Source organism: Gossypium hirsutum, chromosome D05 (genome assembly GCF_007990345.1).
Source record: "Gossypium hirsutum isolate 1008001.06 chromosome D05, Gossypium_hirsutum_v2.1, whole genome shotgun sequence".
Taxonomy (NCBI): domain Eukaryota; kingdom Viridiplantae; phylum Streptophyta; class Magnoliopsida; order Malvales; family Malvaceae; genus Gossypium; species Gossypium hirsutum.
In genome coordinates, this window is record NC_053441.1 from 15,250,206 (window position 1) to 15,316,102 (window position 65,897).

General features: G+C 34.6%; 15 protein-coding genes across 27 annotated transcripts in view; 10 read left to right on the forward strand and 5 right to left on the reverse strand.

Annotated features, from left to right (window-relative positions):
- Positions 1–6,923: 6,923 nt before the first annotated feature.
- Positions 6,924–8,804, forward strand: LOC121217764 (thiamine thiazole synthase 2, chloroplastic). The gene is made up of 2 exons (XM_041093950.1): positions 6,924–8,124; positions 8,214–8,804. The coding sequence occupies exons 1-2, from the start codon at positions 7,225–7,227 to the stop codon at positions 8,379–8,381; spliced, it is 1,068 nt and encodes a 355-aa protein (XP_040949884.1). The 5' UTR covers positions 6,924–7,224; the 3' UTR covers positions 8,382–8,804.
- Positions 8,805–10,577: 1,773 nt separating this feature from the next.
- On the forward strand, positions 10,578–12,320 carry LOC107905949 (pentatricopeptide repeat-containing protein At4g21170). Its single transcript, XM_041092660.1, has one exon. The coding sequence runs from the start codon at positions 10,578–10,580 to the stop codon at positions 12,318–12,320; it is 1,743 nt and encodes a 580-aa protein (XP_040948594.1).
- LOC107905951 (nuclear transport factor 2B) lies at positions 10,610–16,526 on the forward strand. Of its 2 annotated transcripts, none has more exons than XM_041093952.1 (4): positions 10,610–11,022; positions 15,305–15,409; positions 15,482–16,161; positions 16,242–16,526. In XM_041093952.1, exons 3-4 carry the CDS (start codon positions 15,862–15,864, stop codon positions 16,314–16,316), a joined length of 375 nt encoding a protein of 124 aa, XP_040949886.1. In that variant the 5' UTR covers positions 10,610–11,022; positions 15,305–15,409; positions 15,482–15,861; the 3' UTR covers positions 16,317–16,526. The 2 variants fall into 2 exon arrangements, with proteins under 2 accessions (XP_040949886.1, XP_040949885.1); XM_041093951.1 differs by lacking the exon at positions 10,610–11,022 and adding an exon at positions 14,214–15,126.
- LOC107905950 (probable dolichyl-diphosphooligosaccharide--protein glycosyltransferase subunit 3B) lies at positions 12,706–13,930 on the forward strand. Its single transcript, XM_016832751.2, has one exon. The coding sequence runs from the start codon at positions 12,706–12,708 to the stop codon at positions 13,723–13,725; it is 1,020 nt and encodes a 339-aa protein (XP_016688240.1). The 3' UTR covers positions 13,726–13,930.
- An 871-nt stretch (positions 16,527–17,397) lies between the features above and the next one.
- On the forward strand, positions 17,398–19,991 carry LOC107905947 (pectinesterase). Its single transcript, XM_016832749.2, has 2 exons — positions 17,398–19,010; positions 19,093–19,991. Exons 1-2 carry the CDS (start codon positions 18,059–18,061, stop codon positions 19,782–19,784), a joined length of 1,644 nt encoding a protein of 547 aa, XP_016688238.1. The 5' UTR covers positions 17,398–18,058; the 3' UTR covers positions 19,785–19,991.
- A 717-nt stretch (positions 19,992–20,708) lies between these two features.
- On the forward strand, positions 20,709–22,954 carry LOC107905946 (CRIB domain-containing protein RIC10). 2 transcript variants are annotated; one of them, XM_016832747.2, is made up of 5 exons: positions 20,709–21,122; positions 21,309–21,515; positions 21,650–21,747; positions 21,859–21,943; positions 22,453–22,954. In XM_016832747.2, the coding sequence occupies exons 2-5, from the start codon at positions 21,458–21,460 to the stop codon at positions 22,641–22,643; spliced, it is 432 nt and encodes a 143-aa protein (XP_016688236.1). In that variant the 5' UTR covers positions 20,709–21,122; positions 21,309–21,457; the 3' UTR covers positions 22,644–22,954. The 2 variants fall into 2 exon arrangements, with proteins under 2 accessions (XP_016688236.1, XP_016688237.1); XM_016832748.2 differs by having other exon boundaries at positions 20,760–21,122; positions 21,354–21,515.
- Positions 22,955–23,390: 436 nt separating this feature from the next.
- On the reverse strand, positions 23,391–27,319 carry LOC107905945 (RNA pseudouridine synthase 6, chloroplastic). 3 transcript variants are annotated; one of them, XR_001686637.2, is made up of 10 exons: positions 27,001–27,319; positions 26,492–26,620; positions 26,121–26,375; positions 25,963–26,044; positions 25,707–25,822; positions 25,536–25,590; positions 25,188–25,299; positions 24,563–24,732; positions 23,698–24,101; positions 23,391–23,602 (listed from the first exon to the last, which is right to left on the reverse strand). XR_001686637.2 is itself a non-coding variant. In XM_016832746.2 (10 exons), the coding sequence occupies exons 1-9, from the start codon at positions 27,231–27,233 to the stop codon at positions 23,820–23,822; spliced, it is 1,434 nt and encodes a 477-aa protein (XP_016688235.1). In that variant the 5' UTR covers positions 27,234–27,319; the 3' UTR covers positions 23,391–23,610; positions 23,781–23,819. The 3 variants fall into 3 exon arrangements, 2 of the variants coding, with proteins under 2 accessions (XP_016688235.1, XP_016688234.1); XM_016832746.2 differs by having other exon boundaries at positions 23,391–23,610; positions 23,781–24,101; XM_016832745.2 differs by having other exon boundaries at positions 23,781–24,101; positions 27,001–27,318.
- Positions 27,320–27,527: 208 nt separating this feature from the next.
- LOC107905943 (phospholipase A I) lies at positions 27,528–34,637 on the forward strand. 6 transcript variants are annotated; one of them, XR_005913949.1, is made up of 18 exons: positions 27,528–28,312; positions 28,585–28,732; positions 28,948–29,026; positions 29,113–29,266; positions 29,362–29,574; positions 29,678–29,923; positions 29,990–30,152; positions 30,232–30,492; positions 30,578–30,696; positions 31,002–31,163; positions 31,295–31,487; positions 31,571–31,707; positions 31,978–32,116; positions 32,219–32,425; positions 32,520–32,994; positions 33,095–33,295; positions 33,399–33,488; positions 34,002–34,189. XR_005913949.1 is itself a non-coding variant. In XM_016832741.2 (18 exons), exons 1-18 carry the CDS (start codon positions 27,788–27,790, stop codon positions 34,461–34,463), a joined length of 3,981 nt encoding a protein of 1,326 aa, XP_016688230.1. In that variant the 5' UTR covers positions 27,528–27,787; the 3' UTR covers positions 34,464–34,637. The 6 variants fall into 6 exon arrangements, 4 of the variants coding, with proteins under 4 accessions (XP_016688230.1, XP_040949887.1, XP_016688233.1 ...); XM_016832741.2 differs by having other exon boundaries at positions 33,088–33,295; positions 34,002–34,637; XR_005913950.1 differs by lacking the exon at positions 34,002–34,189 and having other exon boundaries at positions 33,095–33,297.
- A 7,887-nt stretch (positions 34,638–42,524) lies between these two features.
- LOC107905942 (tobamovirus multiplication protein 1) lies at positions 42,525–46,657 on the forward strand. Its single transcript, XM_016832740.2, has 11 exons — positions 42,525–43,151; positions 43,530–43,620; positions 43,723–43,775; positions 44,072–44,164; positions 44,321–44,392; positions 44,590–44,662; positions 44,816–44,861; positions 44,954–45,017; positions 45,153–45,206; positions 45,909–45,986; positions 46,072–46,657. The coding sequence occupies exons 1-11, from the start codon at positions 42,993–42,995 to the stop codon at positions 46,162–46,164; spliced, it is 876 nt and encodes a 291-aa protein (XP_016688229.1). The 5' UTR covers positions 42,525–42,992; the 3' UTR covers positions 46,165–46,657.
- A 5,127-nt stretch (positions 46,658–51,784) lies between these two features.
- Positions 51,785–54,839, forward strand: LOC107905941 (derlin-2.2). Its single transcript, XM_016832739.2, has 6 exons — positions 51,785–52,170; positions 52,615–52,714; positions 53,307–53,521; positions 53,623–53,706; positions 53,936–53,989; positions 54,382–54,839. Exons 1-6 carry the CDS (start codon positions 52,072–52,074, stop codon positions 54,559–54,561), a joined length of 732 nt encoding a protein of 243 aa, XP_016688228.1. The 5' UTR covers positions 51,785–52,071; the 3' UTR covers positions 54,562–54,839.
- Positions 54,840–56,330: 1,491 nt separating this feature from the next.
- Positions 56,331–57,752, reverse strand: LOC121217765 (uncharacterized). 4 transcript variants are annotated; one of them, XM_041093957.1, is made up of 3 exons: positions 57,540–57,752; positions 57,006–57,108; positions 56,331–56,683 (listed from the first exon to the last, which is right to left on the reverse strand). In XM_041093957.1, exons 2-3 carry the CDS (start codon positions 57,043–57,045, stop codon positions 56,448–56,450), a joined length of 276 nt encoding a protein of 91 aa, XP_040949891.1. In that variant the 5' UTR covers positions 57,046–57,108; positions 57,540–57,752; the 3' UTR covers positions 56,331–56,447. The 4 variants fall into 4 exon arrangements, with proteins under 4 accessions (XP_040949891.1, XP_040949890.1, XP_040949889.1 ...); XM_041093956.1 differs by having other exon boundaries at positions 57,006–57,063; positions 57,540–57,737; XM_041093955.1 differs by lacking the exon at positions 57,540–57,752 and adding an exon at positions 57,137–57,533 and having other exon boundaries at positions 56,331–56,668; positions 57,006–57,063.
- A 1,854-nt stretch (positions 57,753–59,606) lies between these two features.
- Positions 59,607–61,211, forward strand: LOC107902696 (putative F-box protein At1g67623). The gene has a single exon (XM_041093958.1). The coding sequence runs from the start codon at positions 59,963–59,965 to the stop codon at positions 60,680–60,682; it is 720 nt and encodes a 239-aa protein (XP_040949892.1). The 5' UTR covers positions 59,607–59,962; the 3' UTR covers positions 60,683–61,211.
- Positions 61,212–61,287: 76 nt separating this feature from the next.
- LOC107905940 (15.4 kDa class V heat shock protein) lies at positions 61,288–62,198 on the reverse strand. Its single transcript, XM_016832738.2, has 2 exons — positions 61,954–62,198; positions 61,288–61,828 (listed from the first exon to the last, which is right to left on the reverse strand). The coding sequence occupies exons 1-2, from the start codon at positions 62,102–62,104 to the stop codon at positions 61,560–61,562; spliced, it is 420 nt and encodes a 139-aa protein (XP_016688227.1). The 5' UTR covers positions 62,105–62,198; the 3' UTR covers positions 61,288–61,559.
- Positions 62,199–62,780: 582 nt separating this feature from the next.
- LOC107905938 (zinc finger MYND domain-containing protein 15) lies at positions 62,781–65,528 on the reverse strand. The gene is made up of 2 exons (XM_016832736.2): positions 65,210–65,528; positions 62,781–65,136 (listed from the first exon to the last, which is right to left on the reverse strand). Exon 2 carries the CDS (start codon positions 64,920–64,922, stop codon positions 63,024–63,026), a length of 1,899 nt encoding a protein of 632 aa, XP_016688225.1. The 5' UTR covers positions 64,923–65,136; positions 65,210–65,528; the 3' UTR covers positions 62,781–63,023.
- Positions 65,529–65,762: 234 nt separating this feature from the next.
- The window catches only part of LOC107905939 (uncharacterized), a 3,354-nt gene continuing 3,219 nt past the window's right edge, over positions 65,763–65,897 (reverse strand). The window contains exon 2 of the mRNA XM_016832737.2: positions 65,763–65,897. This exon is cut by the window's right edge and continues 1,598 nt beyond it. The gene's annotated coding sequence lies outside the window, so the exon portion shown is untranslated.

The following is a 65,897-nucleotide window of genomic DNA, read 5'->3' on the forward strand; positions in this document are numbered from 1 at the left end:
TATACATGTATATATCTATATATATACGAACCTAATATATATGTTATACATACCTTTGATTAAAATCAAGAATTTATACATATACAACATTCATACTTTAACTAAATTCAAGAACTTATATATATGTATATATATTCGAGCATTATATACATATACATATATACATACTCATACCTGTATCTAAATTCAAGACTTGTTCATGTATTTACATATATATTCGAATCTAACATATGCATATATAGCTATCTTACCTAAATTCAGTACAAGAAATTTACATATATATATACATGCTTATTCGAATATCAACTGTACTTATATACATTTCTTACCTTTATTTCAACCCATAAATCTATACAAGATTATACTTGTATATTTGAATATGCTATATATATAAATATCATCCATACTTCAAAATTTATTCAATCAATATACTTTTAGTTATAGCTCAACACAAAATATAATTAGTATACATGTATAAATATTAACTTAATAACTTTTAATTGCTAATAGACTTAACTCGGACAGTGTAAAATCGAAACCGGATGATTTGTTTAAATATTATCACATTCAATTTAGTCCAAAAACACATAAATAGGCAAATTACCATTTTACCCCTGACGTTTACACTTTTTGCAATTTAGTCCCTATTGCATAAAACATAAAATACACAAAATTTGTCCACTCTATACAATGGCCAAATGTACCTAGTGCTCATACAAGTCCAGATATTTCATTTATTTCACATTTTAGTCCCCAAAAATTTAATTTCACAATTTAGCCCTAATTACTCAATTTCACCAAAAATTCAATGACAAAACATGTTAATCTTTCACATATCTTTCATTTTTCATCATCAACTATCATAAAGCTCAAGCATTCATCAATGGGACATTTCAAAATCATCAACAATTCACAAAATTAAGACATGGATTTTGAAGTATTCAAAGGAACAATCTCAAAAACGTAAAAATTATCAAAAACCGAGCTAAAGCAACAATCTCAAAAACGTAAAATTTATCAAAAATCGAGCTAAAACGAACTTTAAATCAAGCTTGAATATGGCTGAATCTATGCTTGTGTTTTTCTCTTCTTTCTTTTCTCTAGTTTCGGCTAAACATGGATGATAACAATTGAATTTTTACTTTGTTTTTAATTAACATGTATTAGTATTTTATTTATTTACCTTATTAACCTTTATTAAATAATTTATATTTCATATAACATAAGGATAAAGTTGTCCATAGTCACCCACTATCATTTAAATGGCCTAATTGTCATTTAAGACCCCTATTTTTAAAAGATAACAACAATTGAGTGCTTTTAGATTTGACCCCTAAATTTTTATTTTACGCGCTTAAGTCATTTTATCAAATTAAGCACTCAAACGGTCAAATTTTCATACAAAATTTTCACACATATTAATTCACATACTGCAAATACTAAAAATAATATTAAAATATTTTTCTAACTCAGATTTGTGGTCCCGAAACCACTTTGTCCAATTAGGGTCAAAATTGAGCTGTTACAAATAGATAAGTTTGATGATTCATTTATGGAAAATTAAATAAAGAAAAGGACTAAATTGGAAATAGAAATAATTAAAGATGATAAAAATCTAATATCATCTTATATCATCATCTTTCCCAAATCAAAATGCATGGAAACCTTAGCTAAGAGAAAAGAACTCAAGCAATATTATTTGGCTTAATTGGGTAAGTAATCTTGTCCCGTTTTTAGTAATTTTTATATTTTCGAGATCGTGATAGCTTAATTTAGATATCTCAGGGATTAATTTGTAAAGTTGTCAAAGTACTAGGGTTTTTCCATGGATGATTATGTATGAGTTATGAAATTATGGTAGAAAATAAAAGGTTGTTGATAGATAAACAACTTTTGTAAAGTGAATTTTGATGAAATTGTAGTTTAGGGACTAAATTGAATAGATGTAAAATTTATGGAAAAATTTTGAATTTTATGAATTACATGGGTTGAAAATGTTACATGTAAAAGTTAGCTAGGCTTGGAATAAGGATTAAATTGCATGAATTTCATTTTCCGAGCCTAGGGATGAAATCATAATTAAATGAAAGTATAGGGGCAAAATGGTAATTTTGCCTAAAATGTGAATTGAATTGAATATGAATTGTATTAAACTGAGTTAAATTTACTCGTATAGATCCGAATAGACCAAATACGGAATTAGATCAAGGAAAAGACAAAGTAACAGATTAGTTGATTTTGTATACACGAACATTGTTGAGGTAAGTTCGTATAATTAAATTATGTATATTTATATGTTTGAATTGAATATTGTATATGTGAATTATGTAATTCATATTTGAATGAAATTGACTACATATCTGACAAAGCCCGATAAATTTCAAGTCCCGTTTAAGCAAATAAAATTCGGTGGATACAGGATTTCCTGTTTTGATTGTGTTCTGCATATGTTGCGGACACACCATAGCTTAAAAGAGCATCCTGTTATTAACTCTCTCGAGCTTCCCGTTATATGGTTCTTGTTAGCTTCCGTTAGTAGCTCTTCAGAGCATCCCGATCGGTTGTAATCTTGCATGTGTTGTGGGCACACCGTAGCTCTTATGAGCGTCTCGTTATATGGCTCTTCATGAGTTTCCCAACTAAAGGCTTTTTATGAGCTTCTTGATTAATGGCTCTCCGGAGCTTCCAGATATGGCTCGCTCGAACTTCCCGATTTATGGCTATCCGGAGCTTCTCGTTAATGGCTCTTCGGAGCTACCCGTTATTGGCTCGCATGAGCTTCCCGATTATGGCTCTTATGAGCTTCCCTTTATACAGCCCGGATAAGCTTCCCGTTACATGGCTCACACGTGCTTCTTGTTATATGGCTCGAAAGAGAGCTTCCCGATTATGTGCTTTAACGAGCACTCCCGAATATGAATTGATGGATTATAGATTTGTACACTTTGTATGTACTACCTATGTATCCATCAATATTTCAAATGGTTCAACGGAAAAAGTTCTGATATAAGTGAAGATGAATTCTAAATGAGACATTACCTGTATACATCTGAAAATACATAGAAATTTGATATTTGACGAGCTCATCCCTGATTCTTGATATTCACACGAAATACTTGACTAACATGTTTGATGAAATTGTGTGTTTAGGCTATTAGCCAAATTTGCTTGGATGCTTTTTGTATGCTTACCTTAAATGTAAATAAATGGTAAGTTAATTTCCTGTTATACGAACTTACTAAGCACTAAGTGCTTACTATGTTTTATTTCCTCTGTTTTATAGTACTTCGAAAGCTCGTTGTGTTGGAAGCTTGGCAGAGATACTTCACACTATCCATCAGCTCGTTTCGGTATACAAAAGTAAATTAAATCTTAGGTTATAATGGCATGTATAAGCTAAAAGTGATCAAGAATGGCATGTATGTGTTTGGTTGAATTTAGCCATTGGAATGGCTTGTGATGAATATGTTTTGATGTGTAAATATATAAGGCTATATCATGTTTGGATGTTTAGTGTGAGATTGATATGGTTAATTTGTTAGTAATCTTATAAGTATTGTTTATATGCATTTTTGGTCAAATAGGCAAGTTTGGATATATGGATTTATAAGGTGATATATCATGTATAAGACTTTATTTTTTGTTGGTTTTGAATGTTTTGGATTGGTTTATGAATGTGTTAAAGTGTTAATGTAAGTGAAAGGCAAGTTTGGGTGAAAAATATGGCTTGGAAATGGCCTTATTTTGTCTACACGGGCGTGTGTCTCAGCCGTGTGTCATACATGGCTTAGCACATGGGCGTGTGTTTTGGTCGTGTGTCCTTTGCATCTTTAAAAATTCAAAACAGAATGCTCAGAACTGATCACACGGCCTGGCATACGGGCGTGTGGCTTGACCATGTGACCCCTGCACCTATACACGGCCTAGCACACGGGCGTGTGACTTGGCCGTGTTACCTAAGTCAGAGAGTTACACGGGTACGTACACGGGCTGGGACACGACCGTGTGTCCTATTTCGAATGCCCACACGGCCTAACCACACGGGCGTGTGTCCCCGCACATTCGAAAAAATTTGAGATCCTGCGAAAAATTCTCTAAATACCTGGTTTAGTACCGACTTGTTTCTAATGCATGTTTTGGGTCTCGATGACTCATATAAAGGACTTTATGAATATTATCTGACATGAATGTTAAATAATATGAAATGTTTGAATTTGCTCTGTTTATTTTGGTAATGCTCTGCAACCCTGTTTCGACGACGGATACGTGTTAGGGGTGTTACAAAATTGTTTGGCCATGTCAAAACGTGAGGGAGATGACATCACGATGTCGGTCCTGAATATTTAAAATTTTGCAATTTAGGCCCATTTCATGCTCGGGTTGAAAAAAGAGCTTTCATAAGCTTAATTAAGACTTAGATTTGATTGTTTAACATTAATTGAATGTGTTTGGCATTAGATTGCACGTGTAAAAGATTTATTACTGTATATTTGACTATAGTTGCTCCAACAACGAATGTAGCATTTTGTAGCTCAGACTCGACGATCAGGTCGGGCGAGGGGTGTTACATAGCATACAACAAAGTTACTAACCTTGATCACTTATCATACCTTGAATGGTTATTAGCATTCATGATACCATAAAGTCACCAAGAAACATACAATGAGATAAAACATACTTTCACTAATAATAACTTTGAGTCAAAAACTAAACAATAAGTTAAATATAGGATAATAACATATAAATTAACACGTACTAAATTAGAGATTACTCGACTACGATCTTCGTCTTCCTTTAACTCTTAACATCCCAACGTCGTCTTTAGTCGCGTACGATGACTTTAGCAAGAGAAATAATATTAGTTACACACAAACACATGAAAACACAACAATTTAACATAGTTTGTATTTTGTTCATTTTAGTCCCTTTATCCGAAATACTTGTATCTTTTGATATTTAGCATCGAATCAAAATCCAATAATTCATTACTAGAGACCTCAAACTTTTAATTTATAGTATAATTTCTTAACAATTTTTAATCTATTCAATTTAGTCCTTAATGTCATAAAATTAATTATAGGGCTTAAGTTGAATTTCTAATTAAATCTAATACCTTTCACAACATTTTAATGTAGTCCTAACATAATCTATACATATCCTTTATAATTCATCATCATTAAACTCCAATTTCACTAAAATTCAACAATGATAACTTGATATAAACTTAACAATCTGAAAATCTATCACTTGAGCTAACTTCATTAAGCTTAAATGACCTAAAATCTATAAAATTTTAAAAGGAAAAGACTTGATTACCTTGATAAATTTGGACCGAATGGCTAATAGAACAAAGATAATTTTTTTCTTCTTCTTTCTTTCAAGCTTTAGACGACAAAACTAGAAAAAGATGGTGACTTTGTTCTCTCTCACTCGCTTAAATATATATACTTTAGATTAATGAATTAATTAAACTTAATTAACTTAAATAGTTATAATACATAACTAACTTTCTTAATTAAAAATTGAGTGGGTGAATCATTACTCCACTATCCATGTTATACAAATGATTAAATAATCATTTGACCCTTGGTTGAATAACTAATTCAACTCTCTAACATTTTCTAAATTAAAACTTAATAATGATTGCACTTTTACAATTTAGTCCCTATATTATAGTTAACCGCTTTCTCGATTCAATTACCTGACCATCCAATAATATACTTTCCATACTAAATATGTAAATCATCCATTCAAAAATTTACTAACTCTATGTACGGTATTCAGCTTTGAAACCATATTTTTTTACACTGGCTAAAATTGAGTCGTTACAAATCTGATGGCCAATGTCAAAAATTGAAGAATAAAGCTATTCGAATTTTGGTTCGCATATTGGTGACGTTCAAAGTTGTTTTATGAAAAAAATACTAATATGTAGAAGATGAATGAAAGTTTACCCATCTAATCGGTGTTGGAGGTGAGAATGAAGAAGGCCATACAACAACAATTTTAACAATCTAGTGACTTAAATGAAAACTTTCCAATAACTTAATGACCATTTTCTAACTTTTTAAAGTTGAGTGACCAAATCTTAAATTTATTAATAATTCAGTGACCTTAAATGTAATTTATCCTAAAATAAAAAAGTAAATGATATGTATTAGTAATTTTATAAAGTAAAATTACACTGGCTAAAATTGAGTCGTTACAAATCTGATGGCCAATGTCAAAAATTGAAGAATAAAGCTATTCGAATTTTGGTTCGCATATTGGTGACGTTCAAAGTTGTTTTATGAAAAAAATACTAATATGTAGAAGATGAATGAAAGTTTACCCATCTAATCGGTGTTGGAGGTGAGAATGAAGAAGGCCATACAACAACAATTTTAACAATCTAGTGACTTAAATGAAAACTTTCTAATAACTTAATGACCATTTTCTAACTTTTTAAAGTTGAGTGACCAAATCTTAAATTTATTAATAATTCAGTGACCTTAAATGTAATTTATCCTAAAATAAAAAAGTAAATGATATGTATTAGTAATTTTATAAAGTAAAAATTAAGATTTTTTTAATACTACAACTATCGTTAAACTATATATAAAATTACTATATCCTATTATGTCGCCCTTCATTTTCTAAAAATTTAAATCATTTACTTTTATTTTATTAATGTAAATAAAATCTAGTAAATTTTAATAATATTATATTTATTATATATATACATTTTAATTTAATCTCTTGACTAGTGACTGGTCATTTTCTATTGTCATTTACTAATTTAATGTCTTAACTAGTGAATGGTCAATTTCTTCTGTCATTTACATTTTCTGTTGTCATTTACTAATTTTAATCGTACCGGTAACTAATATCGCCATCATTAACTTACAGTCCGTTCAAAAGAAATCTTAATGATTATTTTGTTTAGGGGTTGTGAATTTTCCAGAAGAAAGCCGAAGGATCCTAGCAGCAGGAGATACCACTATACCCATATCCCAAGCTAATAGCAAATTTCCAAGCATTATGAACCGTTCAAATTTTATCTTCTATCACTGCTTTTCAGATTTTTTGAGCAGATATTTTGATCCAGCTTCAGCACTCCAGTTCAGATATTTTCAGCTCTCCCCCCTGCAAACAAGCTTAAATAACACCCCAAGTTGATACTCGTTACCATATCCCCTCCATTTACCACACAAACGCACCCCAAAAATAGTTTTGACCCATTCAATGGCAGCCATGGCAACAACCCTCACTTCACTGTCTTCCACCCCTAAACCATCCTTCTTAGACCACAAGTCATCCTTCCATGGCACCCCTTTAGCTTCTCGCTTTACTCCCATTAAATCCTCCTCCCAAACCGCCACCATTTCCATGTCCTTAACCCCTCCTTACGACTTGCAGTCCTTTAAATTCCAACCCATCAAAGAATCCTATGTCGCTCGTGAAATGACACGCCGTTACATGATGGACATGATAACCTATGCTGACACCGATGTTATCATCGTCGGCGCCGGCTCTGCAGGTCTCTCCTGTGCTTACGAGATTAGTAAAAACCCCAACATCCGTGTCGCCATAATTGAACAGTCTGTTAGCCCCGGTGGAGGCGCATGGCTCGGTGGCCAACTATTTTCAGCCATGGTTGTGCGGAAACCGGCTCACAGATTCCTTGACGAGCTCGGCATCCAGTACGATGAACAAGAAGACTACGTAGTGATCAAGCACGCAGCTCTGTTCACCTCAACAGTCATGAGCAAGCTCTTGGCAAGGCCTAACGTGAAGCTATTCAATGCTGTGGCTGCTGAGGATTTGATCGTGAAGGAAAACAGAGTCGCCGGTGTGGTTACAAACTGGGCTTTGGTGTCAATGAACCATGACACACAATCTTGCATGGACCCAAACGTGATGGAGTCCAAGGTTGTGGTCAGTTCTTGTGGGCATGACGGACCATTTGGAGCCACCGGAGTCAAGAGATTGAAGAGTATTGGGATGATCGATAGCGTCCCTGGAATGAAGGCACTGGATATGAATACTGCCGAGGATGCAATTGTTAGACTTACCAGGGAGGTTGTGCCTGGCATGATTGTTACGGGAATGGAAGTTGCAGAGATTGACGGAGCCCCAAGAATGGTAACCTTATCCTCGTGTTTAGTGACTAGGAACATGTTCCCTGTGGAGTAAAATAATGTTATTGACAAAATGTTGGTTTGATTTTGCAGGGTCCAACATTTGGAGCAATGATGATATCAGGGCAGAAGGCAGCACATTTAGCCTTGAAGGCATTGGGACAGCCAAATGCGATAGACGGGACCTTCAGCGAAGCTGAAAGAGTACAACCGGAGTTTGTTCTTGCTGCTGCTGAAACAGAGGAGATTGTGGATGCTTGAACATATTTGATAGGGGGTTTGGTTTTCAGGGAATGGACTCCATAAAGATTATACGTAAATGAAACTAGACCGTTCTGGAATGGTGTGTGTGAAAGACTGGAGCTGGACAAAAGGAGGACTTTTGCTTTGAGTTTTGGTTTAATTGAGTTATGCTTAATGTCCATATTATCTTAGAAAATGAAGAGAAAAAAATGTTGTGCAATATTAAATGAAGGAAAGGTGAATGTTGCTGCAACTCCAGGTTGTGGGCCATACCTGAAACCCCTGGGTTTGAGCAGAGATGCATTATTACCACTAATGTGTTATCGATATGCCCTTCTGGACCTTGAACAATTTGTAAGCCCCTTTCAGAACAAAAACAGAAAGCAAATTGTAATCCCTTTTGTTCAATAACAAAACTTGCAACCTAAAAGGAATTAGCTATGCCAGTTGTCTAAAAATTTTATTGAAAGAAGCTCAAGTCTTTAAAATTGGCTAAGGTTATTTTCCTTTAAAAGGACTAAAGCAAAAGCGACATGATTAAAGACGTCATTAAAATCCAAGTGCTGAAATTGGATTTTAATTGCTCATTGCCGATTGGACCTTTAATTTAAACCCAATTGCACCCTTCCCAACCGAATCAATCACCACTTTAATCCATTTGAGTTTCTTTGCTATTCCTCTGCCCGATATTTAGATATGATTTGGATATTCGTTTAAGGTGGAAGATTTCTCAAGTAAGTTACGCCTGATTTAAATATAAACCGAATTTGGATTTTAATACCTATAATCCATTTTCTATTTTTATATATATAAAAATTAAATATATACCACAAAATTTTAGTTGTACCATCAAATTTAAATTTTGATTTTAACGATTTTATCTAATATAAAAAATAAAAATATTTTTATAATAATATAAGTTATTTTTTAAAACTATAAATTTTAGCTGATTTTCTAATTCTTATATTCTGAGTTGGAATTGGTTACTAACACCAACTTCATTAACCAATCATGGGTGTTAAAACTAGATTAAATCAGTTAAATCGAGAATTAATGGTTTAATCAGTTCAATCAATATTATAAAATTAAAAATTTAAATTAGTAAAAAAATCAATTGAACTAAGTAAACGATTGATTAAAATATCATTTGAATGAGATTTAAGTTAGTTTAAATATTTAATTTTATAAATAAATGCTTATCTTGGTATTATTATTTATTTATATTTATTAATTATATTCTTTTTTTTCCTTTTTTTTTACTTTATGATTTTTAAAATTTTGTTAGAACCAAAATAGTCACTTTTATTTGTCACAGGTTACATTTAATCATTTATGTTTGAAATATTACATTTTACTTACTTACGTTATCGTATTGTAACATTTTAATCACTGAGCTGTTAATTGCCATCAATGGTGTAACGATAAGCTGACATGACAGGTTAAATCATTATTTCAAACAAAAATTTTAGGTTAAATTCTACCATTGGTCCCTATATTTTTATCATTTTGAGCAATTTATCTTTTATGTTCTTTTAACTTTTCTTCTTTTTTTCATTCTCTTCTGCTTCTACCTCTGTTTTCCTTCCTTCTTCATTTCTTTTTAACGTAGTTTTTCTATGTTTTTCATTTCTTAAAATTAGTCCACAGGCTTGTCTCATTCGGAAAGAATTAAATTGTTCAAAAAAAAATAAAAGTATAGGGACTAGTTTTAACAAATGGAAATTATAGAAAAACTATGTTAAAAGAAAATGGAGATAGGAGAAAAATAGAGGAAGAAGCAGAAGAGAATCAAAAATGAAAAAAAAAAGAAAGTTAAAAAAACATAAAAGAAAAAAATTAAATTGCTCAAAACGAAAAAATATGGGGACTGATTGTATAAATTAACTTAAAATTTTTGTTTAAAATGATGATTTAACCTACCATGTCAGCTTACCTTTACCGTTAACGGGCTCAGTGATTAAAATGTTATAATGCGATAATGTAAGTGACTAAAACATAACATTTTAAACGTTAGTGACTAAAATGTAACTTGAAATAAATAAAAGTGACTATTTAGATAATTTAGGTTAAATAATAAACTAATCATCTAATCAAAGACCATCGATACAGTTTTACCCAAACCCGATTCAATGCATCTACTTGAGGAAAAAAAATGCTTCTCGAAAAAAGTACTTTCTCAAGCGACGGAGAGTGTAAACTCTAAACTGAACTCCAATGAAGTTTCACTGCCGCTCTCACCGTTTTATGAAACCTTTTTCAAGCCTTACACCAAGGCAAAGAACAAATCGTCCTTCTTCTTCTTCTAATTGGAGAACTCAAATCAAACAAACCCAGCTGGTTTCCCAAGTCTCATCCATTCTCTTACAAAGACATAACTGGCCACCCCTTCTTCAAACTCTCAACCTCTCCTCCAAACTAACCCCATCTCTCTTCCTCCAAATTCTCCGCAAAACCCAACATCAACCCCATCTCTCTCTCTCTTTCTTCAAGTGGGTCCAAACCCATCTGGGTTTTAAACCTGACCTCCTCTCCCACTGCCATATTATCCGAATTTCACTCGGCTCGGATGTTTCCCCATCCCTAGACCCCCTTTTACACTCCCTGATTCAGTCGCATCCTCCACCACTAGTTGCAGATTCTATGGTTCAAGCTTGCAAAGGTACAAATTTTGATTTCACTGCTTTAAGTTCGTTGATCAAATGTTATTCGAAAAAGGGTCTTTTTATGGAAGGATTTGAGGTGTTTAGGAAAATCAGAAGCTATGGTTTTACTCCTTCAATAAGTGCTTATAATGAGCTGCTTGATGCTTTACAGAGAGGAAATGAGGTGAAACTAGCTTGGTGTTTTTTAGGTGCAATGATTCGAGATGTCGACCCTGATTCATTTTCTTGGTCATTGGTTGCTCAAATTCTTTGCAAAAATGGGAATTTTGACAAAGTTGTTAAATTTCTGGAGAAGGGCATTTATAATACTAAAATTTATGATCTTCTTGTTGATTTTTATAGCAAAAATGGGGATTTTGAAGCTGCATTTCATCGATTAAATGAGATGAATAATAGAAAGCTTGATGTTAGTTTTTGTACATATAGCTCAGTACTTGATGGGGCTTGTAAATATAATGATAGTGAAGTGATGGAGAGGATAATGAGGATAATGATAGAGAAGCAATTCCTTCCAAGATGCCAATTTTTCGGAAATGATTCGATCATCCAAAAGCTTTGTGATTTGAGGAAGACACATGCAGCTGAAATGATGTTTAAGAAGGCTTGTGGTAAGAACATTAGATTACAAGATGATACTTATGGATCTTTGTTAAAGGCAATGTCTCAGGTCGGAAGAATAGATGAAGCTATAAACATGTATCGAACGATGTTGAAAAGGGGAATTAAGGTAAAAGACAGTTGCTATTGTGCATTTGCAAATGTTCTTTGTAAGGAAGATCAATCTGGTGATGGATATGGATTGTTGGTGAATATTATGAAACAAGGACATCATCCTTGTCCTTCCCAATTGTCCAAATACATAGCATCACTGTGTAGAAGGAAGAAATGGAAAAAAGCTGAAGAACTCTTGAATCTAATGCTAAAGAAAGGGTTATTGCCTGATTCAGTTCCTTGTTGTTTGCTGATGGAGTACTATTGCTTTAATAAGGAGATGGACAAAGTTGTTGCATTGCATTATGAGATGGTGAAAGTGGAGGGAAGTTTAGATGTAACGACATACAACACGATTCTTGAAGGGCTGTGGAGGGAAAAGAAAGCAGAAGAAGCAGTCGGGGTGTTTGATTATATGACGGGGTTGAACTTGGTTAATAGTGCAAGTTTTACTATCATGATCTGTGAGCTCTGCCACATAAAGGAAATGAGAAAAGCTATGAAAATTCATGATGAAATGTTGAAGATGGGGTTTAAACCTGACAAGGGTACATACAAGCGATTGATTTCTGGATTTAAGTAATAGATATAGGTAGTGCATATATCACATTCACATGGCCATTTGATTATTAGGTTATGTAGAGCATTCAAGTTTGGGTCTCGAAACCTTACTCCTTCATTTAGATATATATATTTTATGATTAAAGTATCTTTCATCTCCATTTAGATTCATGAAGACCATCTAACAACCTTGTTTCTAAGGTTTAAATTTGTTCTCAACACTTGTTGGAGAGACGGAAAAGAATATATATAAACTTCTAGATTATATAAAAAAAAATCTTAGTATGAAACGGTGTCGTAAGAGTGGAGTTCAATGTCAATTCAAAGTCTTCCGGTTCAATCGAATGATAAGCCTGACCAATATACCATAAACACAAACAATCCCAACCGGAAAAAAAGGAGTAAAAATGGCGGCTCATTTCTTCACACTCTCGATCATTACCCTTTCTCTCTTCGTTGTAGCTTCCTCAGGTGAACTGGAATCAGAGCTAGTAGCCGATCTCCTAACTCTACAGTCCGAATCAAAATCAGGAGTCATCCACTTAGACGACCGAACCGTATCCAAATTCCTAACCTATCCCCGAATCCCTCGTCCTTACTCTTTTCTCATCTTCTTCGACGCCGCCAATTTCCACGACAAACCTGAACTCCGCCTCCGGGAACTCCGCCGGGAATTCGAAATCGTCGCCTCGTCTTTCATCACCAACCACAACAGCTCCAACACCAAGCTCTTCTTCGGTGACATCGAGTTCCGCGAATCCCAATCTTCCTTTCAGCTGTTCGGCGTCAACTCCCTCCCCCACGTTCGCCTCGTCGGCCCCACGGCGAAATCCTTGAAAGATGACTCGGATGTAATGGACCAGGGCGATTTCTCCCGTTTGGCCGAGTCAATGGCCGAGTTCGTCGAGTCCAGAACTAAACTCACCGTGGGTCCCATCCATCGCCCTCCCGTTCTTTCTAAAATGCAACTGGGTCTCATCACTGCCCTTTTGTTACTCTGTTTACCCTTGGTCGCCAAAAGGATCTTCGCCGGCGAAACCCTCATACACGATCCCAAAATTTGGCTTTCCGGAGCCGTTTTTGTTTATTTCTTCAGTGTTTCGGGTGCAATGCATAACATAATAAGGAAAATGCCCATGTTTTTGGTGGATAGGAACGATCCAAACAAATTGGTTTTCTTTTACCAAGGATCAGGAATGCAGCTTGGAGCAGAAGGGTTCGCGGTTGGTTTTCTGTATACTGTTGTGGGGTTATTGCTAGCTGTCGTGACCCATGTCCTTGTCTATGTTAAGGATGCAACAGCCAAACGTTTGGCGATGCTTTTTACGCTTTTAGTTTCCTTCTGGGCAGTGAAGAAAGTGATTTTGTTGGACAATTGGAAGACCGGGTATGGGATTCATGGGTTCTGGCCTTCCAGTTGGAATTAAAGAGATTATCATTTTTTGTTTTCCCGGTTACTATGAGGTGAATTATGGTTTTAACATGGAGGTTTTAGTTGACAAATCGATACTAATTTAGATACTTAAATTGTATAACTTTGCCTGGAATTTTTGGCTTATAGAACATTATTTTGTTACAACTTGACATCTTTGCTTGAAAAATCAATTTGCATACTTTAACCATAGCGTTCCACATTATGCGTCCACTTATTTCTATTTCTGTGCTGCGTCAGGCTTTACATGTTTAGCATTGATGCTTTCGCTAACCCTCGTTTCAGTCTCTGGGTTTATAAATGAAGGCTTACATGCATGGGATAAAATCTTGTGGAGAAATAAAATTTGCTGCCCTTGCTTAGTTATCTACTTATTCATGTCTACGTTTGCCTTTACTTTGTTCTCTGCTTACACCTCTAATTTCGTGCACCAAAAATACTAATCTAATCTTTGTAATTGTTATTAGTGATGCTTTAAGTATCTGCCGAAGCATAGATTGGAAAATGTCTTGTAGGATTTCATATCCTAAGCTGCAAAGGAATCCTGTAGACATATGAGAACCATAGTTTTGATTTGGAAAGACACTAATCATATCTGTGTTTGGTGGTATCGATACAGGATTCTCTAAACCAAACTTTAATGTCCAAGTTGAATTCAAGCCTTGGACACCTTTTACTTGCCATGGTTCTTAGGATTTGTTTATGTCCAAGTTCCTGATGTTTTGTATCATATAAGTTAGCAGTCTTCTTATGTCAGTCACGTTTAGAAGTTGATGTTCTTGATCAATAGAGTCACATCTAGAGCAGTAAACCGTTGACTGCACATTAAACATGGATGGGTTTTATATGGCTTATGCTCCATGTAGCAAACTTCTTGCATGCACGCCAGCAAACTGCTTAAGACAAGCAGTGGGAAAATTCCTTTTTCATGGCTCATACTCCATGGGTGTTCAGATTGGCCAGGGCATAAAAGAACACACATTTCATGTTATTTCTTCCTGGTTGAAATGCTGGTTTCTTTTCTTGTTTAGTAACTCATGAACCTGAATTCTTTTGAGTTATTTTGGGGATCATGCTATGTTTTCTGTCTATTGAGAGGGTGAAGAAGAATGATTTTTGTTGACTAGATACTTGATCAGTGCTTGAGAAATGAGAACACATCAGCTTAGGGCTATACTACTTGAGGTTGATTAAAGTTGCAGTCAGGTTTAGGCCCTAAGCATCTCAGTTTCTCAGATTGATTAATGTGAAAAACCATGAATTTCATACCCTTGATTATTTGAAAACCTACAACCCCTGTAGATTCAAAGTATTTTCCGAGGGCTCCCTTGTTGATGACTTTTCCAAACCAAATTAGCTCCTTGGGTATATTTGGTTGTTGGACCTTGTTCTTCAGGTAAAAAATTCTATATATTTCATACAAAAAAACAGAACTAAGTATTTTTTTAAATAGTTTCACTTCTATGGTAGGGATCTAAATACTCGCGCCTATTACACTGATTTAGCTGATTATGGAGATTTGGACCACTGGCTAAGTGTAGATATGGTATCTAATAAAACTCTCTGTGGTCCAGTTTCTGGCATTTGGAATCGGTTCTAAAGAGGATAAGTTTCTCAGGGGGAAAGAAAAGAGAATATATTCCAAACTTTCGGCCCACCTCCTACTTCACTTTCTTAAGGTGTTCTTTTTCTTTCCCTTTTTTAAACTTTTACTAAAAGAGATTGCTGCTGAGTCACTCACGACCATACAGGGCTTTTACACATCACAAAAAGGTAGCTGTTAAGTCATTTGGACGGCTAGTAAAGGCTCTGAACTGTGGTTTCAATCCTCCATCCAATCCAACTTTGCGTATAATTGCAGGCAGCGGTGTCTGATTCCTCATCCTACAATTACAATCGCACCCCTCATCTAGTTGGAGGAAATCTCTACCCTTTTAAGCTGAAGGCAAATGAATATGGGGGTACTATAGTCATCTAAATGGTAACCCGGGAGACAGTCCCTTTTGGTTGCTTAGCTTAGTCCACATGTTATTCTCTTAATGTCATATATTCATCCAACCTTATATTCCCATGGCATGGTGACTCTCGAGGAGGAGGGAACCTTTTGACTATTATTGAGAGATCATAACAAATGGAAGAACAAATTGATTTGGTGGGGAAGGCATTTGCGGATCATTACTACCATCTCTTTGATAATGATCGGCCTGCATTGTCTTCTCTCTACAAGCCCTCCTCCATGTTGACCTTTGAGGGCCATAAGATACAAGGTGTTGAGGACATCACTGCTAAGCTTACCAGTCTGCCATTTGATCAATGCCGACATGTAATCAACACCATAGATTCGCAACCTTCTTTCTCTGGCGGCATTGTCGTCTTCATCAGTGGCAGTCTCCAGTTGCCTGGAGAGGAGCACCATTTACGGTTCAGCCAGGTTAGGTATTTCTTACTCAAAGCTTGGTTCTCATTCTTAATTAATACAATTTTAGTCTCTAATTTTTAATGGTATAACAGATGTTTCATCTAATCCCCATGCTTGAAGGAAACTTCTACGTGCAGAATGACATATTCCGCCTGAACTATGGATGAATGGTTCTTTTTCCCATTCAATCATTTGTTGTTCAACACACATTTCTTGGATAAAACTCTATAATCACTGATCAATTTGTTCCTTTAGTATCGTTATATTCATTGTTGTCTGCATTTATCCTCCTCCTTGGATTACTAAAGCTGTAGTTTACATCAAAGGCTGCCTGCCTGCATTGTTATTTCGGTTTAATATAATAAGAGATTGCGATATCGATATTCGAGTTTTAAGCTTAAACGTTACCTGCTAAGGTTGACAGCTGACTCCGCATTCAAGTACTAAACCTAGTTTATGGATGGATCAGTCAGATGGGATCCTTTGAAAAGCTAGTTGGGCCATTTTGATTTATTTGTTCGTGGACCATTTCGAATGGGTAATTGTTTGGGATGGGCTAAGAGTAAACAACTCTCTAGGTATTGTAAAGAAACAGCAAGATTAAAGCAAATATCAATGTCCTTTTCGAGTTGAAAGATAAGAACCCAGAACCATAAACTAGTATAAGTTTATGTAAATTTAAGTTTTTAAAATACGTTTAGTTGTTCCCCCTTCAAATTTAATAGAAGTTGGCCTTGCACTCTTGTCGTTTTTCCAATAAATCATGTTGGGTTCCTCCAAATTTATAAATTTAAGTTTTTTAAATACGTTTAGTTGTTCCCAATGTTTAAACTTAGACAAAGTTCTAGGAAGAAAAGATGAAGAAGGGTAAAGGAAAAAGGACAATAATAAATATTTATTTAAAAAAAAAGAATGGTAAACAAAGGTAAGTAGAGTAGGTGAAGTGATTGAATTTATCGCTATCGTTCAAGCAAATCAATGAAATGCTGTTGTTTGTGGCAAGAGTTCCCATTGGGTTTATTGTTCTTTTAATGGTGATATTCAGCAATTCCATGATGGCTCACATTATAAGCGGATCTAAAATCCTCCACTTGGATTCTAAAGTGGCAGACAGTGCCATCATGATCCCTTGCTTTTCCTAAGTCATCGCTCAATAGATTTTATTCAAAAGCTGGACGTGTTCTATTATAAATAACCAAGCATTCACATACATATGTGCTTCATTTTGTATTCTTTAGTAAGTATTGTTTTTGTTCCAATTTGATTATATTTATGTTTTTAAAAGTATTGGGTGTGTTTCCGTATTAAAATATTGTCTCAGCCGAATATGTGTAAGATAATGATATGCACCTTATGCAATGTCTTTGAGCACTCCTCGTGTATTTATGAACCATTTGAACATGTAGCAATTTCATAACCATTCAACAGTTTTAGTTGAATGTTTCAAGCACTCGGAAAATTGTCAATAATTAAAGATAATAATGAGAAAGGTTTGATGTTTAGATTTAGTTGAAGGAACAAAAGGTTCGACCTTGTTCCTGAGCTAAATAGCCTTAGCTCTAATGTTGCCGCTTAGCCATTGAGGGACCCGGAGAAAAGGAACAGCCTAAAGCATGGTTACAAATGTCCCAGTTTTCCAAAGTTGACAAATGATCCACTGAGAAAACTTGATCATCTCAAGACTCAAATCCTGGTTAATGATAACTTCCATCTTCATTCATGGCGTTAATTATTTACCTTTTTTTTTTATTATCCATGTGTAACTGTTTCATACATTATCCCCTTATGTGCTTTACTTCAATGTTGTGATTAAGAAAATCCCGTACTGGACTCCCTTGCTTATTTAAGGATTATGTAGCGCAAAAGAGCCTACTACTGCAGTTAAGCGTATCAAGCTTACTTAAATACCATGGCTAATATCCGTCAGCCTTTACTAGACAGACCAAGAGGTTCTTACAGCAGGGATTGCCCCCTAATTTTCACATTGGTACTTCTAATATGCTTAGCTGCCCTGGTTGCTATCCCTTTAGTAAGATTCAGCTCCTTCGATGCTAATCATCCATATAAATATTGTGAGAGAGCTGTTGACCAGAAATCATGTTCAGCCTTGCTCTCTGAAGTAGCCTCAAAGACAACCGTGAGAACGAAGGGTGTTGATCTGCTACATGCTTTCTTAGAGCGATCTGCTTCTGATATACAAAATGTCATCAACCAGGCTCGCAACTTCAACGATGGAATCAATAATCGTAGAGAGCAAGCGAGTTCGGCTGATTGTCTGGAGTTGATGGAGTTATCCAGGGACAGGATCATGGATTCTATGGTTGGTGTTGAAAAACAAGATGTTAATTGGCATTCAAATGCTCAGGCGTGGCTGAGCAGCGTGCTGACAAACCATGTGACGTGCTTGGATGGGCTACAAGGGTCAGTGAGGACCCTTATGGAGCCAGGGCTCAGCGACCTTATATCGAAAGCAAGAACTTCCCTGGCCATTTTGGTTTCCGTTTCTCCTACGAAGACAGAATTCGATGACGACCCATTGACCGGTGGATTTCCATCATGGCTCAGCAGCAAGGATCGAAAGCTTTTACAGGCTTTGCCTAATGAAATCAAGGCCGACGTTGTGGTGGCCAAGGATGGGAGTGGCAACTACAAGACCCTAGGAGAAGCAGTGGCAACGGCACCAGATAAAAGCAAGACCAGGTACATAATTCATGTGAAAAAGGGTACTTACAAAGAAAACGTCGAGATTGGAGCAAACAAGAAGAATTTGATGATTGTTGGTGATGGCATGAACTCGACGATTATCACCGGTAGCCTAAATGTCATTGATGGATCCACAACCTTCAAATCAGCCACCGTCGGTAAACATCTTTACCTTAAAATACATCTTAATGCATACATATTCCTTTCAACACTATGGTTTATTTGCTTTCAATAATGCAGCGGCTGTTGGTGATGGATTTATGGCCCAAGACATATGGTTCCAAAACACAGCTGGGCCACAAAAGCATCAAGCTGTGGCCATCCGAGTTGGAGCCGATCAATCTGTTATAAACCGCTGCAAGATCGATGCTTACCAAGACACTCTTTACGCCCACTCCAACCGCCAGTTCTACAGGGATTCCTACGTTACCGGCACGGTGGACTTCATATTTGGCAATGCAGCAGTGGTGTTCCAGAACTGCAAACTCGTGGCCCGGAAACCCATGAACTCACAATCAAATATGGTTACGGCCCAAGGAAGATTAGATCCAAACCAAAACACTGGGACTTCGATCCAAAACTGTAATATACTAGCAAGTGCTGATCTTGAGCCCGTTAAAGGCTCCATCAAGTCATATTTAGGCCGGCCCTGGAAGGAGTATTCACGAACTGTTGTGATGCAATCCTACATTGGTGACCATATTGACCCTTCAGGTTGGTCGGTTTGGAGTGAGGATTTCGCTTTGAAGACATTGTACTACGGGGAGTACATGAACAGGGGACCAGAAGCTGACACTAGCAAGAGAGTGAAATGGCCAGGCTTTCATGTCATTACTAGCGCCGAAGAGGCCAAAAAGTTCACTGTGGCTGAGCTCATACAGGGAGGATCTTGGTTGAAATCTACAGGGGTGACTTTTAAAGAATGGCTGTAAATATATTCACTGCGACTCTTGTGTTTTTTTTTTTAATAAATGAAAGTCGTCCATCAACCCTTCCGCTGTAATAGTTTGGCTAAAATGGACACGAATTTAAGGTTTGAATCAAGCTTTAGTTCATTAACTAATCGATTGCTTTGAAGCAAGGGTAATAAGAAGTTACTGTTGTCTTACCCAATTCACTAAACTAAATTTGATGGTAACCTTTTACTTATAAATTAACCTTAGTTTCGTTGAACTTAAGAGAGAGATTTGCTGAGTATTCTACTTTGTACAAAAAAACCCAAGGCATATTCAAATTCGCCCTTTGTCTTTTAAAGCTGAGAAGGATCGGAAACCAAGAACTAAAGCTGTGTTTTATTCCAAGAGACAGCTGCTCCAAACGTGGCTACAACAACCAATTACATTTCAAAGATATTGTGTGGTTTCCAAAGAAATGCTTAGGAAATTTAGCTGTATCAGATTCCAAGAAGATGTTGGTCAGAAGCAGTTATAATATCATAATACCCCAGGAGGAAGACATTGTTAAAATCAGATTCATTGCCAGAAAATATTTTAAAGAGATGATGAGTATCCATGTGGGGGTCATGAAAAATCCATTATAATTGATTGACAATTATGGAAAGTTACGTTTATGTTAATGAACCAATTAAAAGGAATGGATGATTCCTTTTGGTCTTTGACTTTTGATTTCCATCCTTGGAGAATTAACAGTATAGAAGTAATAAGGTGAAAGAAAAAAAGGGAAAGTGAAAATTTTTTTTCAAGGAAGATTAAACGAAATTGAACAGGACATGTCCAAAACTGCAACATTTGGTGGGCAAAAGAAAAGCATTATATCGTTTTTGTCCTTCTCCCATATCTTCTGGTTTTTTTCCCCCGACTTAAAAAAGTATTTTATTAACTTTGACGGAGTAGCCTTGAAAATACATATAAAGTAGCAACAACAAATACTGTCTCAAGTCTCAATCTTGTGCTTTTTAACCAAATAAACAGAGCCACCACCCGATTTTTTTATGTCCCGACTCCATTCTTTGTTGTTTTTTTTTGTCTGTCAAGGCCCATATTATCTCACCTTTCATTTTGGGAGGTTCTTATTTAGTTTCATTTCATGCCCTTCCACTATCTCTTCTATTCCCTTGAGAGCCCTCTCTCTTATCTTCTTTCCCTTGAAGCCGCCATCTGCATTGCCTTTCCTTTTCTCTTCCTTGTTATCTCTGTTGGGTTTTCTTTTTCCTTTTTTATGTTTATCCGTTTGTAAAAAAAAGTTATACAAACAAGATGAAGAATGGAACCTTGCATCAATGCTTGGAGAAGATGGGGGGAATTTTATAGGTACATTAAAGTTGTTTATTTCTACACCTAAACGATCTATCTTTCATCTATTTATTATCATAATTTGCTTTAGTTCCAAGGATAGATACCTTGTTTCACGGGTAATATAGTCCCTCAATCACATGTAATTACTCCTCTGATACGCAGCAACTTTTTGTTTTTTTTTTGTATATATATATATAAAAGGTTAAAGCAACAAACTTCATGTCAAGTACAACTACTTTTCGGCAGGCAAAAGTCCAATCTCTTCCCATTTCTCATTTTTCTAGAGGTTCCTTCAACAATCAATCATTCTTTGAACCAGTTGCTCCATTGTATTCCTAGTCAACACCATCATGGTTACCAAGATGAAAGGGATCTACAAAAGTTTCAAATTCATTTCCCAAATCTTTGGTAAGGCCCCTTTCTGTCTCTTTCTTTATACATTCATTCCACAAATTTATGTATTTGGGTATGTTTCCTGGGTTAGTGTTGTGTTTTGATTGCTTTGGAACTGAAGTGGGAAAGGGGTATTTTGTTGTTTGTAGTTGTGAAGGAACGAGAGATGGAAATTGGGTATCCGACAGATGTTAAACATGTGACACACATTGGTTGGGATGGCTCTTCTGGCACTGCACCCAGTTGGGTAATGTTATCTCCAGTCTGTTCCATATTTGATTTAACATTCAAGTAAGTTGTAAGTCCGTTTGTGTTTATCTCTTTAACTGTGTTGCCTTGGCATGGACCTTTATTGCAGATGAATGAATTCAAGACAGACCCTGATTTCACAGCAACATCAATTGGTAACTCCAGAGATTCTAATCCTACATGGTCTTCTCAAGGCATGTTTTCTCTCAATTTTACCTTGTTTTTCTTTGATATGCTAATATGCGTGCATGATTTAGATGAAATAAAATAGTAGTCGAGAATATGCTATACATACAGAGAATAATAGTAGGATTTATTTTCTTTATTTATACTTGAAAACCAAGCATCCATCATCCCTAAAGCATTGTCAGATACCATGTGGAGAATTCTTAATATAAGAGTAAAACAATAAAATAGGGCCATTTCACGGGTCAGATGGACAAAGGGGAAATGTTTTATATATCTCAATTATATTGAAGCTAAGTTTTCCAAGACATGGAGAAAAGATTTTCAAACTATTTGCTCCCTTGGCTCTTCTGTCACGGGACAAAAACTGCCATATCTAGGGGAACCCTATATGCTACTAGTCCTAACTAGAGATCATTTTGGTGGTCCCTTTCAATAATTTTAATGGATCTTTATAACTCACTGCTATAGATATATATACGTCTTCTGATGGGGTGTTTCATTATTTAATAAACAGATTTTGAGCAATCAATGGGATGCCAACCTGCAACGGAGATGATGACAAACCTCTCTAGCACGGATCTCCCAGATATTCCTAAGAAACAAAAGCGAAAAAAGAAGACGTCTTCGTCCTCAAAATCTTCACGAACATCAAAGACCAGGGCTGCATATACTCAAATGGGCTCCTCCGCACAACTTCAAATATAAAGAGTGATCTGCATGTAATAAGATTTTTGTGGCTTTTACCTTCCTTTCAGTGGTCATTAAGACCAGAAGTGCAGGAATTTGGACCAAAAAGCTTGTGTAAATTAGAAAAACATATTTATTTTACAAAAGGGTAAAAGTAAATTAGCTTTGGGTGATAACTTGAACACAAAATGAATGATCCAGATGGGCTGGTAGTTTGTATTGGGTTGTGTTTGGTGGAAAGTTTTGCTAATTCAGATTATTGGCTCCACCAAGTTTGTAAAGGATTCTAATTTTTTCGTGTTGTTATGGATGAAATGACAGTATTTTTATGTGTTCGACCTCCAAGTTCATTTCACATGCATGAATGTCATACAAGTTTTGTTTGGAATTGGAAGTAATTGCCTTTGGAATGCCAGAGTATTTTCCTTTTTGATCCGTGTAGATATGATGCAGTGAAATTCCAATACTAACTGCATATTATGAGCATCAATCATAAATGAAGAGATGTATAAGTTCAGGCCAATCAAAATGGTTGCAGTGGAAGTTTTTTCTTGGGAATACAAAATCTTATGGGGCAAGGCTAAAGACTTTTTCCTGTTAAGCCATGAACCAGTTCAAGAACTTTCTTATGAGCTTTATTAGTGATTTTACTTAATAAAATAATTAAGGGAAGCTAGGGTGTAGATTAATTACATGCTGTAGCACATTTGAACTTCAGAGAATAAAATTGTAGTTGATTATTAAATTAAATTTAGATGGCAAGACTGAATCTGCAAGAGACTAATAAATTAAATTTTTAACTATTTAGTGCTCAACTATTTGGAAACAACATCAACCATATCTCACAACCACTACAAAGGTTACAAGAAAAATCACAACCCAAGGGAAAACGGAAATGGAGGATCTAGAAATTCAAAATGAGCCAAAGAGGGCCTTTCTAACTGGAAACATCTACAAATTGAAACTGCCACGTGACCCTGCAAAACATCACAAGGAGAAACAAAGATTATATATTGCAGGAACTCCTTACTTAAACAATGATCATCTGCCTTACTCCATCTATAGACTTTACCTTCATGCTGGTTACTAAAATTGTAGAGTCCCGTTGTAAATAGAAATGAGACCTTCACAACAAGATTAACACGAGGCATGTACCTTAAAATGACTGATTATCCTTGTCCCATCGTATACAATTTAAGCCATTCCAGTTCTCCACCAGGGAGATCTGGCTTCATAAAAGTGCTCACCATCATCCCATGAAATTTGACAAGCTTGCAGACCAATGGCAACCTTTGGCTCTTTCCCAAACCGGGCAAACCACTTTGTGACAGTCATTTCTTTATCACTCTCAGTAGTGTACTTTTTGTATTTACCAAATGGGTTAAGCCCAGGGTTTGCCATCTCTGCAATAGCAGCTGGCATGTACATCGAGTCGCCCACTATTGGTGCCCCACAGGCAGCCAGTTGTGCACGAACCTGCATCAAATGATAAGTAGTTATAAAAATCCACTCCTATTGCCAATACTATGAAAATTCACATTGAGCTTTGTTCTTTTCTGCTCCTCTCTATTAATTGAAGTACAAAAAACTAGCACCTAAATGAAGGTCGAGAGATGCAGAAATGGACTTGAGCAGTTCAGAAACAACTCTAAATATATCTGAATTATCAGGAATCAACAAACTCCATTTCCCCAAGCTTTAGGCTTTTAGATTTTCTAAAGCTCATCATAATCTAGACAAAATATTTGCTTAATATTAGGAACCGGTAGTCATCTCTAAAAGGAAAAGCATGCTACTAGACGTATGTCATTAAATTACGGCGGTTACCTTTCGAATGCCACCATTAACCAAGAAAAATGATGCTATGAAAGAAATGCATAGCTTAGACTGCATATCAAGTAAACTTGGAAGACTACAGAAAGAAATAACTTAATAACCTGATGAGTCCGACCAGTCAAAAGGTTTATTTTACACTCATAAGCACGATCTTTCGAGGGCCACTCAGAGTCCTCAATACAGTACTTTTGTTGAATGACAGGATCTGGCCAGGGAACCTCCTTGCATTCCATAACCTCAAGTTTACACAAGTACCATCCTTTAATAAAATCTGCAAGTCATATAAACTCCAGGCTTTAACCCATATTAGAAATGTTGAAATAGGACAGAAAGAAAATGCTAACGACCAAAAGAACTTCTGAGCAGACAATGTAAAAATATCTCGAGCAAATTAGTGGAGGGGGTTGAAATCTCCATGTAATTGCAGAAAACACGTAATAAACAACAACAGCAAAAAAAAACATCACACATCCAATCAAAAGCCTACAACTGTAATGCGATTATTTTCTACTAATCAAGTAGCTTTTAATACAGAACTTGGCATTCATATCAATTCATGAAATAGAAAGAGGGGAAAAGAGTGAGTGAGACATCATTTGGTCAGACAGGAGCAATATGGAGAGGGCTACATCTTTTATGTTCCATGTTTTTTCCTCATTCTTATCTCTTTTGGGTTTGGTTGAGAAATTAACTAGCATAATCAAAATGCTTAGGAGACAGCATTACCCTCTGAGACGAGTCTAGGAGCAACATTGATTGGACGCATATAGTGTGTTATTATTCCAATTGGTACAGGTGCAGCTGTGAGAGCAAGATATAGTTTCTTTACCTTTTTCTCCTGTTGTAATAAAACCAGAAAGCGTCAGTGCAACACAGACAAGCAAACAGACTAGAACAAAGCGAACAGATATCCATTTGCTAAATTAAACCTTATACACATTCATAGATAGTTAATTAATTAATCTATTTACTTTGAAAAAACACGACTTCACAGAAATATCAGCTATATTTACAAGTTAAAGCTCTCAAATATAACTACTGTCCTCAAATTATACAAACCTATTAGAAACTTACTCTGATTTTTCCATGAAAAATTGAGCAATACTCCTTAGTCCTAGCTAATACAACACTGCAAGTAAATTACTAGTTATTACTTAGCATACTAACACACAATGGAAATAAAATAATAAGAAAGAAAAGGCTATAATCAACCACAAGCAATGTAACATTGACAAGATACAATACCAGCCTTCCGTGCAATTATCTATCTGATGAGTAGTCTTCAATGGGGTGGAAAATCCCAATGCACGACTAGCAAATGTTGCACAACTTTCTTCTATATTGTCTGAAGTTCCTCCAACCTAGCAAGTTGAGATAGAATATAGATGTCATAATTCATCCACACCTCACATTTGCAAATATCGGATTTGGGCATGCATTAATAGAATAACTTTGCTAAGTTCAAATCACAATTGAAGAAATAAAGGAAGCAGTCACATACAGATGTACCGGCAGGTTTGTCCAAAACCACATAGGAGTCAGTCACAGCTATGATTCTTGATTTCCAGTCAATTTCATAACACCTGGTCTACATACAAGTTTCAATAGCATTACAATGAAAAAATAAATAAAGAAACAAGTGTAATAGTAGTGGTTCACCTTGGAAAACGTTTCGGGTGTACATGCACACGTAAGTATGTTCCAGCTTCAACAAACTGCTCAACGTGAGTTATACGGAAAGTTTTTTGCGCCTCCCGTACGGTTTTCCCCTTAATGGATGTTCTTTTACTTAAAACTGATGGTGCTGTTACTTCTTTAAATATCCTAATTTGCTCCGGGGTGGCACTTGGAGGAGGCTGTGGACACACAAGGGCATAATATACTGCTCCAAAATGGATGAGATCTGCAACAAACCTTCAAAGAATGAAATTTTGTATGTATCACTCTGTTCTTATTAATGAAAAGATCAGTGTATAACACCATAAATCACGTAGTTTAAAACAAAATAAACATAGAGGATAATAACTTACAGAGGAGGAAGATCTAGTGATTTACAGATGTACTCCAGAACAGGCCCTCCTTCTGAAACAACTAAGTGTTCAACTCTTGGAGGGCCATTTTCTGAAGGACATGGAAGCAACCGGTCATATTTGTGATAGCTGCAAGGGAAATGAATCTCAATTACAAAACATAGAATTACCATAAAAAAAGGATGAGTAAAATTATAAAGAAGGATAACCTCAATGTAGCACTACAAATAACAAAAGATCATCAAAACCTCAACAGGATTCGAGTTGGTATATCAATATTTATAGTTTCCTTTTGCTTGAACTCTCAAAATTTATAGTTGAAACAATAGAAAATAATAATAACAAAACTAAAACACACACCAAAAAAACATATAAACTAAGAAAGAGAACCACTTTTCCGGTTACCTAACTTTTTCTTAACATTTATAATCCGAAAGATATAATTTTTTTCTCTAAAAACTGATACCCGACAGCAAAAAAGGAGAAGAAAAAAGAAGAAGCTGAAGTACCCATTAACAGAAGTAGTCGTTGTTTGGGCAACATCCACTTTGGAAGATAAACAAGAAAGCTCTATCTTGCTTGAACTCAAGCAAGAAAAAACTGCACTCTTGCTATTCCTCTTGTAATGCTTATATAAAGAAGAAGACGCTAACGTTCGCCAGGAGGAGACTGGAGCACTGAGACTCCGGTAGCCATTGCTGAAGATTGAAACTAAACCAGCTGAGGCTGAACCCATCTTCATGGTTTAGCTAGCCTGAGGCAGTGTTGGTTTTGAGGGTTTATGATAAGATTATTCGGATAGGATTTGGCCCATTGTTTTGCGATTAACTTGGGAGGTTTTAGGCCTAATTCCTTTTTAAGCCGGTATCTCTATTACAGCCCAAACGTATCCGTTTGTTAGGACCGTTGTGAGTGGGACTGGTTTCGACGACGTCGTTTACATTTCAATCATGTACATCCACCAAGATGACGTCGTTTGGCGGATCTCTCCGATTAATTGTAAAACGACAAAAAAACAGTGTCTGACGAACAAAGAGGCAGTTGATTTCATAGGAAAAAAAGAACATAAATACTGTTTCAGTTTTTTCAATCACTCTCTCATTTCTTATGGCTCCCGCCTTTTAATCTCTCTAAAGTTTAATCCTTAACATTAAAAAGAAAAGTAACTTTATTTCCACTTTCAATGCAATTTTTCTTTATAATTCTCCATGAAGAAATGCAAATGTGAAACAGCAATTAAACCGTTAAATCGGGATCACAGTTCTCTTCCCCGCGCATTTTAACTGTCCGATTACAATGTCTTGGGGACTAGGATGGAAACGTCCTTCGGAGACCTTCCGTTTATCTCTAAACTACGGATACGAAGAATCGACGGAAAAACCTCACCGCAAACCCTCGTCACCGGTTATGACTTCCTCTTCTTCCTCCTCCGCATTGTTAGCGTCTACAGACCTGCAAGACCTCGGCTCCAGGATCGATCTGGATTGGGTGTCGGGAGATGACGACGACCAGGTGGCGCTAAGGCTGCAATCTCAGCTGATGGTGGCGCTTCCAGCGCCTCAAGATGCGGTGGCGATTGAATTGAGAGAGACGGCAGAAAATGTTGTGAGGGTGGAGATGAAGGTGGAGAAGAAAAGGGAGCCCTTACGAGCGGTTACAATGTTTAAGGCTGGCGGGTCGGGTCAGCAGAGTGATGGAGTTGGAGTCCTGGCTCGATTGTTAAGGTCAGATTTGGTTCCTTCTGGTGACGGGAGTCCCACCGGATATGATGACCATTGGAGAAGTGTAACTTTGCTTAGCCTGTGTGGATGTGGTTTAGCGGTAATTACTTGTTTTCCTTTACCTTTTCATCGGTGATAGATATTTATATATTTGCAGAAATGTGGGAGCAATAGAGTGCAATAAAGTATAAGGCTACGTCTAGGCTGTTTTTAATTAATAATTGATTTTTTCATTGTCAACAATACAAATTGGTATTGAGAAAAAGTGGGACCATAAATTTTTTTAATAAATATTTGAACTTTTATCAGGCATGTTTCTTTTCCTTTCCTTCTGTAGTTTGATGCTCACTGGTTGCTTACTTTGTGATACAGACACTGCCTATCGAGTTAACTCGTTTGCCAGTTCTTGAGAAAATATACCTTGATAACAACAAGCTATCACAGTTACCACATGAGCTTGGTGAATTAAAAACCTTAAAAGTTCTTAGGGTCGACAACAACATGCTTGTTTCGGTTCCTGGTAAGCCTAATCTTGTTTTTACATTTAAATTACTTTCCTCAAAGTTATACTACCATATCAAGTTCACAACTTGCAATACAAGGGAAAATTTGTTCTCATGATTTTGGAGGGTCTAAGCCAATGATGTTGGAATCTACCATATTTACCTCAGTGGCCATTTTCCTTTTTCTTTCTTTCTTTCTTTCTTTTTTTTTTTGGGGGGGGGTGGGGAGCAGTAGAGTTGAAACAGTGCATCGGGCTGGTGGAAATATCATTAGAGCATAACAAACTTGTTCGGCCTCTTCTTGACTTCAGGTCACTTTATTGAACAACCTATTTCTTTTAGGCTAGTGAATATATAGCTTTCTCTGGTCTAATGCTTTTCTCCAGTTGGATGGCAGGGATATGGCTGAGTTACAAATTCTGAGGTTATTTGGTAATCCACTAGAATTCCTTCCTGAGATTTTGCCTTTAAGGAAGCTCCGTCACTTGTCTCTTGCCAATATTAGGATTGTGGCTGATGAAAATCTAAAATCGGTGACTGTGCAAATAGAGGTACAGGTCAACCAATATTAGCTGTTTGTATGCTCATGCCTTTAAATGAGCATAATAAATATATGAAATGAAGTGCTTCTCTTGTCGTGTTACAGATGGAGAATATTTCTTATTTTGGTGCGTCTAGACACAAGCTCAGTGCCTTTTTCTCTCTCATATTCCGTTTCTCCTCTTGTCATCACCCTTTGCTTGCCTCTGCACTGGCCAAGATAATAATGCAAAACCAGGGGAATCGTGTAGTTGTTGGTAAAGATGAGAATGCATTGCAGCAGCTCATAAGCATGATAAGTAGTGACAACCGCCATGTGGTACACTGGCTATACTTTCCTTTTATGAGGTCACATAGGGCATCATCTCTTTTTCTTTTCCCTCCCTATTTTGCACCTTCTTTATAGTTCTGTTTTGTCCCAGGTCAAACAAGCCTGCTCTGCTTTATCAACTCTTGCTGGGGATGTTTCTGTGGCCATACAATTGATGAAATGTGACATCATGCAACGCATAAAAAATGTTATGAAGTCTCCTGCCCCAGAAAAACTGATTTCTGTGCTGCAAGTTGTGGTCACACTGGCCTTTGGATCTGATACTGTAGCTCAGAAGATGCTAAACAAGGATGTTTTGAGATCATTAAAATTATTGTGCGCCCATAAAAACCCAGAGGTAACTGTCTGATTATAATTGACTCATATATTGAACGGTTAGGTATAATTTAACCTATCCAATCAGGTGCAAAGGCTTGCTTTGGTAGCTGTAGGAAATTTGGCCTTCTGTCTGGAGAACCGCCACATTCTTGTCACCTCTGAAAGTCTGAGGGAACTTCTCATGCGCTTGACTTTTACACCTGAACCACTTGTTAATAAAGCTGCAGCTCGTGCTTTGGCAATTCTTGGTATATTTTTTTGGATTTGACTTTTTTTTCGTTTAGAATCTTAAGATTATAAGATTATCTGATTATGTTCTTTTTCTAGGAGAGAATGAAAGTTTGCGACATGCTATTAGAGGGAGACAAATACCAAAACAAGGCCTACGCATACTCTCAATGGATGGAGGTGGCATGAAAGGTCTTGCAACTGTGCAGATCCTTAAAGAAATTGAGAAGGGAACTGGAAAGCGGATACATGAGCTATTTGACCTTATATGTGGAACATCGACAGGTGGTATGCTTGCTGTTGCCCTTGGTATTAAGTTGATGACCTTGGAGCAGTGTGAAGAGATTTACAAAAAGCTTGGTGAGTATGCTGCATAAATATTCATTCAATAACAATTTACTTGTAGTTTATTTTTTTACTTTATTCTCCCATATTGGTTCTGTAGGAAAACTTGTTTTTGCTGAACCTATGCCAAATAACGAATCAGCAACTTGGAGGGAAAAGTTTGATCAGCTTTATAAAAGTTCATCACAGAGTTTCAGAGTTGTTGTACACGGATCTAAAGTATGAATCTCTTTTATGTATACAAAATTTGTGCATCTTTTTTCAATGACAAGTTCCTCATGTCTTGCTGGAAAATGTATGTGCATCAGTATGCATACAGGGATATGCATGAATAACTGTGTGAAATTAGATCTCAAACAAATGGGATTGTCCTATTTTCTAACCAGATAATTTAGGAGCTTTTAGGGGATTTACAATAACTTCTGGAGGTGTTCATTATACCAATAATTCAAATGGGCCTGTTTGTTTTACCTTTCAAAGTATCATTTGCTTTCAACAAGACATCATAACTTTTAGTATTGCAGCACAGTGCAGATCAGTTTGAGAGGTTGCTAAGGGAAATGTGTGCTGATGAGGATGGCGATCTACTAATTGAATCTGCTGTGAAAAACATTCCAAAAGTTTTTATTGTGTCAACTTTGGTGAGCGTGGCACCAGCTCAGCCTTTTTTATTCCGCAATTATCAGGTTGAGGTCAAGAGTTCCTTTTTTATCATATAATATGAACTCTTTTTGGGTTCAAGTATTTTCTTGCTTATATATGGTAATCTTGTTAGCTGTATAAATTTGTTACACACCTTTTTTTTACTACTGTGCAGTACCCTGTGGGAACACCTGAAGTGCCTCTTGCAATATCTGAAAGTTCAGGAATCGCCATTCTAGGGTCTCCAACTACAGGTTCTCAAATTGGCTACAAACAAAGTGCTTTTATGGGAAGTTGTAAACACCATGTGTGGCAAGCTATAAGAGCATCTTCTGCTGCCCCATATTATCTTGATGACTTCTCTGATGGTATTTTTCTTCTGTTTGCTTAGATCAACTACACCTTTTAAGAATGTCTAAGCTTTTTAACCTTTATTTAACCATTTGTGTAGATGTGTACCGCTGGCAAGATGGTGCTATAGTGGCAAACAATCCAACTGTCTTTTCCTTAAGAGAAGCACAACTTTTGTGGCCTGATACAAAAATTGATTGTATAGTTTCAATTGGTTGTTGTTCTCTGCCTATTAAGGTAATTGCTTTGCTTTTGGGCTTTTGCCATTTAAGAATTTTTCATGATATTGCTCTAAGTATCCATATACCTTTACCAATAACCATGACCCTGAACTGCAAATCACCATTTCACGAGGATATTCCTGCAGAAGAATAGGAAACAGAATAGGTGCTTTTATTGATGGTTCAACTTCTACGTGTATGTGGTTCTGATATTTTGCCTAACTGGATGATAAAAATCAAAAGACTTCAATTTCATAAATTCATGATTATCTCTTCTGTGTTATAGGCACGAAAAGGTGGTTGGCGTTATCTAGATACCGGACAAGTGTTGATTGAGAGTGCATGCTCTGTGGATCGAGCTGAGGAAGCTTTGAGCATACTGTTGCCTATGCTCCCTGAGATCCAATACTTTCGGTTTAATCCAGGTACAAAAATTTACAGGTTCATTATGGCTTTCACGGTTGTGTAACAGCTCTTTAGTTAAATAATTATGAACTTTTCACTATTTTATATGGTTGCCCCTGGAGTTGATGAACGTTGTGACATGGAGCTGGATGAGACTGATCCAACAGTTTGGCCGAAACTGGAAGCTGCTGTAGATGACTACATCCAAAACAATTCAGATTCCTTAAAGAACGCATGTGAAAGGCTTCTTCTACCCTTTATACATGATGAGAAGTGGGCAGACAATTTGAAATCTCCACATTTTATGAAGGCAAAGGCAACAAATTCAGGTGTTGAATCTTGTTGTTGTTAGTTGTCATGTGCTCTAACTTTCTGGATGCTATGCTAAATCTTCTCAAATTCATTTTTCTTGGTCTATACCAGTTCTAGGTGAAAGTAGCCCTTCATTAGGTTGGAGGCGAAATATACTGCTTGTTGAAGCTTTGAATAGTCCTGATTCGGGAAGAATTGTGCACCATGCTCGGGCACTTGAGTCATTTTGTTCAAGAAATGGAATAAGATTATCTCTTTTGCATGACATATCTGGAATTTCAAAGGCGGTACTGGAAAAAAGATTTCCAACATCGTTTACCTCTCATCTGATCACTGAAAGTTATCCCTCAAACCCTCTTGTTTTCAGTCTTGATGTTGGCTCGCAAAGGCTTGGCCGAATTGACATGGTCCCACCTTTAAGCTTGGATGGATCTGGAAAAACAGTTACTTCACCCCCAGAACTCTCTCCTGAACCCAGGCAGCTTTCTTTACCTGTACAGTCATTACACGAGAAGTTACAGAATCTACCACAAGTGGGCATTATACATATGGCACTTCAAAATGACTCCATTGGCTCAATATTAAGGTCGAAAAGCCTTTCTGTTTTGTCACATAATTTGTGTGTGTAGATTATGCCCTAATCCTAACCTTCTAACCTTATAGCTGCTACTTTCTCTAGTTGGCAGAAGGATGTGTTTGTCGTGGCTGAACCTGGAGAACTGGCTGATAAGTTTCTACAAAGTGTTAAGGATACAATGTCCTCTGTGATGCAGAACCAGAACCGGAAGGGTGCATTACCTTTTGCTAATATTGCTGATTTGGTTCACTGCAGACCATACTTCCAAGTTGGAAATATTGTCCACAGATATGTTGGACACCAAACCCGAGTGTGATGCTTTTCTCATTTGCTTTGTAATGATTTCATTTGCTGTCAATTTGGCGTTATCAAAACTAATGAACTTCTGTTGTGATTTTTATGATTTGTTAAAGGTCATGGAAAATGATAAAGAAATCAGGGCATACATGTTTTGTCGTAACATACCTTCTTTGCACATAATACCTGAAGATGTTCGTTCCACGGTATGTACGTGGCTTTCATTTGATTATCTAGTTTACCAGTCAAAGCACATGATACCTGAATCCCGATGACATCCATTGGATAATTTGTATTTCCCTTTTTCACTCTTGTTAACTTTTGCATGGAGAAATAATTCGTTGTTAACCTCCATGTCTATTAATGTTCTGTGTTCTGGTTGTCTTGTAAGGCCAATATCTCATTTAAAGGTCTAGTGTAATTTCCCTTGGTCCAATTGTATAACTTTATGGATCGAGATGACCTTGCTAGAAATAAGATTACCGTTATTTTTTAGCCAAATTGCAGTTATTCTGGATGTTGTAGGGCCAATGTTCAGCATATTCAAAAAATCCCACTTTCAATGGCAGCGGAAGTCCTTTTTTATATGTTTTATGTTATTTTATTTCTGTTCTCTGTGGATAATGAGCTATGATATCCTGAAGAAAATTGTTTTGGTATCATTTTGCTGAAAATATTTTTTTCTTTTTGACAAATTGTGCTATGTTGAATAATGCTAGGTTGGAGCTTGGAGGGACAGGATCATAATCTTCACCGGGACTCATGGTCCCACTGCAAATTTGATTGAGGCCTTTCTGGATTCTGGGGCAAAAGCTGTTATATGCCCCATTGCTGAGCCCCAAGATGTGTCAGTGACAACAGTTACTGGATCAGGAAAGTATAACACCCCCGAAAACGGAGGGTTCAAGATTGGTGCAGAAGATATAGAAGGTGAAGAGGCTGAACGTATCAGTCCAGCAAGCGATAGGGAAGACAACGACTCGGAGAAGAATGGAAACCACCAAACTAGCGGTTTCCGGGACGAAGAAGAAGAGGAATTATCAGAGTTTGTATGTCAGTTTTATGACTTGGTACTGCGTGAAGGAGCAAGCGTGGATGCTGCCCTGAAAAATGCTCTTGCCTCCCATCGGAAGCTGAGGTATTCCTGTCACCTTCCGCGTGAAAATGAGCTTGTCAAATAAATCTCATTCAACATTGAAAACTAGAAACAAGTAATAAAACGAAGGCAGATGAGGCAGAGAGAGAGAGAGAGAGAGAGAGAGAGAAAATAGAAAATATCAAGTGCATGACTAACTCCTAAATTTATTTTCTATCATTCATTATAGGTTAAAATATACTCCTAGTTCGTTCCTATATTTTTCATGGTTTGAGAATTTAGTTTTATTTTTTTATTTTATTTAAAAATTCATATCCAATAGATAGCTCTGTTAAATTTTTCTGCTGACATGGATTTTAGGAAGAAAATTATTTGGTATTTTACGTGTCATTTAAAGGGTAAATTAGAGAAGTAAAAAAAACTAACAAATAAAGGCAGTAAAAAGTTTCGTAATCTTACAGAGAAAAAGCTTTGAAATCTTGGAAGAAAAACCTTAAATCCAGTCGTATTTTATGATTTTTAAGTGAAATACCAAACTCATTTTCAATCCCTGATATTCAAATTTAAACCCAATCTAAAACCTAACTCCTTTCGAGAAATTTGAATCTGGAAGCTAATCCGATCTCAACCTTCAGTGGTCTCTAAATCTCAATCTTGCAATCTTTTGCATCTGAGATTGCAAAAGATAAAAATAAACCAAGTTTATCAGCTTGAATCTGATAGTTTATGTGAGTGTGGGTTTTATTTATATTTTGGTATTTATATACAGTTTATATGTATAATTTATGTATATATAATGGGTTAGGGGTTTCAATAAAAACCTATAAAATACAAAAAGGGTTTAACATTTCAAATAATTTCGATTCAATGTTTTGGGCTTGGTTTCTTTGTTTTTCATTTTTAAGATTAGTTGCAGAGAAGATAATAAAATGTTTTTTACGCCATATTTCTCTGGTTGAGAAGAAAGTATTGAAACATGTTTCTATTCCTCATTAATTTACATTTTAAATGACATGTCAAATGCCAAGTAAGTGTTATTTTTCTTTCTAAAATCCACATCAGCATAGTTAAATAAAAAATATATATAGACTAAATTCCTAAAACTAAAAGTAGGAGGACTAAATTCTCAATACACCAAAAGTACAGGGACTAAAAGCATATTTTAACCTTCATTATATTAACAAGAAGTGTATATATATTCATTTTCTTTTATTGGAAATATGTATATAAATTGAAATTTCGTCTTAGCGCCTGGCGATAGCCGTTTTCGTGTGTTGTAACCTAGCCAGTGTTTGGAATGCAGTTGCTGAAAACGACCACAGATAGTTACCATTGATGGTAAGGGTGATGGATTGAAGATGATGATTGCTATATAAAGCATAAACTCATTAAATTGATCCTACATTCTATTTTTTTTTTTTAGAAAATGATTTGTTTTCCTTTTGATGAATTACTTGCTCGAAATAGAGAGAGAAAACTTTATTTCTTTTTTATCATTATTACTTTCTGATGATCTTTTCACTCAGCTCGCTAGAGCTTCAAATCCCCTTATGTTCATGTTTTTTAAACTGAAAGAAGATTTATAATTGAATATGTCCTATTTTATTTAAATGGTTAATCCTGACGTTAACATAAAAATGCTACCTAAAACTTTATGGGGGGGGCAATGCAGGGCAATATTGCGAACACATGAAGTATATGATTATGTTATCCCCATCCAGTGCTCCAATTGTGCAGAAACCCATACCGACCACTTTTATTAAAAGTGCTTAAGACTAAAATGGCTTATTAAAGTAACCTCAATTGCCATATCTTCAAAAAGATCACCAGGGCCACCATTTTCTTCAGCGACAAGGTTCCATTAATAATACCAGTATACCACTTCGAATGCACCAAGTTTTTCTCACAGAACTCCTGTTGTGATAGGAACTAGAGGAACTGTGGGATCACTACTCGAGAAGGAAATTGAGTACTTTACCAAGTTTGAGTTAGAGGGACGAGGGAGCTTTGCCTTTTGGACGTCGCATGGACAAATAGTGGAAAGGGATTGCAGGAGTGGTCATTCAAGACCTAGTTTCTGGCTGGCAATGGAAGAGGTGGCAGCGGATTCCGACCAGCGACCAAGCCTATGTTGCAGATAAATATGAATCAGCTAAAGAAGATTCCTGGTTTCAGTTACAGGATCCTTAAAAATGACGTGTATAACTTTCAGGTTTAGTCCATGTTGGAGGCAGCCTCTTAAGTTGGATTTTTAGGAACCCACCCTTCAAGCCCAGAGCTTCGACTTCTCTTCGTAAAAACCAAAACCCATGGTTACTCTTTTTCTTAGAGACACAATCATGTTGAACTGCGGCACAGAACCTTGGAGGTTCCCCTATGTATGGTTTCGTTATCTGTCATGCACAATCTTTGAATTGTATATGCTGATATACTTACAAAATGAAAAACACCCTTTGTTCTGGTTGGTCTTGCTTTCAACTGCTAATCTAATCAGCTCCCAACTTTATGAAAAATATTCAAATCACTTAATTTGAGAAAAGGGAATGAGATCCATGTCAAGATTTTGTATTCTTTTTACAAGTATCATTGACATTAGAGGAATCCTGAAATATGATGTTCAGATAATGCCATAACAGCTCCAATTGGCCTCCTTCTTTTTGTTACTTTCACTGCCTCTCAATATCGCTTACTGCAATTGCAAGAACTTGATAATTGATAAAGACCCTTTACAGGGTACTTCTCTTCATGTGGGGAATCGCCATCACTATCAACTTCTGCCGGGTCTTAAATAATGGCTCTGCCTGCAGATTAAAAAAATTAATTTAAATTGATGAAACATGATGATCAAGTTGTTAAAACATTAATTATACAAAATATGATTAATTTATGTAAAACTAATTTAATTTTATATTAATGTGAGTGCATCCTTTCTAGTAATAAGTAAGAGATGATGAGTTTTTTTTTAGCTAAGCAATGAAACAATAACCATAGACATGACTTAAAATCGAATTTTGAAAAAATTAATATTTATAAATCATAGAATAAACTTAAAAGATACCTTAATTTCAAAACGTGAAGTTTTGTTACCAAAAATAATTGATTATGAAATCCATTTAAATACTAAAGTAACCAAGCTTTATAATCCGTTGTCATATCATTTCATACATATCAGCATAAAAATGTTAACACTTGTAAATTAAAATTGTACAAATTTTAAAAGTGTTTAATTTTTTTATATGAATGTAACACCACAAAATCTTTGTTTCTTAACAATTAATATAATATTTAAAATTATTTATAATTCTTTTCCATTTTTTAAATAAAAAGATAATGTATTTTAACGCACTCGAATTCATGTTTTTTTGCATTGGTAACAATGTCAATGCCAACCGAGCAAATATTCAATCAACATCAACCAGTATAATTGTATCCTATATTTGATTTAAAATAATATACTAAACAATTTTTTGTAACTTAAATTCAATTCCTAATTTTTTTAATACTTATTTGTACAACATTTAATTTTTTAAATTTATCAAATACAATCAAAATTGAAAATATAAATTCAAACCGGACCAAAGCCAGGCGAACTGGATCGAGAGGAGCGGACCCCCCGCCAATGAATACATTTCTGGTTCTTGTTCGGCATTGCTGATCCTTTTGAATTATGATAAGATAAGATAATGTGCTTCATTAATTGTAGCCTTCTCTTTTTCTATGTATGCAGACGTGTAATTTTCGTAGCCAATCAACCGTGTCTAGAGGCTTACGTGGATAGCAAAGGCCAAGGGTTCCAAAGAAATCAATTTCTTTAAATATGTTCATCTAATAAATATAAATAATTTAATGCCTTAACAACACAACACTAGATAAGACATCAGTTTTATAAAAGATAAAATAATTTAATGAGATTTTGGTGTAGAGGTGCTCATGGGTCAGGCCGGGTTCGGGCTGGGCCCATAAAAAATTCAGCCCGGTCTAAATATGGGCATGAAATTTTGTCCAGGCTCGACTCGGGAAAAATCATAAGTTTGGGCCCGGCCGGCCCGGCCCATTTTTTTAATAAATACCAAAAATTTATTTTAAAAATTAAAAAAATATTTTAAAAATATTTTAAAATTAAAAAAAAATTAAAAAGTATTTTAAAATTAAAAAAAAATTAAAAAGTATTTTAAAAATATTTTAAAATTAAAAAACTTTAAAAAAAATAAATATATTTATTATATCGGGCCAGGACAGACCCGGGCCAAAAAATAGTGCCCGAGGCCCGGCCCATTTTCTAAACGGACCTCATTTTTTGCCGAAGCCCATATTTCGGGCCTATATTTTTACCCAAACCCTCTCATATTTCAAGCGGGCCGTCGGGCCGGGCTGCCCGGCCAATGAGCACCTCTATTTTGGTGACGGGACATTGGATTATCTTTAAAAAATTTTGAATTGGTATTGGTAGGGAGTCCACAAGCTTTTCAACAGTAAAAACGTATTGTTTCTAAAATGATTATGTTCAATTTTATTTATTTCGAAAAGAGTTTATTATATCACCCCTTATTTGATATTAGTAGATAAGAATAGTACCATTTAAACTACATTTATTTTTATAGATGAGATTTTTTGTAACTTCTATAAATTCAATTGCACTCTCTTCAAAGTCGAGGAACAAAATTTGAATATATAAATACGTTCAAACATAATACTTCCATTGTTAAATGGTTGGTCGACTCTTAATAAACTACATTTTAAAAATTTCTAAAAAAAAACTCGATGTTTTCCCAACAGGCTTCATACCCAAATTTAATCCCTCGTCATTTTATTATGATATAAAAACAGAAGGTTGCCAGAAAAAAAAAAAAGCATGAACTACTATGCAATTGTTTAGTTGAACATGTCATCCCATTTATAATTACTGTAATATAAAAAGAGAAAATTTAATAAAACAACACTTATTGCCAAAAGAGGTGATAAAACCGAACACGATAGTGCCTCACTGCCTTGTTTGTATTAATAATATAAATAAATAAATAGGAAAGTGGGGGAAATTCAGAAGACACCGCCAAAACCGTCCATGAGCCACTGGACACGTCATCGATATGGCGCAGTGAAGAAACTTCGCGTCAGAAGCTGTTAACGTAGTACTCCCCGGTTCTCACTTCTCCATGATTGTGGGACCCCGTCTCTCGGGAATCTCTTACGGCATATCCCATCTACCACACCGGCTATCCTCTTACTTGGCCTTTCCCTTTTATATCATCCCATTTTCATCTCCGGTTCTCCATTAATTTTAATCAATAAATCTGTGATTTGGAATTTAATATTTTTAATATTCAATTAGATGCTAACAATTGAACAAATGTACCCAAAAAGCACTCCTAATCACAATATTAATATTTCAATCCCTCGTCATCTTATCTATGCTGTTATTTATTAAAATTTTCATTTGATACAAATTTGAAAAAGTTTTAGTGTATATTTTTCTTCAATATTAAGGGTTTAGAAAATATTATAAGTCATAATAGTAGTAGCAATTGTATAAAAATTTTAATATTTTTTTATTATTTAAAAAATTATAAAACCATTACAATAGAATAAATTTAGTGATGGAATATGTACTTAAATTCAATCATACTAATCAAATGAGAATATAAAATCACCATTAATAATATTATAATAATTTTTTTTATATAATCAACATTTTGGATTATTTGAGATTTATGAAATTATTAAAATTTTGTTAAGTTATAATTTCATTAATAAAATATAATATGTATAATATTTTTGTCTTGTTTTTATTATGGATGTAATTATGTATAATTTATTTAAATAATGGTTCATCATTTTATGAATTCATATAAATATTTAAGTTTAGAAAATATTCTACAATACCAACTAAATTATAATTCGGTTAGTGTGAGCATTACTGTCAGTACAAAAAAAATATAAATTTGAGTGTGTTAAAACTTATTTATTCTTTTTTATTGTATTAAAAAGAAAAAAGAAAAAATATTCTACAGTAATTTTAAATTATTTATTACATCAGATTTTTAACTTTACAATGAAAGGATAAATGTATAGTTCTGTCCTAAAATGAGTCAATAAATTAATTATTACTTTATATATATGGAAAAAATTTTATCTCCTAAAATTGGTTCCCTTGATATCTATACATTTGTACTTATATAGCTATTTCCATTAATTAATTTAATATAAAATTATATAATATTGATTATCATTATCCGAAAAAAAAAAGTGAGGATGAAAATCTCACATCACTATAATTCAAGGGCTGCATTGTAATGCGATGATATAAAAGAGCTCGTAAAGTTTCACTAAAATTTTAAATTATGTTATTACATTTGTATTTTTATTTTTTTATTTTTTATATTCGTCAATATTATTTTTTATACTTTTAAAATTTAAAATTTTATTTTATTCAAATAGTAACAATAAATCCGTTTGGTTAAATTTTACTATTAATCATGTATTATGTGTAAAGTTATAGATTTAGTCAATATTCGTTAACAGGATTATTCTTAGCCGCTATATTTTCTAATTTTTAAAATTTTAATCTCAATGAAAATGATAACCGTTAAGTTCATTAACAATTCTTTTGAATAATATATGAAAATAGTAAACTAACATAATATTATACATGCGATAATTTATTTGTCGCATTAAAATTTAACTTAATGAATTTAATAACTATTATTTGATCCAGACTAAAATTTTAAAAGTGCATGAATTAAAAATAACTAAATTAAAGCACAAAAATTAAATCCACAATTTATATATAATACAGATACAGATAAAATTTAACCTTCAATAAAATGTAGTTTGAGAGGAAATCCAACTGCACCTTTAGTACGAAAAGGTTAACTCCCTAACTATTTTTTACTTTGTAATTTAAGTGTATGTACTTTTATTATTATTATTATTTATAAATATGTAAATAAGACATTATGCTGTGCATCATGATTTAACTTTTTTTCTTTAAAGAATAATCACTATCAATACTACATTGGTGAGAAAATGTAAGAGTTTTTATATTTATATATTTTTTAAATAATTTTATTATAGATTCTGATCATATATATTTTCTTTTTTATAATATTTAGAATTATTTATAGCTCTTTCCCTACCCACAAATAGGAGGATAATACGCTTCAACACACTCAAACTTAAGTCTTCTTGCATTGACAACAATATCTATGCTAATCGAATTAAGATTCAATCAGTATTTATATTTATATTTTTAAATAAATGATATTTGTTAAGAAAAAAACCAAGGGTGCTCTCAACAAAAAAAAATCAAGGGTACTTTTTAAAACAATGGTAGATTTTTTGAGGAGAGTTGCTTTTAATGGTAATATTTTTAGATGTATTTTTAAGGAAAAAACATTTACATTAATATTATTTTACAATTTTTCATAATTTCTTCTATAACTGATCTTTTAATAATTCAAGAGTTGAGAGGGGATTATGCTTAACTTTAAGCATTATATAAAAAAGAACAGATATGATATAATAAGCACCTGTAATGAAATTAATGTTAAAATATAAAATTATTTAATTAAATTAGTGTTGGATTAATTTATAATATTAATTAAATCAAAAAATTTATATTTGTTATAAATTATTTAACAATTGAATTAATTTTCGAAATACTTAAAATCTAATCATGGTATATGAGTAATAAAAGATGAAACAATATGTTAGGCGTTATGATTGAATTTTCTTTTATGTATGATTAGATTTAAAATGGTATTTATATCACCAATGTTTTTTTTGTTGTGAATTATAAAAGGAGAGCAAAGCCTTGATAGTAACACGATTAGTACGACTCAAATTTAGGTCACATTTAGGGCGATGAATACACTGACCATCAAGTCAACACAAAGGGTTCGTCATTTAATACTTAAATTACATAATTTTAAATTTTATTATTTTTCTTGATAAAAATATTATTTTTAATATCATAACGATAAGAAATCATTTGAATTGTTATTAATTTTTTAATTTATTAAAAATATTATTTTATCAACATGGCTTCTCCAAAATTAACATGATACAGGAAATATATAAAAAAATGGAAATATTTTTGGACACCATAAATTAAACTTTTTTTATATATAAATCACGGCTCGACCTGTTTGAACCATAAACACCTCACCAACAAAAGGGAAGATGAAAGAGAAGGAAACAAAATAAAATAAAAAAATGAAAAGCAAATTTAGAAATTGCAACTACCACGAACTCGTAGAAGCTTAGGTGGGAGTTGAGAAGGGAAGAGAGGGAAAAAGAGCGGCTCAATAAAGCCATAAAAACGATAATAATAATAAGAAGGTTTTCACAGTTTTATTGCTAATAATTACAGAAATTAGGATTAGCTCCATCGCTTTGGACCGACGGGTAGATTTATTTAATCAAAAAAGAAAAGAAAAGAAAAGAAAAGGGCCTCTCTCTTCCTGTCTGTCTCTCACAGTTGGAGTCATTGGTGTCCTCGGCTTTTCAAAGTTTTTCATTTCTCTTTCAGCTCTTTTTGTTTTTAGGTTTTCTTCGATTCGTGTTTGGCTGAGGCGGGTTTTTGTCTTTCCCGGGAAAGCTCGGGATTTAAGAGAAAATGGTTAGAATGACGAAAATGCCACTGAACTTAACTTCTATGGAGCTTCCAGCTCTGGTGTCCGACTGGTGGGACGAGATCAATGAGTCCACTAAGTGGCAGGATGGCATCTTCTACACTCTCTGCGCCGCTTATGCCCTAGTTTCCTCCGTTGCTCTGGTCATCCTTCTATTCCTTTTTTTTTTAAAATTATTTTTCAAGATTTTTTTGTGAGTTTTTGTTTGATTCACTGAACTTTTCGATTTTCATTTTGTTTGAATCAGTGCTTAGTAGAAGCTCTGTTCTTGGAGTTTATTTTTATTTTCATGTTAGTTATTTCCAATATTTTAGGATTCAAACTGATTTAGTTTGTTTAGTTAGTAGTGACATTTTATCACTATCTATTCTTTTCACACATATTTAATATAGAATTAAAGCTTTTAAATGTTAATTTTACTACGTATTTTATTGTTAATGATTTCAATTTCGAGAAATTTATTCCCAGTACTGGGATATGAGATTAGTTTGTATGTGAAAGTTGCTGTTTGTAACGTGCAGATACAATTAGTAAGGATTGAATTGAGAGTGCCCGAATATGGTTGGACGACACAGAAAGTTTTCCATCTAATGAACTTCATTGTTAATGGAGGTAATATTCAAAGTCCTCAAAACATATGTAGTGTTTTCTATTACTGTTATTAGGATTTAGGATTTTAGTTTGATTATTTGATCTTGAATTTTGTTGTTGCAGTGCGTGCAATTGTGTTCGGATTTCACAGACAAGTATTTGTATTGTATCCCAAGGTTAGTTTGCTATAGGATCCAGAGATATTGGTTCATTTCTGACACAAAGTTTGCATTGCATTTCCAAATGTGATAACATTTCGTATTTGGGCATAAATTCGTTTCACTCTTTCTACTTAACAATCGAGGCCTATTGTTTGAGTTTCTCATACAAATTAAGGTTTCCTGGGTAGCATAAGGAGAATAAAGGAGGATTCTATTTTGAGAGAACAAGGAGTATATAACTAGCAACTTGTTATGATCCAATTAAGACAAGAGTTTTATAATACTAACGCGAGCATTACTTCTTGAACTAGGTACTCACATATATGTTGTTGGATCTTCCGGGCCTTCTGTTTTTCTCCACATACACATTACTTGTCCTGTTTTGGGCTGAGATTTACCATCAGGCAAGAACCTATTCTTAATTGCTTTTGTGAAATGATGTGTCAAACTTGGTTTCTCCATGATATAAGATCAATAAACCGGGTTACAAACTCATGTACTCGGTTCTTTCTTGTACTCTTGTGAGGAACTGTGCCATTTTACCTTTCCATTATGAGCAGGCTAGAAGCTTACCAACGGACAAACTCAGAATCTTTTATGTGTCAATCAATGCTGTTATTTACTTTATACAGGTGCGCTCCAACTTGCGTTAACTTGTGCTGTTTACTGAATATTACCATCATTAGTACTAGGCTAATCTGTGAAGGAAGTGATTATATCTGTTTACTTATTTCTCTGTTGAGTTTTTATCTCAAAGTTTCCTGCCACTCTTGCTATGACATGTACTTAAATGTGTGAGTGAAGTTAAAAAATAATGTTTTGAATTCAGGTCTGTGTGTGGGTATACCTCTGGATAGATGACAACAGTGTGGTGGATTTCATTGGAAAAATATTTATTGCTGGTAAGTGTTACAGTGAATTATCAAACCATGTTCACTAGGTTTATCCCTGGGTATTAGTTTTTCTTTTTTTCCCCTTAATGAAAATCTTATGCACATTAAGTCTTACTTTTATCTTTTAACATTGCCCCTTATTTTCTATATTCTTTTCTCCAGTGGTGTCATTTATAGCTGCATTAGGATTCTTGTTGTATGGAGGAAGGTAATTATGGTTTGCTTACACAAAATTTATTGATATTGAATTATAGTGAGCTTCTAAGTATGACCAAATCCTACTTACTCAATTCCTTGCAGATTATTTTTCATGCTAAGACGATTCCCTATTGAATCGAAAGGAAGAAGGAAGAAGCTTCACGAGGTATTTTCCTTCCTTTATAACTCTATTAAATAACGTGCATTTCTATGTTCTAATCTCATGGTTTCTAAAATGGCCATCATGTTGTAAGATGTTCTCGACATTACTATTGTTTTTTGATGTGTTATTTGTTTGTAGGTTGGATCTGTTACAGCCATTTGTTTCACCTGCTTCCTTATTAGGTGCTTTGTGGTAAGTTTTTCTTTCTTGACCAAACTTTGTTGTAGGTTTTCAAGCTATGTAATTTATTGCTTGACTGAGAATGTTGCACTTTAAACTATTACTTATTTGATAAGTCTCTTGTATGTAACTCATGCAGCAGTCTCTCTGTTCTCAACAGATGACAGTTTATTTGATTATTACATCCTGAGGCAAACTGATAATCTGAACTCACAAATATGCATGAATTTAGACTTGCTACATCCTTCACCTGAGAGAGAACCTCTGGGAGATATAGTTTGTATAGTATATTTTTTAAATTAAAATGAGGTAAAAAGACTTTAAACAATATTTTCCGAGCGAAAATTCCATACTTCATTCTGAGTTTAATTCCACTTCTTTCTCTTCCCTTTGAACTGAAAGAAAACTTGAACCTTTCCTCTAGTTTTTTGTTTTCTTGAAATTCTTGCTAATAATAAGAGACAAGTAAAGAGGTAGTTTGCATTTGGATAAATGCTCCCAGGAATTGATGTATAGCTGAATGTAAGAAGATATTGATTTGCCTACTGGATATAGAGAGAAGAGAGGCATGAGGCTAGGCTTGACAACGGTCAAATGCCAAAACTCTTTCCGTCAACCATTTAGAAACAATAATATTCTGCTGCTGATTTCATTTAGTTGCTCAAGTTTCCCTACTGCTTTATGTGCTCCTTTAAGTAATTTCTCTACATGCAGGTGGTTTTATCTGCCTTTGACGCAGATGCATCACTTGATGTTTTGGACCATCCAGTTCTGAACTTGATCTATTACACGGTATTTAAGAAACCCATTTCTCTCATGTCTTATTTATCTCTCTTATATTCTCCTAAGCATGTAATTTCTATTGATCAAATTACAGCTGGTTGAGATCCTACCTTCAGCTCTAGTGCTGTATATCTTGCGCAAATTGCCTCCAAAGAGAGTATCCGCTCAGTATCACCCAATCCGTTAGTCGGAATGCATCTTTGTTCGTAGAATTGTTTATTCCCGTAGGAAAACAAAAAAAAAGATGGTTTTGGCATGTTTCAAGAGGGCTAGTTAAATTTCCAGTTGAGTGAGGGAATCAGAGCCAGGAGAAGTGGAATGGTTGCTGATGCATGCAAAAAAATTTTAATTTTGTATGTGACATAGCTGTTTTGGAGCTTTCTCAAGGGAGATCTTCATTGATTTCTTCATTCGTTATGTGATCGAAGAGTTGGTTTATCTGACGCTTTGGGCAGTATTGGTCACAATTGAGAATTTAGTAGGGGTTTCAAAAAAAAAAATAGTAGTTGTTTCATCGGTTTGTTTATTGGAAAATGAAGATGAACATGATTTGTGTTGGGCATGCACGCCTTTGTTTAATGTATAACTTTTTGTCATAAGCAAGACATTATTGTTAGCTTTACTAGCAGAAGCTTGTTGAAGGGAGAGTTTGAAAATAAAATAAAAAAAATTCATTTTCAGCCACAATCTGTGAAACTGGTGCTCTTTTTTCGTGATTTATGTTCCGACTTAATGTCTTAGAAAAGAAACGAGTAGTTTTCTTTTTCGTGAAAAATAAGAAACGGATAAATTTCATTTTCTTTTGTTTAAATATGATTGAATTTTCTGTTGATGCCTTGGCCTTGGGTATAATTGATACTGTTGACAGTGTAATACTGGTAGGTTTTGATTCACTTATTTATTTTATACACACAAGATTATTATATCAAATGATTTTTTTTAGATGACAAAGTGCGACCAACGCCATTTGAATAATCAACCATTATAATGTGAATATATCTTAATCAAATCATATAGAAATTTATATATGTAATTTAATTTGAGATTTCAATAATAATATGATATTGAAATTAAAGACGTAGTACTTGAATTTGGTTTTAAAGTTTAATTTCGTATCTAGATTAATTGATATTATGTGATTCAATGGATGTTTGACACATGTGCTCTAGTAAAAAAATATAGGTATTTTATTGGGAGAAAAAATTGAAGTACCAAATTGGAAGAAAAAATACCTCAAGTATCCAATTGCAAGAATTTAAGTACCAAAGTGAACATTAAAGCTAAACTCAAGTACCAAATTGAGACAAAAAAATTTAAGTATCAAATTGATTATTGAAACTAAACTTAAGTACCAAATAGTATATTAACCTATTTTTGTACAATCAAAGACTTTCCAATCAAGGGATGTTAAATGTTAACACTAAGATGTCACTTTTAAGCATTTGCTCCTTGAGTTATTGCCGCCAATAATTGAAAGGGTTAATATGTAGTTTGTCCCCTAACTTGTCCAAAAGTGTCCAGTTGATGCTAGAGCTCTTTTTTTTTTTAAGCTTAGTTGGTACCTAAACTTGTATTCTATCATTTAAGTTGGTGCTTTTATACTAACATTATTAGTTTGTGCTGATGTGACATTAATGACCAATCTTATATAGACACGTGACAACCTCTCAATATGAGATGTGACAAACATAAATTAAAAAAATAAAAATCTTTTTAAAATATAAATTAATTTAAAAATGTATAATTTTTTGGACAAGTTTAAGTATCAACTAGATACTTTCGGACAAGTTTAGGTACCAACTAGATACTTTTGGACAAGTTCATAGGGCAAACTACATGTTAATCCAAAAAAATTAACACTGTTAACAAATTGGGGCAATGTGTATGACAAAATATCAGTCCATGTACCAATTAGATACAAAAAAATAAGTTAGGCGTCGACTAGGTACTTTTGGACAAATTCAAGAGGTAAACTACATAATAACCCTAATTAAAATGACATAAATTATAATATATTAAATCTACATATGATCTTTGGTCAAATGTGCAATTTCATACATGAACTTTGATTTGGTGCAATTATACATATAAAACTTTGGTTATGGTTCATTTGTAAATAAGAAACTTTAATTTTAATTCAATTTTATACTTTTAAAAAAATACATATATCAATTTATTCTTATATTGAATTAATATAATTGTTTGCGTTCGTAACATATAGCTGTAAAATGGTGCTACGTCAATAAGGTTGTTAGTGGTTTGTTAAATTTTATTTAAATCAAAATGTTATATATAAAATTACAGAAAATCAAAGTTCATATATGACATTACACATTAAATCAAAGTTCACATGTAGTTTAATATTTATCCTATTGAAAACAATGACATAAATGAAATATATATACATCAAAAAAAGATTTATATAGTAAGAATTATTGAATTTTGAATATTTTAACAATTTTAGTTTTTTTTTTCAAAATCAATTAAAATTGATTATAGAAGTGAAATTCGAATTTTGATGCTCAATCTTACCATTTGAGTCAAAATTTTTATTGGCTTAATTTAACCTTTTTATTTATACAAAAAGTTACATAGTTTTGAGTGTGATCCAGTATGCATTGATAAATGAATAAATCTTTAAGATTTGCGTGGAAGCAGCTGTTAAGAACCAATGTTAAGTGAATATTGATTGAAGATGAAGGAGAGCTAAGTACACCAGTATTGGACTGTGGTAATTAATGAGCTTTTTTAAGTCAATAGGGGCTTAAAATTTTTTTAAGTTAACACAACAATAAGATCATAATCAAATTTTTAGAGAATGAAAATAAATATAACTGTTCGGGAATTAATTGAGTAGATAGTTATTGGCCGACTTAAAGAATAGTTGAGTAGGATAAAGGTTTATAATTAAACGCAAGGAAATTGAAACTCTTGAAGAGATCAATGTTGCACTTTGCTTAAGAATGACGGCAAACTTGAAGAAAAAAACATACATGGAGGAAAAATGTGTGATGATTGGTTAACGTTGTGAAAAATGCTTAAATGGATCTCTTATTGATTTCGACATTCAAACCATAAGAGAATTCTATGTAGTAACGTAGAGGATGAGTGGAGGATTAGTTAATCATAAACAAACTAATTAATCTTGAAAATAGAATTTACGGTTTAAAATTTGTGCATGTTTTTTATTATTATCAAAATTAATATTTTGATGTATTGTAAAACCATGAGATTTTTTTATTGAAGCATGTAAATAGTGAAATTAAGATAAATGTTACATGAAGATAGTTTTTTCTTCCCTTGATTTGTACTTGACAAGAAATGAAAAAATTACAAAAGTTAACATTCATAATAATTTTGACTTAATTATTTTAGTGATAGGTGATAGAGCCAGAAAATAAACCATCAGCTGAGGTAAAACATATTTATGATAGATTTAAATATATCTAAGTAGGATCTTTTTTTTTTTAAATGTGAAGAAAAATTTTGAAATTATGATTACCTATGTGTACGCATTATGTGAGATTAATGAGTAAAAATATTATTAAATGAGATTTTAAAAATTAAAAGCCCTGTTCAAGGTAATGGTGATGGCTGTATTGTTTTAGAGTTGCTAACTATATGGCGAAGGAGGCTAGAGGTAGTTTAGATTTTTTTTTTTTACTCACCTATCTTTGTGTGACGAATTTTGAAAGTAAATATGCATCACGCGTTGTCTGCAAAAGTCATTGTTAATTAGGCTAGATAATCCTTTAGTTTAAGGTTTTTTTTTTCTGGTATTCTTTACCAAAAAGAAAAACTATGTGATTAGATATTAAAGACTTTAATTGTTGTTTGAATAAAGATGGTAGAAAGAAGGTGTCGTGGAGGCTTTTTGATACAGCTTAACTTTAATAAATTTATTTATGAAGGGGACTTTGTAATTTGTAAATTTAATAATGAGGAAGAGATTTTTGTTTCTTAATGCACTAATTGGTGCATTTGACTATGAAAGTTGTGAGATCTATTTAAAAAAGGTATAATTATTGAAAATATCCTCAACGATTATGGGTTTTTGATTTTGAGCCTTTAACTTTTCTTTCTGATTGACACCCATAACATTACGAATTTTTAGAAATCAACACAATTTTAACAGGAAACATGAGTTGACCATTAGTCAAATTGTAGATCAACTAAGTAGCCTATGTGACGTGCCACATAAGCATGAGGTGACACCATCTCTAAACAAATTTGTTGAACTTTTTTTTTTCATTTTGTTTCAAACTTCTTTTTCTCCTTTTTCTCTCTTCCCCGCTAATTATTGTCACTATTGTGTCTGGCCCCATCGCTGCGGCCTTCCCTTTCACTTCTCACTGTTCTAACCCCACCACCTCTCCCTTTCCTCTCACTCCTCACCGTTGTAAAAAATAAAAAAAGGACTTACGTTGTAACCTATTTTAGGGTTTTGTTTTTATTTTAAATTAATAAAAAAATCAGAAAAAATAAATGTTGCTTTGTTTGGTTTAAGTTTGTTTGTTTTCGGTATATTTGATACCCTTCTTTGCTTTTCAATTCATCTACCCATCTTCTCTAATTTTCTCAAGAACCAAACATGGGAAATTCGGGTTCGTGTTTTGAAAATTCAATGACTTTCAATGATGATAACAATGATAATGAGGGAGGAGAAGTTGGGAATTTTACTTACGGTTATTGGTTGTTGTTTTTCTCAAATGGGTTGGTCCTTTTTTCATGGATAAGGTCAGTACCTTTTTTTATACCCAATGTCATGCCTTTGTTGCATTGCTTTGTTTATTATCTGTTAATAGTTAGGTTTATTTTGAGTTTTCTTTCTTTTCTTCAAAATTTGTCAATAGGATGAAAGATTGCGCAAAAAGCTTATTCCGATGGCAGTTGATAAGGCAAAGGAAGTGAAGGGGTTTCCGATAGGTGGAATATGATAATTTCGAAATTGGAGTGAACCCCTTCGTGCTTATCAGACTTGTTGATCCATCATTGTTTTTCAAAAAAAATGCTCTTTGTAAGGAACAATTACAGGCTATTTCAAAGACATTGAAGGAAGTGATTAAATTGGATGCTTGAAAGAGAAGTACAAGGGAAGCTTAAGAAGATTTATACAAAATGAAAAAAAAAATGTTAAACAATTTTGTTTATAAATGACATCAGCTCGTGCTTATATGGCACGCCACATAGGCTACTTAGTTGATCTGCGGTTTGATTGACGGTTAATTCAGGTTTCCCGTTAAAATTGAGCTGATGTCTGAAATCTAAAAAAAAAAAAGAATTAAGGGCTTAAACTCAAAAAGTCATAAACATTAAGAGTATTTTCGACAATTATGCGTTTAAAAGAAATTAAGCTTTGGAGATGTGTAGTTAGTGATAGATGTTGAGGAGAAAATTATGATGGAGTCAGTGTGAAGAGATGAAACATGTTGGTAACTTAGTGGCAGATTTTTATTGTTTATTTCTTGTGTAGATTTGTATTAGCTTTCATGCCATTGTTAAATAGTGTTTTGTTGTTTTTAATTTTCAAGAAGTAGATCATTTTGTAAGGTGCTTGTCTTATTTAATAAAATAATAATAATTATGAAGCATCTCTTTTAATATACTATTTTAAGTAATTTAATTATATAGGAATTAAAAACTGTTTAGTAATATTTAAATAATAGAGTGACAAAGTCCTTATTAACCCTAAAGCATGAGTTCTGTCGCTAAACAATCCATCTCCATCCCCCAAGAAAAATAGGAATATGCTGTGCTCTACTAATTACTATTTATTACCAATAAAGGCAATGCTATTGGTCTGTGTCATCTACTCGCTCTTTCATTCGCCAAGATTTGTCATTAAACAAAACCCGTAGTATACAGGACAGCTAAATTATTGTCAATTTTACTTCCTGCGCCATCTCGCATTAATTCCATTCTTTTCTTCTTTTTGGTTCTTCAGAAACAAAACTATTCTCTGTTTCGATCTTGAAGAACCCCCAAATCCCAGAAAATCAAATTAACAAATTTATCGAATTTGCCTTTAAATTATCTTGGTTCAACTTTGTTATCGTTGAAATTAAAGAGAACTTTTTTTGGTAAAAAGAGGAAAATGGCTCAAGCTGTTGAAGAATGGTATAAGCAGATGCCTATCATCACCCGCTCTTATCTCACAGCTGCCGTAGTTACCACTATCGGTTGCTCTCTCGAAGTATGCCTCTTTTTCATTTTTTATTGCTTTTATTTTTGTTTTGGTGTTATTTTTCTTTCTGGGCAATAGGATTGGAATCGTGTCTTCGATTTTCATTGACTAATTAGTGCTTGCTTTTTAATTTATATCCAATTGGGTATGAATAATTTCGTTAGATTTGATCTGTGCATATCTCATTTTTTTTCTCTAAATTTGGCGACTCCTTATTGGGTTTCCTATATGGTTGTAGCGCAATTTTATTTCTTGAGAAAGTTGGTAGGGAATATGGGCAGGCAAAGCTAACAATATGTTTGTTCCTCCTCTCTGAGTTTTTTTTTTTTGGGTATAATGCACAATTGGTTATGATTGGTTTTCACATCTTGAAATTGAAAAAAAAAGAAAAGAATTAGAATATATATTTGGGATTGTTATGCTAATCTAATTTACTTTTCTGAATCTTTGCAGATAATATCACCTTATCATCTGTACTTGAACCCTAAGCTCGTGGTTAAGCAGTATCAATTCTGGCGCCTCATTACTAACTTCCTGTACTTCCGCAAGATGGGTAAATTTCATGTGCTTTACGTCTGAGTGTTATGAAATCTCTGGTTTATTGTTGTGCCGTCAGAACGATGCTGTGTAGTATGTTGTGCTGGTCAGTGTTGTCAAGGGCGCGAGGCCCACTCTAGGTGACCCTGGTGTGTACTTGATCAAATGTGCCTAGCCCGAAAGGGTCTGAGGCCATAGGTGCGCCTTGACAACATCACTTCATGTTATTGCTAGAGATGTAGAATGTTCTGAATGGAACAAAGAGTTGTTTTTAATGTCTCCCTTCAAATGTTAGTCAAAAGTATTAAAATGCAGTTGTGTTTAGACTTCAGATGATTTTAAAAAGCTTGAACAGAGTACGTGTATGTGTAGCAGTGCAGGTAAAAGTGAAGTGAGGTATGATTTAAAAAAAAAAAAGAATAAAGTCCATTGTTCTTATGCCCTCCCTGTTTCCTTTCTTCGTAGAGTACTATACTAATAACGTTAAAACATCTTTAAAAATGATAATTGATTGCCAGGCATTTATATGTGATAAATTTGAATATGATCGAGGTCAGTATTCTCAAATCATTTAGAATCTTTAACACGGTATCCCTTGATAATGCCAGATTTGGATTTCATGTTTCACATGTTCTTTCTTGCTCGGTACTGCAAGCTTCTTGAAGAGAACTCTTTCAGGGGAAGGACTGCAGATTTCTTTTACATGCTCTTGTTCGGAGCTTCAGTCTTAACTGGCATTGTTCTTGTTGGAGGAATGATACCTTATCTGTCAGCATCATTTGCCAAGATTATATTTCTAAGCAATTCATTGACATTCATGATGGTAATTTTGTCTGCCTTCATTTACATGCAAAATATGGTTTAGTAGTAGTATATGTTTTCTGGTGTCCATTTTGGAAAGCCATCTTATTGTACTACATGTAGGTTTATGTGTGGAGCAAACAGAATCCTTTTATACATATGAGTTTTCTGGGTCTTTTTACCTTTACAGCAGCTTATTTACCCTGGGTGAGTGCTTCTATTCTTTCTATCCTTTTTTTCTTATATTGTTCTTCGAGCATGTATTTTCTTTATCAAAGCATTTTCAAGTTTTTACCAAGAAAGAGAAAGTAGCTATGTGGATTTCCCATTGTGCTAAACTCTAAAGTTTACTATTCTTATATATGTTTGTGCTGTTGAATATGATTCTACTTCTCATAGTTAAAGAGTGTAATGGCTTCTGTTCCCTGACTTTCAGGTGCTTTTGGGATTCTCTGTCCTTGTTGGTGCTAGTGCTTGGGTGGATCTCCTGGTACGTTTCCCTTCCAGAGCCTGCTTTAACGTCAAAATATTGGGACACTGTTGTATGGATTTTTTGCATATCTCCGAAATCCTTTGTTATATGTTCAGTCAAGGGGGCCGAGCTTATATTTATATAATAAAGCATTTTTTTTATAAATGCTTACTGCTGGAAAGTTCATAGTGCAAGTCTCGAAAATGTGGGGGGAGTAAGTCGATGGTGGACTGTCAGACTGCCTTATAATTATGTTGTGGTCCTATAAACTGCCACCTGTTCTAGTCTCACTTTGTTTAGTTAGATTCTCACTGCTGTTATGTTCAACTGTTGCGTCTTGTTGGTTAACAATTATCATTATTACTTTTGTGGCGTTTGTTTTTATCGAACTAAATATTTGGTTGATCCAGGGAATGATTGCTGGTCATGCCTACTATTTTCTTGAAGATGTATATCCACGAATGACCGGACGTCGACCCCTAAAAACTCCATCCTTTATTAAAGCGATGTTTGCAGATGAATCTGTAGTAGTAGCACGGCCAGCAAATGTGAGATTTGCTCCACCCGCAGATGAACTTCACAGAGACTAGTCGGCCATTGGAAAACTAGAGCAATTTTGGTTGAATTGATCTCTGATAGGAAAGGCCTAAAAAAATGCATGGTTGGCCCTATTTCTTAGACATGTTCAAGCTTTAACATGCTTAAATTGCTGATTATGGACAATATATATCTTTTGGTAGAATTAGAGGCGTGTATAACTGTATATCTGTTGTTATTGCTTGCACTATATATGCAGAAATTGGGGATGAAATCTTGTAATTATTACCAGACTCTGCTTTTGGTTGTTATAGAATGCCCTTTCTCATCATCAACCTTTTTGCAACGTGGGGAAGTTTTACAAATATAAAATAATTCTGTATATACCACCACCAATTTGTTTCCATATTGAATCGATTGCTATTATATCTTATGAGAATTTCGGCCACTTCCCGTTTTCTTTTTAAATCATTACAATAAGTTCTGGCTCTACTTTAAGATCCTAAGCCAAATTAAATGTACATATTTATTTGGCTTCATTGAAAATTGAAACTACAGCGTACTTGCTGTTGCCATAATTCACGCATTTGTTCACTTGGGTGTATTTCAAAATTCATTGATATTTATGGATTTAAGAATAAATTTTGAAATTTTATTTTTATCCAATGTCTACTATCTAGATTAAACCTTAAATAGAAAAAAAAATACCCTTAAACATGTTGGAAACCACACACTCATTAACTGAGCTAAGGCTTAATCTAACTAAAATTACAATTAATGCAAACTGGTATAATGATGATAGAAGAGCACTAAGGTGCAAGGTCCTCTCAATCTAGACTTAAAATGAAAAATATGTATCTAAATTATGCAAGTTTTCTCAATTAAGTATTAGTAGATAACTCTAAATAAAAATGTCATACATTATAATTTTCTTTAATCAAAGTTAATGGTGGTAACAAAATAAAGCTTTAAATACCCACTTTAAAAAAAATTAAAAACTTAAATAAGAAAAATTACATAATTTGAATATTTATTCCCTTCCTATATGTGTGTATATATACACATGATATAGCTTCGTTGTATTATTAGATTGCATTGTAGGATTTGTTTTGAGAAACAAGCCTCTTAGCAATCTCAAATAAAATCATGACGAAGAAAGATGCTAACAATAACATCATAAGGTCTTTTCCAAAAGATATGTTGGCGGAAATTCTCAAGCATGCCGCCTCAAATTCCATCACTGATTTCGTTACGCCAAGTTAACTTGTAAAGCTTTTCATGGAGCATGGACAAACTTAGTGTCGTTCCATGGCGTAAGAGTGAGAGTTTTTCAGAAAAGATGCAAAGCTGCCAAGACTGACGAAGCATTATATAGGAAAGGAATTGTCGATTGTTTTAGTCGAAGGAAATAGGAGTCTGGTCTTTGTTTGAAGCATGCGGCAGAGAAAGGTTAGGTCAAAGCCATATATGCCTACGGCATTATCTTGATTTGTTTCGGTGGTTCAAGTTGTGTCGTCTCTCGATCTTGCAAATTCTAGTAAAATAAGTTCAAAAATCATTGCTAGTTTCCGTTTGAAAACCGAGGAGTTTTTGAGCAGCATGTGGGTGTATCTTTCATTGACCGGGCCGAAACAAATCGGCTGTAATTGCTGCCATCATGACATCAGACTGACCTGTTCGAGTTCTTCAGAAGGCCAATCTTGGGAAGCAAGTAACAACGTCGGCCGTCGTTGCGATTCTTGTTTTTGGGATCACGAAGCAACTCTGTTTGTAGTTTGCTTAGGAAATATTTAGTTAATTAAAGTCAAATTAGCCTAGTGCATGCAATGTAATCTAAGCTATGTCTTATATATCTATTGTTTTAATTGCAGAAACACTTGTTAACCCATTAAGCAAAGTACTTGAACAGAGCTGATAAACTGAAGAAAACAGTTTGCCCTTATTTATTCAGGTCCCTTGACTTGTCCCTCGACAGTGCAATATATTCATCTCTCAGGCTGTTATATTTGAGGATCAGGTCATGGAAAGCTTCCTTATTCTCACCTGGGGTTTCCTTTTTCTTCTTCTGCTCCAACCGAAGCTTCACAGTTTCGATTCGTTTCTTGAGCTCTTGGATCTTCACCGTTTTCTCCTCGTGCTGCTTCTGCAGTGTTTCCAACTCTGACGCCGGTTTGCCTAACAGTTCAGTATTTCATGTAACCAGCAAAATCCACACATACAAAAAAAGAAAAACAGCAGCTATAATTTGATTTAATTAATAAATTAAGTTGATAATTTCTAGATTGAGAAATCATGTTACTTCGGTTGAAAAAAATAATATGCATGATATCGGGGGAAAAGACAAGGGAAGGAAAGCGTTTGAATACAGCATATATATTATACAAGCTTCCATATTATGTACTTTTTTTTTTTATAAACATTTGACCTCCCCCCCCCCAAATATGTTGTGTCTGAATTTATGGGGAAAATATAATTCGAAGTGGTAAGAATTTGGTACCTGCCGAAAGGTTATAAGAGCTACCACTTCTGTCTTCCATGATTTTCTTCCCAGGTTCCTGTTGGACGGCTTCATTCAGGCTCAAATTCAAACGAGCTATAAACTACTTCAAATCCACCAAATAGACTTACATGTTTTAAGCTTGATTTCCGAACAATTTGATGAATGCAGTAAGAAAGAAATAAACAACTACGCCTTGCACATAATGCCATTGGCATTTTGAGATAAGTAAGCATCAGATTTTACCTCAAAAACTATAGTTGAAACACCAAGTCAATGAAAATTAAGATTAAGAAGCTATTAGCTAGCGAAGATAATATAGTTTTAAGACCTACATTAGTGCTAACTCTGTTTACGCATGTCGCTGATGTGTCAACATCAACTTTCGGAGCCGAAAATTAGACGCATCGTTAACATATATGGCCACCTTGGTATGTTTTTCTTAATTAGCTATCAATATTATACATGCAACACAATCTTAACTAGCCTTATAAGAAAGAGATGAAGCTAAATCCAATGCAAGAAAATCCTAACCTTTTCTCTTTGTTGGTGGCCACACTTCACAGTGAAATGCAGTTGGTGTTATAATGAAAGAACTTGCTCAATTTACGTATACATATAAAGATGGAGCTATGGCAAAGAAAGAAGGTTTTTGCAAGTTAAACAGAAAAGAGCATCTTCCACTGATAGAAACAATTATTAAGGCCATAGAATCTCTGGGTACGAACATTTGCTGAGCCCCTTGTTGGTGAAAGTCTCTCCATCTGGTCCTCACATGCCCATGTATCTCTGGTGCTATTAAAAAAGAATCAGAATACTTCATATTTTCATGCTGAGTGATGATGATATCATGCAAATAAGGAGCAATGTATGACGTGACGTCTTTTATTTTTTCTTCCATTTGGACATGCTTTTGAGCTCATAAGACAAATAGGGAAATGAATCATGATTTATTTCATGGCACTCAATGCTTTTTGTTTGCTTTTCTGTATTGGCTCAGTTGCCATGTGTGGGAACTTTATTGGAAGTTCAAGGACCGTATAAATGAAACAAAGTTTCAACATAAAGAAAACTATGAGGTGTAAGGTTTGTGGGATTATTTTTAGATCTGGAAAGATTGTAGTCATTTGATTAAGCTACATAATAAATTAGAAAATTATATTGATCACTTGAAATTTCTTAAATCTGTCACCGACATTGAATTTTTTAAAATCAATTTCTTTATTGAAAATGATAAATTAATAATTTTTTTATCCTTTTTTATTTCAACCATTGATTTTAACTCCTCCAAATTTTTAAAATACCAAACCAAAAATGATAAAATTATTATTCAAAAACACATTTTTTTTCTTTTTAAAATATTAAAATTCATACTTTTATACAATTATATCATGTTTTATAATTAATTTAAACGTAATTTTTTATTACTTAAAATAATAATTCAAAATAATGACTAATTCAATACTAAATTATTTGTAAGGTTGGTTAAAATTTTCATTTCACACTTAAATAATATGATTCAAATCTTATTATTCCTACTTTCTTTTCAGTAAAAATGTCACGGAGGCTTCTGTACTAGAGTCAAATTGTATTTTGCCCCATTTTATTCAAAAAATGGGTAAATTAGTCTATATACATTAAATCAAAGAGCAAACCGATCTTTTATATTAATTTTTTCATCAATTTGTATTGTTTTAAACTGGTATGATTGAGGAAAAAACCTGACAGTGACATGTGGCATATCAAGTGTATCTCATTCTAATATACAATGATAATTTTTAAATAGTAAAAATGGATAAAATTTTAACAAAAAAAAAAACAATTTTCTCTTTGATATAACATATAGAGACTAATTTACCTATTTTTTTTAAATAAATGGAGCAAAATGCAATTCGACTCCTGCCACAAAGGCCTCCATGATACTTTTACCAAGAGATGTAAAATTAACATTGGTGCTCGCAAGCTACTTGAGTTCGACTTGAAAAAAATTTAAATTTAATTTGATAATTATTGAGTCGAGCTTGAATAGCTTCAGCTATCGATTGAACTAAATTCGATCTCAGTAATACTTGACTCGAACGGTTCACGAGCCTTACCGAGCTTTTCATATTTTTATATTATTAAATTACGTTATTGCCCTTAATATATATTATTAACCTTAAGCTTAATTACTAAACCGAATTTGAGCTTGAGTTTGAGTTCAAGTATAGAAATTGATAAACGAACTTAATCAAGCTCAAGCTCGATTATATCTCGAATCAATCTCGAGCTTAAAAATAGATGTTCGATTGAGCTCGAGTCAAATATCAAACTTCAAATTTCGAGTTGAGGTTGACAGTATTCAAGCTTGGCTCAGCTCGATTACACCCGTACTTTTACCCTTTCGTGATAAAAAAATTATGTGAATGAATTCTGAATATGAGGCAAGGTTTTGAAATGTGACGAGGATATTAATCTTTAAGAATAAATGCTTGTTATTAGAAAGGAACATATGAAGTTAGGTAATGTTGAACTTGAATATTTTATTTATTTTATAAATTAAGTAAAAAGGAAAATATTAATTATATATATAGTATATACATATAAGTTTGTTATCGTGTACAATAGTGGTGAAGTATAGTTTAGATTTTCATGTATAAACGTTATAGTAGAAAAGTTTATTAGTCAAACTTGCTCCAAAAGCTTTATTGTTCAAAAGGTGGCCGATGCCTGATGGCGGCTGTTTTTCCTTTTTACTTCGGTTTCTAATTCGTTGAATGGGCAAAAGCAATTGGAAACAATAACTTGGTTTTAAGGATGCGTAAAAATTGTATTAAATATTTAATCCTACCAATTACAGGATTTTGTTTACCCAATCCTGGTCAATCATGGCACCGCCTCTAATTCCCTTCTTATATAGCTTCGCTTTGTAGGATTTGATTCAAGAAGCAGCTTCTTTATAATCTCCCAACGGAATCATGACGAATAAAATTGTTAACGACATCGCAAGGTTACTTCCAGAAGATATGTTGTCGGAAATTCTCAAGCATGCGGCGTCGAATTCTGCCGCTGATTTCGTCAATGCCAGGTTAAGTTGCAAGGCCGTTCGTGCTGCTTCGAATTACGATCAAATCTTCGAGAACGTTTCAATGGAGAAACTTAACTTCGTTCCATGGCGTAAAAGCGAGAAAGTTTTGCAAAAAAGATGCGAAGCTGCCCAAAACGCCGAAGCTTTATACAGGAAAGGAATGATGGATTGTTTTAGTCTAAGAGAATTTGAATTTGGTCTCCATTGTTTGAAGAAAGCGGCCGAAAAAGGTCACGTAGAAGCTATATATACTTACGGTATTATCTTGATTTGTTTCGGGGGTGAGCTAAGGGAACAAGGGCTTCGAATTATATCGTCTCTTGATCTCACGAATTCTAGCAAAAGAAGAACAAGAATCGTGACCAGTTGCCGTTTAAAAACCGAAAACTTTTTGAGCAATATGTGGGTGTACGCTGCATTGACCGAACCCACACGAATCAGCCGTAGTTGTGATAGTGACATTAGGGAAAGACCGAATAGTTCAAGTACTTCTTCGGAAGGCCAAGCTTGGGAAGCAAGCAAAAACGTCGGCTACTGTTGCGATCCATGTTTTTGGGACGGTGAAGCAACTCTGTTTTGCAGTTTGCTTAGGAAATATTTAATTAATTAGAGTGCACGTAATCTATGCTATTTCTTCTGTTAATTGTAGGTACCAATCAATATTCCAATTTGTGGCTCAGGTGATTTCAATTTATTTTGGGCCGACAATGATTAAACAAGTTGCAACTTTGATAAAGATGAATTTGGTTTATTCAATTAAAGGTAAATTTAATATTTTCGTGGATTTTTTTCAACTTCAATTAAATTAGTTGTGCTAAAGATTTGAGTGACGGTCCCTAGTCCCAATGGCTGCTACGCACTTGAATGATCTTTTTTGTCGTTGTAGTGAGAGATCGACCCAAAAGGGAAAAAATTATCTAGCAACTATATCAAGGGACTGTTTGGGTAACAGACTTCGTTTAGAGTAGCAGCAGCAAAGGGAAAAAAAACAAGCCCTTGTTGTTAACTTGTTTGCAGTTAAAGCCTGTTTGGTGGTCTGAATGCGTATCTTCCACCTCAGTTCATAGCTGTTCTACAATTTAGATTCCAATAATCTGACCAACTTATCGGGCAGATAAGAGAGAGAAATTGAAACATGCCAATATAATGTGGGCCAAGTGCTTGTGTTTCTTAACATATCAAAATGAGAGGTTTCTTTTCTTTTGGAGATAGATGGAAGGAATTTTAGATTATATTTAATCAAATAAAATGTAATGTACAGTTAATCCCATGTCCATAAACATGTCTGCTGAACCTGGATGTTTGTTTCCTGGAAAATTCTGAAGTTTTAGAATTACAGGAGCCATAGTCCAAACCAAATTCAATCTTTCATCCTTGGGATCAATCTTTGGTACAATCAAATTCCCCAGGTTCTCACCCCAGACCAATCATAGCCCACAATTAAGGTTTACAACCTAAAGAAAAAAAAAACAATAATGTTCCGAATTTCAGGCCGCCCTTGCAAGAACTTCGACCCTATCAGGCACATCTGCAGGGTCAATATAGAAACCACCCCTCCTGAAAGTCCTGGGCACGGTTAGTGTCAAGACCCCATCTTCATATTTAGCTGATATTCCATCAATATCTATGGAACCAGGCAGCCGGAATTTCCTCTTGAAGTCCATGGCTGGTTTTGTTGAGTCATCGATGGCCTCGGTCCTAATTATAAGATATCTTGAGTCCTCAACTTCCACTTTTATTTCCTCCTTCCTCACCCCTAATGTATAGGACAAAAAGAAAAAAAAGAAAAACCATGGCATGGAACTAATTTCTGGTACATAAATTAACAAGGTAAAGGAAAAGAAGATAATGAAGAGAAAATTTTCCATGGCAGAGAGTTACCAGGAAGATCAGCAGAGTAAACGTGAGCCTCTGGGGTTTGAGTCCAATTAACATGGTTTTCAGGAAGAAGCTGGTTGGAGAAAAGGGCAGGAGATGGAAGGAGATAATGATACAAAGGAGAAAGTTGGTATGATGGGAAGGAAAACTCCATTTTTAGTGGGAGGGAACTTTTCTTGGCTGCCTAATGGATACATAGCGATTGGGGTTGGTTTTATAACGTGATAGGAACAGGGTTGTCTGCACTTTTGATAGGCCAAGTGGGCAAGTTGGGGGTCATGGATGCATTTAATTGAGGACCTTATTGGATATTCAAAGGTTCAATCAAACTTTACAGTACTTTGTATAGTAAAAAGGTTGTTTTTGTAATGACAGACTTGATCTAGCATGGCATGGGCTGTCGAAAATGACATGTTACTTTCACCATACTTGCACATACTACTCCTGAGATTTTAAAAGGGAGAACTAAAATATTTGTTCGTGTACAGATTTCAAACCAAGTATTGAAGTATTCAGGTCCATGTAAGCATTAGGATTGGAACTTGGTTGGTATCCACGTATGTATTGTAGGATGAAAAAGGAGAAAAAGAAAAGGAATAGAAGCCACGATTCTCATTTCCTCACGAAACAGTCGAATTATTGCAGTCAAAATCATATATGCCATTGCTAATTCCCTAATGGTCTCAGATACTTTAGAAACAGTCTTATTATAGAAGTCAAAATCAAAGAAAACAGAAAACTGTCTTGACTATAATAATGAAATTTACCACCAAGTTAAAAGTTAAGCAGAATAATATCTGGTAGCTTTCAGTCAGAGGAGGGACAAAAAGTTCGTTCGCAGCCATTGTTTTTATTAATCAGAAGTGATGGAAAAATCATAAAGTTTACATCATTGAATTCAACTCAATAAGGGAAACAGCCTATCTTGCAGTAAGAATTTCATTCCCAGATTATCTCTCAGCCAATATCTTATCAGTAGGTAATAAAGCAGTTAACAACATTCAATATCTACTTCTAAAATAAAATCATGAAAAAACTTAGGTTCCGGTGTCCAGTGATGCCTGAAATTTGAGTCATGCATTTACCCCCAGCACAAATCCATTGCTGTAAGAAGGAAGATTGGTGGAAGAATCGTGATTCTTAACTGGGGAACGGAAGGGATTAGGTGTCACTGGGTGGGTAATATGTAGTCCAGCACCACGTAGAACCTGTTTAGCATTTGCACACAAAATTTCAGATTGCTCAGTGAAGAAAGCAGGGACGCCGATGGCTTTAATCAGATCAAGAGCACCACCCCAGCTGGAATACCTATCCAATGCACAGTTCAGAGCAACTATAACATGGGGGGAAGGCAAGTAGGTGGCTTCTTCCTGATAAACACCCCTTACTAGATTCACCCTAACTCTGCTACTAATTCCTGATGTGGTACCTGACAAGTTTGTCGGAACTTCAGGTCCTACCATAATGATTTGTATATTACCCAACCCGTTTAACAAGTGACTGATTTCAGAAAATGCAGGCATCCAATCCATCTCCCCTTCAGGCCCCAGGTAGTGAAGAATCACCTCCTTTCCCTTTAGTAAAAGATTCTTTGTATTGATACTGAGAGCCGTCAATATATGATAAACAGTCAAAGGGTGGGAAAGAATATCAGCAACAGGGCTCGACAATGGCAGGGACCGAAGGTTATAGTACTCGGACCAACCAGAAAGAAGGATAGGGCTAGAGATCCCATCTCGTAGTTGGTTGTGGAAGGGCAAATCACCAGGGTATTCTTCATCATCTAGCCCACCCCAGGAATCCCATAACCCACCTTTAACTGGAAGGAGACCAAAAGGGCAGTGAGAGTAGCAACTGCACTTCCTTCTCCACATCCCTTTCTGATGGATTCCCAATGATTCAAGCCATTTACAAGGTTGGGCAGCAGAGCAAGGGAACATGAAGATTTTCATTACAAGCTCTTCTTCCCTTTCCATCATAGCTTTGTACAGACCGCACATGCTTTTATGTGACTCCTTCCAGTGCTGCTTTTGGCAGAGAGAAGTGCAGTAGACCACTGCTCGACATCGCCCACAGCAGAGAGATTGATCTCCATTAACTTCTTTCTCACACATTGCACAATGCCTTGAGCTTGAATTTGAGTTTACTCTAATATCCATGAAGGTGACCTCATCTGGAGGCTCTGCATACTTGGTTGGTGTTGAGCTGGCAGTTGAACTTATCTTTTCTTCATATGCCTGACCAGGTGGATGTGAGATTGTAACAGCAACAAGCTCATGACCTCTAGCCATTTCTGGAGGCCACTGAATGTCAACTGTCTCGATAAAGGGGCCAAAACTTATCAACTTTGTCCAGTTTGGACCACCTTCTTTATCCGCCTGAAGCAATGGGTGCACCAAGGAAATGGCTCTCATGAAAGCATAGACAAACTTCAGTTCTTCCAGGGTAGGATTCCTAAATTGAAGCTCACCAGAAGATGTGCAGCGTGTGACATCAATAACAGGAAACCGATCGTTCCCAGATGCTTCCAATGACAATGACTTGATCATTTTGCGGTTGGAAGGAAACATTAATGTCTCAAGCTCGTATGTGACCCTCAAAAGCTCAACATTTGGAGCTCGAATCGTCTCCCTTGAGCCTGTCATCTTCTTAGCATCATTTTCAGATCTAAACATATAAAACCCAATATCCCCACCATCTCCTCCAATGAACTGGGAACACGGAAAAGGCTGTTTTTTGCCTGACCAATCCGAATCTTTCCCGACTCGGACACCAAACAAATGTCCTGGGCGCAATCTTCTCCAAGGTTCAGTTCTATATAAGGCAGCAGAGGCTTTAAATAAGAGCTTTATAAAGTTAGAAGAAATGCCTTCTACCTTCATAAGGCACGTCCCGGATCCAGGACCGAGACCAGGACCAGAACCAAATTGCTCCTGGAATCTATCAAACAGATTCTTCAAATGTAAATCCATTCCGACCCTAGTATGAAATCTAGCAAAATCCTGGATGTCTCTTAGAAAACGAGATAAAAGACAACAATTCCAGTTGCAAAGATGAAATCAATCAAAATCTGTCAAGAGATCTCATAAGATAATCACTTTAAACCCAACATTTTTTCCAAGCATATTCAGTAAAGAGCAGCTATTCCAGCAAGTAATTGCTTTACACGCTAAAACTGCTTAAAACCTAGAAAGAAGGAAATTCTGATTACCAGGCAAGATGAAAGAGTTAAAAGCAAGAATGGAAACCAGTCAATTACCTCAATTTGGAAGACAAAAGGTTAAAAATTCATATCATGTCTTAGCTGTACTTTAGAATTCTCCTTCAACATTCGGATTCAAAAGAGTGGAAGAGCTGCCAAAGATCCGTTGCCTTTTAACTTTCAGACCGAAGAGTTTACAGTTTGTACAGCGCACACTTCAAGTAAAAGACCAAAAAGGGAACTGATCGAGACAATTAAAAGGTTGTTGTAAAAACCCAAATTAGCCCATATTTTAAGAAAAAGAAAAAGAAAAACCCCTCTGATTTCATGTAAAATTATCAAAATATACCTTAAATAACATATTTCCTTGACTAAAGTGATATCTTTAAATTATATAATTTTGATATGTATTTCTCCTACTTAACCTTTAGTTACCCATTTAAATAGGTAACAAACAAACCTATTTCAGTCATTTTGACAAACACCATATCAGCTTACGTTCCCATTCTTTGAAAGCTTTTCTTTTTTCCAAACTATTGCAGTACTTTTTCACTTGCTGATAATAAAAAGAACTACTACAGTATTTTCCTAAGCTTTTCCCAACAAAACCTTTCTCACTCAAACCATGAGCCTCATCATCAGGAATGGTATACAGTTAAGCATTATATAATTACAATGACAGTTGCAAATTTTCTGTCCAACTTATGGGTCTTTTTCTCTTTTTATAAAAATAAAAAAAGAAAGA

What these genes read in the sequence shown, in the direction of transcription:
- LOC107905947 (XM_016832749.2), top strand. Translation starts at nt 18,059, where the DNA reads ATGGCTAATATCCGTCAGCCTTTACTAGACAGACCAAGAGGTTCTTAC. An exon ending in CTTCAAATCAGCCACCGTCG is followed by an intron (nt 19,011 to 19,092) that starts GTAAACATCTTT and finishes TCAATAATGCAG; the next exon opens with CGGCTGTTGGTGATGGATTT.
- LOC107905951 (XM_041093952.1), top strand. Translation starts at nt 15,862, where the DNA reads ATGGAAGAACAAATTGATTTGGTGGGGAAGGCATTTGCGGATCATTAC. An exon ending in ACCATTTACGGTTCAGCCAG is followed by an intron (nt 16,162 to 16,241) that starts GTTAGGTATTTC and finishes ATGGTATAACAG; the next exon opens with ATGTTTCATCTAATCCCCAT.
- LOC107905945 (XM_016832746.2), bottom strand. Translation starts at nt 27,233, where the DNA reads ATGAAGATGGGTTCAGCCTCAGCTGGTTTAGTTTCAATCTTCAGCAAT. An exon ending in CACCCGAAACGTTTTCCAAG is followed by an intron (nt 26,045 to 26,120) that starts GTGAACCACTAC and finishes TATGTAGACCAG; the next exon opens with GTGTTATGAAATTGACTGGA. An exon ending in TGACTGGTCGGACTCATCAG is followed by an intron (nt 24,102 to 24,562) that starts GTTATTAAGTTA and finishes CATTTGATGCAG; the next exon opens with GTTCGTGCACAACTGGCTGC.
- LOC107905942 (XM_016832740.2), top strand. Translation starts at nt 42,993, where the DNA reads ATGGTTAGAATGACGAAAATGCCACTGAACTTAACTTCTATGGAGCTT. An exon ending in TATTTGTATTGTATCCCAAG is followed by an intron (nt 43,776 to 44,071) that starts GTTAGTTTGCTA and finishes TTCTTGAACTAG; the next exon opens with GTACTCACATATATGTTGTT. An exon ending in GGGCTGAGATTTACCATCAG is followed by an intron (nt 44,165 to 44,320) that starts GCAAGAACCTAT and finishes CATTATGAGCAG; the next exon opens with GCTAGAAGCTTACCAACGGA.
- LOC107905940 (XM_016832738.2), bottom strand. Translation starts at nt 62,104, where the DNA reads ATGGAGTTTTCCTTCCCATCATACCAACTTTCTCCTTTGTATCATTAT. An exon ending in TTACTCTGCTGATCTTCCTG is followed by an intron (nt 61,829 to 61,953) that starts GTAACTCTCTGC and finishes CCTATACATTAG; the next exon opens with GGGTGAGGAAGGAGGAAATA.
- LOC107905946 (XM_016832747.2), top strand. Translation starts at nt 21,458, where the DNA reads ATGGTTACCAAGATGAAAGGGATCTACAAAAGTTTCAAATTCATTTCC. An exon ending in ATTCATTTCCCAAATCTTTG is followed by an intron (nt 21,516 to 21,649) that starts GTAAGGCCCCTT and finishes TGTTGTTTGTAG; the next exon opens with TTGTGAAGGAACGAGAGATG. An exon ending in CTGGCACTGCACCCAGTTGG is followed by an intron (nt 21,748 to 21,858) that starts GTAATGTTATCT and finishes CCTTTATTGCAG; the next exon opens with ATGAATGAATTCAAGACAGA.
- LOC107905941 (XM_016832739.2), top strand. Translation starts at nt 52,072, where the DNA reads ATGGCTCAAGCTGTTGAAGAATGGTATAAGCAGATGCCTATCATCACC. An exon ending in CAGCAGCTTATTTACCCTGG is followed by an intron (nt 53,707 to 53,935) that starts GTGAGTGCTTCT and finishes CCTGACTTTCAG; the next exon opens with GTGCTTTTGGGATTCTCTGT. An exon ending in GTGCTTGGGTGGATCTCCTG is followed by an intron (nt 53,990 to 54,381) that starts GTACGTTTCCCT and finishes TGGTTGATCCAG; the next exon opens with GGAATGATTGCTGGTCATGC.
- LOC121217764 (XM_041093950.1), top strand. Translation starts at nt 7,225, where the DNA reads ATGGCAGCCATGGCAACAACCCTCACTTCACTGTCTTCCACCCCTAAA. An exon ending in TTGACGGAGCCCCAAGAATG is followed by an intron (nt 8,125 to 8,213) that starts GTAACCTTATCC and finishes TTGATTTTGCAG; the next exon opens with GGTCCAACATTTGGAGCAAT.
- LOC107905938 (XM_016832736.2), bottom strand. Translation starts at nt 64,922, where the DNA reads ATGGATTTACATTTGAAGAATCTGTTTGATAGATTCCAGGAGCAATTT.
- LOC107905949 (XM_041092660.1), top strand. Translation starts at nt 10,578, where the DNA reads ATGAAGTTTCACTGCCGCTCTCACCGTTTTATGAAACCTTTTTCAAGC.
- LOC121217765 (XM_041093954.1), bottom strand. Translation starts at nt 57,241, where the DNA reads ATGCTTACTTATCTCAAAATGCCAATGGCATTATGTGCAAGGCGTAGT. An exon ending in GGAAATCAAGCTTAAAACAT is followed by an intron (nt 57,064 to 57,136) that starts GTAAGTCTATTT and finishes GCCGTCCAACAG; the next exon opens with GAACCTGGGAAGAAAATCAT. An exon ending in CTCTTATAACCTTTCGGCAG is followed by an intron (nt 56,684 to 57,005) that starts GTACCAAATTCT and finishes CTGAACTGTTAG; the next exon opens with GCAAACCGGCGTCAGAGTTG.
- LOC107905943 (XM_016832741.2), top strand. Translation starts at nt 27,788, where the DNA reads ATGTCTTGGGGACTAGGATGGAAACGTCCTTCGGAGACCTTCCGTTTA. An exon ending in TGTGTGGATGTGGTTTAGCG is followed by an intron (nt 28,313 to 28,584) that starts GTAATTACTTGT and finishes TTTGTGATACAG; the next exon opens with ACACTGCCTATCGAGTTAAC. An exon ending in TTTTATTCCGCAATTATCAG is followed by an intron (nt 31,164 to 31,294) that starts GTTGAGGTCAAG and finishes ACTACTGTGCAG; the next exon opens with TACCCTGTGGGAACACCTGA.
- LOC107902696 (XM_041093958.1), top strand. Translation starts at nt 59,963, where the DNA reads ATGACGAATAAAATTGTTAACGACATCGCAAGGTTACTTCCAGAAGAT.
- LOC107905950 (XM_016832751.2), top strand. Translation starts at nt 12,706, where the DNA reads ATGGCGGCTCATTTCTTCACACTCTCGATCATTACCCTTTCTCTCTTC.